At 36.9% G+C, this 72,089-nt stretch overlaps 2 protein-coding genes across 2 annotated transcripts; one reads left to right on the top strand and one right to left on the bottom strand.

Moving 5' to 3' along the window:
• The first annotated feature begins 23,498 nt into the window (after positions 1–23,498).
• On the top strand, positions 23,499–40,449 carry LOC116259348 (protein HOMOLOG OF MAMMALIAN LYST-INTERACTING PROTEIN 5-like). Its single transcript, XM_031637119.2, has 6 exons — positions 23,499–23,769; positions 23,865–23,965; positions 36,839–36,948; positions 37,149–37,224; positions 37,443–37,625; positions 39,515–40,449. Exons 1-6 carry the CDS (start codon positions 23,676–23,678, stop codon positions 40,193–40,195), a joined length of 1,245 nt encoding a protein of 414 aa, XP_031492979.1. The 5' UTR covers positions 23,499–23,675; the 3' UTR covers positions 40,196–40,449.
• Positions 40,450–58,022: 17,573 nt separating this feature from the next.
• LOC116259088 (indole-3-acetate O-methyltransferase 1) lies at positions 58,023–66,888 on the bottom strand. The gene is made up of 4 exons (XM_031636713.2): positions 66,639–66,888; positions 64,300–64,719; positions 60,894–61,169; positions 58,023–58,638 (listed from the first exon to the last, which is right to left on the bottom strand). Exons 1-4 carry the CDS (start codon positions 66,729–66,731, stop codon positions 58,285–58,287), a joined length of 1,143 nt encoding a protein of 380 aa, XP_031492573.1. The 5' UTR covers positions 66,732–66,888; the 3' UTR covers positions 58,023–58,284.
• Between the last annotated feature and the right edge of the window lie 5,201 nt (positions 66,889–72,089).

Consider the following 72,089-nt stretch of genomic DNA (forward strand, 5'->3'; position numbering starts at 1 on the left):
TTGTCTATTAATGTCTTCAAAGTCTAATTCTATCATTTGTAGATTAAAAATGGCATTTGGCTACCACTCAAGGCATATAGCTTCATTAACAAATTAAATGTTGTTATTATACACCTGTTAGATGTTTATGCTCAAAAAATTCAGCCAAGAAATTCCACTGGCTTGCAATGTATATGTAAATTAAGGACTTTTTGTGCATCTTTATAATATTGAATTGCTATATGCATTTGACGCACAACTACAACCATAAAAAATGACTCATATTTTCCCATCATAAGACCATTATAATGTCCTGAAATTATTAAGTATGTTAGATAGAATCTCACCAAATCTTATTTGAAATTTGATACTCCCAGACGTCATGTTGTGTGCTAATATATCACTGATTGGCTTCTTTAATATACTTTCAAATTAGTGCTTCAGTGGTGTACTTTGGTTGTAGTGGGATCTCAACTAAGGGTATCTATAACATGGTCATGAGTGTTGGTTGGAATTCTTACTTTCCTATTGCTGAAAAATTCTCTTTGTTCATCAAAGCTTAAGTTTCTTGTCAATGTTTTTTTTCCCCAATTACAAATAAATGGAGGAAAATTGCTGGATATGGTATGAAAATGAAGCTGTTAATAGTTTTGAAAATTAATCTTAGGTAGTTTTCTTTCTATTCAATTTTAAGAACATCATGTTATGATTTGTTGAATAACAAAAATAAATGATTCACTTAACAATAGATATAACTTTCTTCCTTGTTCTTTTTTTCTTTGCTATTTCTTGGACACACTTCTATAACCGCCTATAGTTTAGAAGCAAAAGCCATATTGTGGTTCATGTTCCATGCATATTCCCCTTTTCATTGTGACCTGGCTTACTTGCCATCTGTCCAATTTTGTAGTCAATTATTTATATATAGTTACAAGCATTAGAATGTGTGTGTGTATAGGCTACTAAAATGGACTTTGCAGGCATACTTTTGCATTTATTTGGTCTGTTTTTTCATTTTTTTATGATAGTGAAGAATCCATATTTGTAAATTTAAGCATAAGAATTGTGCATCAACCATCTTCCAAATTCATCTTTTCACATTTGCTGGTAGTCCTTTATTCAGAATATGCTGAAAATTACGTGAAAGCATTTGAACTATGTTGTAAAATCTGTAACATTTTCCAATGACTATACTTATTTGATTTCCAAGGGATGGATGACAAACTCAAGTTATCTTAACAAATCTTAGTTTCTTATTTAATTTGGGAGTTATATACAATGTTTAATTGCCAAGAAGGAAGAATAAAATTTTTGTAATTCTTTATTCATTCTCTCTTTGTAGTGAATGTTGAGACGCAACATTGTTTCATCTAGTGACAAAAACATTACCCTGATGTTGTTGAAAAACTTTTTATGTTATTATGGTATCGTACTACATGGACTTTCTTTATATGTTCATTAATGTCCCCTTCATAATAGAACTTTTTTCTTTTCTTATGCACGAATTAGGTCACATTTCTATTAGTTAAGAGTTTTTGGTGCTGGTGCCCCTTATGATAAATATTGGAGTTATTGGAATAAAAAAAATTAATGAACTTGGGTGTTTGAAGGACTTTGCAATTGCCTATTAAGATGTTCCTATGTGTGTTTTGACTTATTATGTATTAACTAGAAGGTCCATTTTCTCATGGTATTGTTATTGACATTATGTGATGGTTCAACTTATAGAGGTTGATCACCTTGATAAGGATGACTCTTTGTCTCCTTGAAACTAAAATAATATGTGGTTTCATATAGAGCTCATGTGGCTATGTGTTGCTTCCAATGAACTGCATCTTTGGCCTGTAAATGGTTATAGTGACTTTGACTTTTACTTGTTTATTTCATTTTAACATGTCAAAGGATGTGACATGATGCTTTGTTGAGGCATGAAAGAATATAGAGCCTTGCTTGGAGACAAATATGCTCACCTTAATAAATGCAAAGATGACAATGAGAAGTGAATGCATTGCATAGCTTGGATTTTATTATAAGAACCCAAGGAGATTTTGAGGGGAAAAATTTTGTAGGAGATGGGAACTAAGCTTGTTTTAGTTTTCAGCACAAACTTACCTTGCACTTATTAATGTGCTGTTTTATTGGACCATTATAAATACCACCTTCTTTGATGTATAGTCATTGAAAATGCAAACACTTTTTCATCTATTAATAGTATGTTTTAAATCTAATTATGTTGGTTGCTAAGTTTTGCTCACCTTGTTTTTCATGTCTATGTCTTTCTTCTCATTTCTGCACTTTCTTTATAGACTCATTGCAGTCCTTGCAAGACAACACTAGATAGATTCAGCTGCCATATATCTAAAAGTTAGCATGACAAACTAGGATCTCATTTTTGTGACATGTAGTCAAGGCTGGCCATTTATGGAGAGACTTGGGGTTCTCTTAATGTGTGCATTGGTGGTGGTTCAGTTAGTAATATTTCCAAATTTTAGCTTCCATGGTCCATGCCATACATACATCTGTTTACACACATACATCTGTTCTCCTTCACTCAATGGCATTGGTTTGGGTTGGCTGGTGTTATTTGGAATTACAATGTTGTACATCTTCAAATATTATCAGGTTTTCCATCCGTTATTGTCTAAGTGAAGATGTTTGGAGTCTTCTTTCCTAAAGAAAGGTGATGATTGTTGTCTTATTTGTTTCTACCAATTTTGAATTCTAGTGAATGGTAGTTCGTTCCCCCATGCACTTGTTTATTGTCTTGTTGAAACAAAAATACCAATGACTAGGCACTTGTTGTGTTGAAATAAAATGTCAATGACTAAGCATTACTTATAACGTAACATTGGATACAGTTCACCATTGTATATATTATGATGCATGCATGAATCTCCACATCTAAGTCTTTGTTTCATTTCTTTGTTAGATAAAATTTTCCTCAAAGGAAGATTATGGAAGAAAAGACCGAAGTAAAGTGGAAATTTTGTAGAGATGTTTAAAAGGATTAATTCCTTCTGAATTAGAGACTACTGGGAGCAAGAGTTTAGTTCAACATTAAGTGTTAAATAGGCTAGGCAATGTGCTGAGATAGCCTTGCTAGCCTTTCTTGATTTTCTGTTGCTCATTTTGGATTTATTAAACTAACAAACATATGTTCAATTAATGTCTAGGAAAAAAAATTACATCTTCTTTACTTTTAATGGCTTCACCATCCCATTCATAAACAACCAAGATAAAAATGGTGAATTCACCATTTGGCAGCATGTAGAAATATGATTTGCCTAAGTATATTAGAATGGATGTTTGATTGAAGAATGAAGGTATTTGTCATTAGTATCCTTTCAGGCCCTCATTTTGGGTTCTTAGAGTTTAAGGTGTTTGATAATGGTAACATGGTTGGTCATCTGTGTTGTGTCCTTCCTGACAAGATATGTTATCGATGAGAATATTTCAAAAGTCTTAAGGGTGAGTTTCCTCTTTATTTTTTTTTTTGTTCTTTGTTCCTCTTATGCAAAGCTTGTTGGGTCTTTAAACTATATAGTACCTAGGTTGACAACACTTCCAAGAAGTCGGTGATCACCAAGCCATACTTATCCATATTTCAAAGTCTCATATATGTGAACTTTATAGTGGTTTGAGGATTGAGTTAAATGTATGTTTATGTATCAATGCCTTTTTTAGTAAAAGTATAGGATTTTGTTGACTACTTGTAGGATACCTTTTTCACTGATTTTATCTCTAGTTTGTGATACGTTTGGCGTTTGATGCAATTTTAGACTAGTTCCTATTCTAGTGCCACCACTATTTATCTGTGTTTTTGAAATCTAAACTAATTGTCCCTTTTCATAACATAATGAAAATGTGCTGCAGGAGGCTTAATTTATTTAGTGCACATGAATTGTAGCAGTCTACTGTGCAATAGCATGTCTACAGAATTTAACTTTTAGGAACACATGTGAAAGACTGTTCTTGATGATTATTTATTAAGAACAATCATGACCCTTTCTTAAAGATAATTAAGAAAGCAATCTTTTTGGAACACATTTCGAGTGGTAATCTAACCTTTTCTAACTACTTTTAGGAACAACCATCCTTAATTTTAGGAATGGTTATTGTGTATTGATGTTGTGTATAGAACACATCCTTAGTTTTGAGACTGATATCCTTCATCATTTATGAGAGATTTTGATGTTTTGTGGCTTTGCAATAGAGGAATTAACTCCTTGTATGTTAGTATTCAGTGCCCGAGCATTGTTGTGACAAATGGCTCATAGTACGAGCCCAGTTGTTTCAAGAGAAAGAGCACCTTTGTATGCTCACTGACTGCTTTGTCTACGGCTGCAAGCTCGTTGCATGTGTTTTCAAGACCACCGATGTATTCAGCCATACTCATGTTCTTCTTCTTATGAGTCTAATGCAAACACCTACTCTAATGTTTTCCATACTTATTCTACAATCTCTTGGCCAATGAAATTACAAGCATATCTTCAGTTAATCTGCTTGTTGTCCATCCATAGAAGATTTTGTCGACCTACACCAATGTTGATAGTCTAGCTTCGGCTCCTTTTAGTCTCCAAAAAATCACCATTTTTCTGGTTTCGAGGCATTGCCATTGATGAAACCTCATAACTCTTGGATTTCTATCAACCCCAAAATTTGTGTCTTCCAAAGTAAAGGATTACTTTGTGTCAATTCTATTGACATGAAATTTGCAACATTTGAGGCAAATTGGTAAGGATATTTGGATGTAAGGGATAAAGAAGACGACTTAGTGCTGACTGCCATTAGGATTGTTCACTCTAACACCGCAAGGTAAATGAAGGGCCAACAAAAACTGACTTGGATGATTATTAATCACAATTTATGGTTTATATAGTCTGCAGCAAATACAATTTTGTACAATGTTACATAAAAATCAAATATAAATATCCTTATCTAGAATAATTGTCGCACAATCACTCAAACCAGTCATTATCTTGTTCATTTGAACTCAAAAGCTATGTTACTGATTCAGATTTTGGGCAACAATTTGAATTTCTCCTTGATGCATATCATGCATATTAGCTTACCTTGGATATTTTCAATTGATATTATTATTGGCATTATCTTCAATAGTAGGATAGTGTATGTGGGAAGACATTTACAAAACTAATTGAGTGATGATGAGAATTATAAATGTGTGTGCACTACACAATAAAGCATTCACACATACATGCAAAGAAAATGAAGCTATATGCTTATACAAATCTACTCTAAAGCAAGAAAATAAATTGTTCCAATATATTTGATTGACAAAAGTAAGAAAATAAAAGAAAAAGAATGGAACCCCGCAACACACAATAAACAAAAGCACCATTATAATGGGCACAGTTTAGGACTGTTGCATGACATGGAGGTGCAAACAACTTGAATCCAACATGTGGCATGAGATGACATTCTACTAATGCATGCTAAGGAAAAGCAAAGCAACACAGTAGAAAATAACCTATTTTGCTAGATCTAAGGAACTAGGCTAACAGCCTCCCATTGATGCAAAGCTTGGATAACATGTTCTTGTAGAGAAGAAACTAATAGAATGAGAAAATATGACATGGACCTCAAGATATGATGGCATGAAGTAGATGAAAAATTTAGGTCATACGCAAATAGGTTTGAAAGATGGGCTTGGATGACTTATCAAAGAAGTTCCAATTCATGTGAAACTTAACCGTAATATTTTAGGCACATCCATGAAACTTGTCAACTTCACAAAATTGAAAAATTTATTCTACAAGGAAGCTATGATGCAAGTAATAGGACAAAAATCTGGTTTTGTCAAGAAACAAACATGTAACACAATTGAAACTGGTGTTGAATTTAGGGAGATAGCTAGATGGTCATGTGCTTGTATGAAAACACTTAGACATTATCTATACATGCCTATCTGCACCCGAAGCAACTCAATTAAAGATGAAGGTCAAGAATCTAGGCTATGACATGACAACTATGCTCTACAAATAGCATAAATGTGTCTATGATCAAATGGCTGACATTTGGCAACTAAATGAAAGGTCTAACAACATTGGCCAGGTCTAGAATTAAAGGGTTTGAATATTTGGTATCCATGACGAAATGCTTTGTAGATTCCCTAGCCAAGACTTATGCTATTTGAAGAATAGGTGTTGGATCCTCAAAAAATGAAAATAGATGTTTGATCAAAAGGTCACTATGGGATGACTAAATGTGAACTTTAATGGTGTAAGGATAAGCTGAAACTCAAGGTTGGATTCTTGACATATCCTAGAAAGATCCCACCTTATGGTTTTAGTAAGTTGGGGAATTGTTCAGCCCTGAAAACTATAAAAGCAAAATGGATGGAAAACAGATTGGTCTAAAAAAATTAAGAAGGTAACAAAACTTGTTTGTGAAATTGATAAAACTTAGCTGGGAGTATCTAACCTCTTAAAGGGAGATGACCCATCTTACGGAATTGAAAAACTCATCCCTTGACTAGACTTATGAAATCAAGAAGTTTGAGGAATCTTGTCTTCCATAATTTTGTCCCCCACAACTTGTAGAAAATCAGCTTCCATATGTTACATGGCAGAGGGGTCAAATGGATTCATAAATTCACAAAAACAATGCACATGAAGGTAGACTGAACTCAAAATTTGACGACTCTTATGAATTCTAAAAATATATCTTAGAGAGGGATATGATTCCAAAAAACGGTCCTATATTATAAAAAATCCTGAAAAACTTCCTACTTAGGCTTGGTAATTTCTACGTGATGTTTCTTTGTGTATGCATGCATGAATGAAATGATGATATTATGTACAATGAAATAGAATGCAAACTGCATGGAAGACACACAACATCAATCTAAATGCATACTATAATGTAAAAAGGGTAACACAATGCATTGAAGTATTTGCATGTAGAAGTAGGAAAACAATAAACACTGGTATTGTTGTGTTAGAGGTTTTTGCTTGTACAATGGGCATAACCAGCATCCAATTTCATGTTCAAATGCATTAGACTTTTGATTAATGAATGTAACAAGCTTCTAAATATTGCAATTTTTTAGGTTCGATGTTGGTTCCATAGAAACAACATCAAAACTAGCTCAATTTCTATAAATTACTGGTCTAGAACCCAAACATACTCTAAGGATTAAAACTAGTAAAACAAGGATTTTAACTCTTATAGAAGCTAGAGAAGCAGATCTAAAGGCTGAAGTTTAAAGGATAGGAAAAATGGACGCTTACCTAGTCATGCATGCATCAAATAATTCCCAGACACTCCTATCATGGATTGGCCTCTTCTCTTTTCATCTTCTTCTTCTTATCTTCCTACTTTTTTCTCTTGGACATGGAGACTTGAAAGTTCTAGGAGGAGCAACTTTTGGAACTCCATTTCTAGACACTGAGAGAAAGTACCTAAGTTAGAATAGAAGGACTTATAAAGATAAAGGAGAAGAGAATACCTAAGAGAAAGCATCCAAGTTAGAATAAAGGGGATGCCCCCTTGGTCATCTACTTATAAGTTGAATTAGAGGTATTTTGGTACAGTTGAAAGTGCTACAAAAGGGGGCAACACTCCTAGGACATATTATCATTTGAAAAATATGAAACAACTTGGTTTAATGGTCAAGATTAAATTAGGAGGTGGGTGGCATGATCTTGTGAACCCAAATCCTAGATATGGATAGCAGAGCAATAATTAGATTGAGAATTGGATCCATAAAAGTATTTTTTATTTAGATTTCAAATAAAAACTTGGATCAGATATCCAAATTAAGTTTTGACATAATAATTCAAATAAAAAACATATAATAGTTCTAGATTTGGTTGGATTGAAGGACATAGATAAAGATTTGATATCGAAATAAGGGGTGTCCCCATATGGGTCCCACTTGATTCAATGAGCTTGGACTAGGCTAACCAAATGGGCTTGAGCTTAGATAGGTCAACTGAGGTCAGTTGTTGACCAGGTTCAAAAGCCCCAAGCCAAATGAGTTGAAGTTGTTTGGCTTGGGACTAGAATAGATTGAGCTCAATTTGGGCTTGGACTAGGTTGGCTAAGTATGGATGGTTAGGCTGGTCTATATTTGCCTAGTTTGCCTAGACCACAAACTAGGTTCAGTGGATCTAGCCAGGTGTAATTTGATGAGCCAAGTGGTTTTAAGACCAAGCTATGGGGTTTCCTGAGCTAGGTTGGCTCAGGCACAACCTGATGTGGGCTCCATTAGACTCAATAAAAGTGGGCCCCACGAACTAGAATTGCATCCCACATGGGCTCAACATAAGGAAATGCATGTTAATGGGATGTAAAACTTATGAAAATGTGAAAACATGCTGATTAAATCAAATTCCATGTTACCATTGAGTGAACTAAACAGAATAACCATTTTGCTCTTGACACTAGATTCCAAAATTGATTGAATATGGGCCAGCCTACTAGGTTAGGATATGGATCTTACTCTAGGTCATTGTCTAGTTTAGACAAAACTTGAAAATTCTTGCTTTATCCATAAAATCATTTTTTCTAAAAAAGCTGAATAGTAACCGAATATAGAAATGGGACTAAGGGGCAAATTAAGAACATGGCTTATTCAACAAGTTCTGGTGGAGTTTCAATAGGTTGAGCTGATGGGACACAAATCAGTAGTTCCCCAACCATGATCAATGAAAAGATCACAGAATCTAGATGAAAATCCTGATAAAATAAGCTCCAAATATATTCAAGGCTAAAAGTAAGTGAATGAAGCAGATAAGGTTAATGAAATTGTAAAGTCAGATTGAGCATCGAAGAAGTTTTAAATGGAATTGAGCTAAAAGGAGGTAGAGGTAAGCATGGCAAAGATATTCCAAACTTAGCATGAATCAACTCCATTTGATGAGTGAGAATTGAGCTCAGATATCAAAAATGGAGCAAAGTATACTTGTAGAGTGAGGTCCAAAAACTATGGAAATTGAATTAAGCCAAATCCCAGACAATTGGTTTAGAGGTGAACTATGGACCAGTCATTATAAGAATTATAAGTCTCTCATACGCTCTATCCAATTTAACTCTACTTGGCTGAGCTAAACCCAACAAAACCAGATCTTATGCAAGGGTCCAAACTTGTTAGAACTGAAACTGGGTGATTTCACTTCATGGACCACTAAATTAAGCTGCATGAAGTATGTAAAATTTATCCTAAACTTGTTTCAAGGTGTAGGTGAAGATTGAGCTGGAAATGGACCATCTCTGGAGAAATGAGCCCACCAGACTCAATAGAGCTGAGCCACCAGAGCACATGTAAGATAGAAATGATGGCATGACCATCTAAGTTGAACTCAAAACAAGCCTATTTCATATTGAAATAACTCTAGAGGATTGATTTTAAAATGATAAATTGGACTATGGGTTGATACAGTATACTAGGGTTTTCCTAAACTTAGGATATATGCCTAAAACATGGTGAAATAGGATAGCGTTGATGATGTTCCATGAGTAAGGACCACACTATTGGATGATGATGGGTGAAAATTTGCCCTGATGTAATAATAAAGTAGGTTTATGGAAGGACAAATAGGGAAATTTGAATAGTAAAAAATTTGGGGCAAAGGTAAATCAAAAGAAAGGATGAAAGAATAAAAGAAAATAAAAACTAGATAATCAATAACAATATAAAGGGGAGAACGACAAAGAAGAAAGAGCAACAATTGACCTATTAAAAGAAACTACCCACCAATATGTTGAGATTTTCTCTCATGCAAGGTCTTTATCACCATCAAAATGCTTCTCGAACTTCTTCCTTATCTTAATTGCCCATCCAACTAAGTTTATAACAAAGAACTCAGAACTCATAGAATTGACCATAAACATTCAACATTAAGTAATGAAAAGGAATTACTTAAGCCTCTATGAACTGTAACCTCAACCATCCCAATTTGGGTAGCAGCACACACACGAGAGAGAGAGAGAGAGAGAGAGAGAGAGAGAGAGAGAGAGAGTCACAAGTTGCCTGCACAATGACCTAGCAGCAAGCTGCATCTTTAATCTTCATTCTTTTGAAAACTAAAAAGGGGTTTAGGGTTTTAAAACTGAACCAAAGGAGAAAACTCGAAGCTTCCCTATGACATTGAAACCCCCATGGGCTCTTGTTACTTGGCTCAACTCGACCTAATCATTAATCAGGCCGGGTTGGGCCATAAACTATGTGCTAATAATCTTTTAAATACTCAAGCTTTACCTTGTAGGGTGCAACTTTAATACTAGGATATATTTTTTGCACAATAGGAGTTCTTTTAAGCTCTTTAGTTTCTCTTAGCCTTGCACTTTTCTCCTTGCTGTCGAAACCTTACGCCAGTTGAAGTTGATTACCACCATCACTTGGGAAAGAGGACACATTATCACATTTTTGTCACCTTGCCCTTACTATGGACACTTAGGCAGATGCTATAGATTGGAGGGCATGGAGGCAGGGCAAGCCTACGAAGGAGAGGGACACAACCCTTCCTCCCCTTGCTTTGATAGGTTACAAAAAACCATGCTTCTTGCCATTAGACTTGGACAAAGATTGTAGCCACAAAAGAAAGGACAAGGGTAAGATGAGGGCAAAGATTGGCAAGTGTTCTTTGCAATTTGATGGGACTTCATTCTTGATTACGAGGATAGTCTCAGCATCACCATCCTTTTGGAGTTCTTGATTTGATTGATTGATCTTATTGGGTTCTTTTGGTATTTCTTATTCCTTTAAGATTGCATTTTTTTCTTGATTTTGAATGACATAAGGCCGTTTCACCAGTAGCCTATTATTTCCTTGCCATCTGATTTTCTATTTATATTTGGGGCTTTATGAACTTACATTTTATGGACTCGTAGAAAGTCAAGGGGATGTGGTGGTACCTGGTAGCAGTTTCTATGGTTAGGCAAAATTTATCAGACATTGGCTTTATGTAGGAGAACCTTTTAGTTTCCCATGATTATGTTGCATATGAATGATAAATTTAATATTAAATTGCATGCCAACCCCATTTCTTACCAGCAAAACAATGAAAAAAGCTAAGCTCGCTGATTCTTCTAGTCCAATTAAAAGATTGCTGTCCATTGGAACCCAAAAACTAATCCAACTAAAGTAATTTCAAATCCGCAAGTAAGCTTGTTCTTTAGCATTTGATGCTTTTTTCTGAAGTTCTGTTCTAGAACAAAATTATTTCTTGTTTTCTTGCCAAGCAAGTTTCCATATGTTGTTTAAACATTAAAATCACATTGCTAAAGACTTTTGGTTACTTGTAGAACCTATTTCCTATTTCAACACTAAAGATTTGTTTTTCGGAACCTTTTTTTGCTTCAACAAACATTAATAAAAAGATTTTAGAATGAAAAATTAGGCCATAAAAAAAACAACCAAAAGGGAATATGGAATGTTTACTCCATTTTACTTTTACATGGAACAAAGTTTTTGTAATTCCAACCTTAGAATCTTTATTCCAAACCACCAAACAACCCACAACTATAAACCCATTTTAGGTTCACATGATCTACAAGATGAAGAAGAGTTGGATGCATCTCCTATTCTATTTTCATTGGAGTGATAAAGGGGAGGCAATAATGGAATGAGGAAGGATTTGCATTGGGTGCATCATTTGCTAAGAAGAGAGGGGTCATAAGATGAAAAGATATCATTTGGGGGACAACAGAGAAGCAAGGCAAGAACATCCAATGAAATGATTCCACCAAGTTATCAAAATAGTTAGAAAGACTCTCAGGATGAGTGGATCATAATTGGAAGAAAGAAGATGAAGGACTAAGAAAGAGGAGAGATGTTAAAGCTCCCCCCAGTTGAAGAGAATGATGTCATAGTGTTGATAGAAAAGGATGAGCTTTAACCCTTCAATGACACTTTTGCTCACAAAAGGTCAAAGAAGATTTCTAGCTAAAATGTGAGGAGAGTTGCTATGGAGTACCTCAGTTTGACTTCTTATCCACTCATGAATTGGAAAAACCTACTGTATGCTTCATTTTCAACACCATGATTAAAGATATTGGTATTAAATATATTGCTAGAAAAAGTTGAAACTTGATGAAGGATCCAATTTAGAGTCAATTCAAGGGTATGGATCACTCAGGTGGTTTGCCTTTTGAGCCAAGACAAAATATAAAATATTAGATAGATGAAAAATAAAATGGTGGATACTAGGCCTCTTTGCTATGAAGGGTTTAGGAATTAAGATGAGGGTGAGAAGAATTTACCTCCATACTGATTGATCCAAAGAATGAATAGGAAGTATACATGAGAATGGCTGATGCCCAATCATTATAATGGGGATCCTGATGCAATAATATTCTCCTTCAGCAAAGCATGCCCCCCTCTAATTATCAATCATGAAAGTTTCAGCCAATTCATTAGCGCTCATAGTCTACATAAAGATAAAGACCTAAGAAGTGCATTCTCTAAATAGAAGGACAAGGAAGCAAAATGATTTAGTAAAAAAAGTTGGATTGGTGTTTCATCAACTAGAAATAGTTGAAAAAATTTTCACATGGACACTCACTTGCAGCCAAATGAAGCCGAACTTCAACCAAAATGAGTTGATTCTTACAATAATGAACAACGTAATCAACAAGCATATCATGCATGATTTATTTTAAGCCATGGAAAATGATTGTTTTTTAATGAAGGAGATCACTAGGGTGTAAAGAAAGGTTGCCTCAAGATTTGAGTGCTTAAAAACTATATGTTAGTCAAAGTTTGAAAAGGGTGAATTAAAATGATAGAGAATTCAATTATTCTAAGGAAGGTGGAAGCTCTACAATAAGGGATTGAGGATGAGACTTTGATCACCTTAACAAAGAGGCTAAGATTCATGAGGAGTAGGATATGGCTTTCATGTAGGAAAAAGCTATATGGTTGAATAAAATCAAAGAACATATGGCTGAAGGTGGAGACCATAACACACAAGGTAATTCCGAAGCTATTGACAAGGGCCATGTTCAGAAGGACCAGGTAGACAACATGGAAGTAGGTAGGTCCATTTATGAGCCTAGTGAAGGAATCATTAGGTTAATGAGCTCTTCATTTGAGTCCTTCATGCACGATGATAGAGCCAAGGGGAATATTTTTCAAAAAAATTACCTATAGTTATTTAGTTTATGAGGAGGAGAATCAATTTCTAATTAGAATAGTTTTAGAGGAAGAGATAAAAGAAACAACAATCAACCAACATAAGTATAGCAAGGTGGGTGAAAATTCCCTCCCAAACTACTTCTTTCAAGGAGTATGAGAAGTAGTAGGGGAGGATGTGAGTAATGCTATATCTATATTTTGTACAAGACTAGAAATATGCACTATAACAAAAGAATTTATCTGCTATCACTGCTGCATAGGGCATGAGTTGGACCAGATATTGCTATGCTCCTTACTCTCCCAACATGTTTTTTTTGCTTGACAAACTGCTCAAGATATTGTGTGTATTCCCATGAACACCTTTTGCTCTATTGCCCAATGAATGAAGAAAAAGTTTGTGAAAACTCCTCGCAACAACTAAACTCCTCGCAACAACTGATCTCATGGAGATCTAGCCAATCCATCGAGAGAGGCTAAAAAGTGAAGTGCTTTTGATATACAAAACTCAACCCCTCGGTTGAGTGAAGATCAAGCAAGTTCACTAGAGATTTACCAGATTACTAGAGGTTTCTCTTATCGAACAGAGTTCAGTCAAGATTGTGGTGGTGAGTTGCTCGACCGGGAGAGAGTTTTGTTGATTTGTCCAGTGGAGAGAACCCAATTTTTCAATGATTGTCGATGGTGAGATCAGGTTCTCGTATGAGTTTGCCCTATCCACTATTGTATGTCTAGAGGATTTGCCCTGCCTATTTACTGAGTCCTCTAGAAGACCAAAGAGCTCGATAGATAGAGGGTTTGCCTTGCCCTAGTTTTTTTCTTTCCCTTGTCCAGTGTGGTGGTTGCCTGCAGAGAGAGCCACTGCTTGTGATCCTCCTCCCCTGTCCTCCTTTTCAGCAATCATTGCTCATGATCATCAATATCCATTTTGTAAGTTTTATCTCTCTTGCTCTCTCTAGTATGTAGCATTGGATATTCAGTGTTTAAGCTTCATATGCTTACATTTATTTTTTGTCTATAATCTCTCTTTCTCATTTCTCGTGGTTGAGTAGCATTGTTTTGTACATCAACAGATGGGTAGCTTGTTTTACATTTTCTCCTTCTTCTTCAAATAAAAGTGAAGAAACTTTCGAGAACTTCATTTCTTGGTTCCAAATTTCTTATTTTGATTTTTTTGGAGAGAGAGGCAAAAATTTATTCACGATGATTGTTTTGAGTTTCTGCAACCATGCCATCTAATGTTTAATCTCTAGAACTAGCAGTGTCCTAGAAGCTATTTAGGGTATTTCTTGAGTAAGAAAGCAAAGACCTCGATTATGGTAGAGTTCTTTGCAAAATAAGCACGAAAAGACAATTCTTATGTTTCATCTTCTCCTTACAAAGATGTCATGTTGTGATGTGAGACACATGGTCTGTAACATTACAAGAGGCTGACCTTGCTTGTGGTGAGACCTTAAAAGTGAGTCTGGTGTCCTAATCTACTATGGAAACTACACCTTTGCTTGTAAACAAGGTATTAGACAATAAATTATGTCAGTGAATGTCATTTGGTGCCATTTTCTCTGTTTCTTAATAATTTTTTGGTTTTCTTGGAAGACAAGTTGAAAGGCCAGACAACTTGAAAGCCAGATAAAAATCCAAATGTATGTTGCAGCCATTGTTCCTTAACCATAGAAAAGATTAAGATGCAGAGAGGTTGTGTCTAGTTTTCCTGTGTTTTTCCTATGGTTGGTTTCTTCCTTATTTTTGATGTTCTTAATGTCAGTAGTAGGTTTGAGCATTGGAAAGTTCTAACAATAGACCTATTTGACTTGGTTGTCTTAGTCCATATACAATTAAATTTTGAGCAAGTTGAGTCCTAATGACTTATGGCCTCTTTGCTAATGAACTTGCATGTGAACTTTTGTCTTCTTAGCTTTGGTTTGCCATTAGTTTCTAATATGGTTTACATGTTTGTATTTGAAAAATTACTCCATTCATGGATGACATTAATATGTAGAGATGAGGTTCTGCTTTCTGTTGGTGAAGGTTTACTAAGGGGTCCATCTTTTGAGCCCCATTTTACACAATTAGAGAGAATTTGTGTAGGAAATGACAACAGCCACAATAGCCATAGGCTGAAATTGTGTATGTTAGAAAAATAGGCTGACGGGTATAAGGTAGCTCTATGGAATTTCTTAAAATTTCGTAAGTGCGAAGTCTTATTTTTTATATTTTATATTTCTTGTGGGCCTCTTTGTAATTTTTTAGACTGCCACCTCCTAATCTCTTTTAGTCAAGGATTAGGATAAAAATGAATTGATAAGTTTGTCTCTCTCACACTTTCTCTCGTGTTTCATTTTTCCCTTCTTACTCGCCTTCATGCAGCATAGTATTGTAGCCCTGTTCCTCCTAGGACTGGTGCCTATTCTTCTCCCTCTTCACCCCCATTGCTTTCGTCTTCTTGCTCTTCTTCTTCTCTAATTTTAATTTGGGCAGTACAGTTGGATTGCCTATTGGGCATGATCTAGGGCTTTTCAACAAAAATTAAACCCTACGTCGATGCCTTGTTGAAGTGGACATGACCGCATCATAGTCATTTGGCCTTCAAGGTGGATAGACACCAATAGATCTTAGTCGGGCAGCATGGTGCAGAATTAACGTCAAACAAATTTAAGATGGTTGAAATCCCTAAACTTGATTCTTCCTATGAGTTCAAAATTTGTAGTAATCCATTTTCATATGGTTATACAGTTAAATTGGATTGACTTAACTATGAAATTTGGTTGTTCATGATGTTGGTCACTAGATATCGCAAAAATTATTTATTTGAAAAAGATGAACCTGTAGTCAAGAGTGAAAAATATGCCACATGGGAAGAATACAATAGCATGGTTATATCCTGGATAATGAATAGTGTGGATTCTTTAATTGCCCCCACCATTGCATATTAAGCTATGACCAAGGAGATGTAAGGCTTTCTATATCAGACCTATTCACATGACAAGAACATGAGTAAGCTCTTCCAAGTGGTAGAGGAATTATACAAACTGCAACGGGTTGACATGAGTTTGACCCAATATTTTGCTATCATCAAGGTCTTGTTAGAGAGGCTTAAGTCTCTTAGACCTCCATGTAAGTCTTACTATAAGTCCCATTATGAGCAAAGTATGGTCTTAAAATTCTTAGGAGGCTTGTCTCTGAAGTATTCAGTGGCTAAGGCTAAGATGTTGACTGCAGGTGATATCCCTAGTTTGGCAGAGGCTTATAATAGGTTGAGTCGCTTAACTGTCACTCTATCTTAGCCTATCAGTGACACAAGCACTTCAGCATTGATGGCTTTTAGTGAAGATGGGTTTGGTTTTTTCTCTGCCTCAAGAAGAAGAGGTATAGGTTGGGAGATAGGAGGACGTGGTAAATTTTAGTGTACCCAATTTGGAAAAATGGGTCATCTTGTGGACAAGTGCTGGGATATTTATGGCAAACCATCTAGAAGTTCATAGGGGAGAGAGTCCAAGGATCCCACAGGTAGAGGTACTTCATCAGTCCCTATAGGGATGGCTCAAGAAACAACCATTAGAGAGAATCCAACTCCATATGAGTCTTTCTCTCTCAGCCTAAGCAAGATAGAGTATGAGCATATATTGTCACGTGGAGCTGCTGCAACATCCTCATTAGCTTCTACCTCATCAGGAGTAGTTGATTTTGTTCTCTCCATAGTTTTGCATGATCTAGGTACAATTTGGATTATTGACTTGGGGGCCTCAAGGCATTTTTGTAGCTGGTCACACTTGTTCTCTTTCCTAACTAGTTTGATCAACCACGATTTGTTAAACTGGCTGATGGTAGTTTATCTCACATTTTATGAAGTGGCGATGTTAAAATATCTCCTTCCTTGATTTTATTGCATGTGTTATATACTCCAGAGTTTCGTGCGAGCCTGTTGTTAGTAAAGCAACTAACCTCTAGTATGAAATATAGAGTCATGTTTGACCCTAATTCTTGTGTATTTTAGGACTTACAAAATGGGAAGACAATTGATGGAAAACATGAGCAAGGGGAAGTCTACTTATTGTTGACAACTGTGGGTTCTGCAGCGACTTTTGTGTCTCAAAAGTCAACTTTGTATCAGTGGTACTTGTAGTTAGAACATTATTTTCCTTTCAAGCTACATCAAATTCTCCTTAATATTTCTATGTTTGAGTCTTTCCAATGTGAAGATTGTGAACTAAGCAAACACACTCAAATGAGTTTTTGTTCTAGTTTAAGTCTGTCCTGCCATAGTTACTTTGATCTACTTCATGTTGATGTGTGGGTCTAGTCAGGTTGCTAGTAGGCTAAGGTATGCTACTATCTGCTTATCGTTGAAGAGTATTCTAGAGTCAGTTGGATGTTTTTGTTGAAAGAGAGGTCTGATGTCATATGCATTCTTAAAAACTTTATTTTGAAAATAAAGTCTCATTTTTTTTTACTATTAAATGCATTCACACTGATAATGCTCTAGAGTTTAATGCCTCTAATTTGATGCAGTTTTACAACCATCATGGTATTCGACTTCAATTTACTTGTCCTCACATGTCTAAGCAAAATGATGTTATAAAGAGGAAACATCATCAACTTCTAGATATGGCCTGTATCCTCATGTTGCACACTCATCTTCTTGTTGGGTTTTGGGGAGATGCCATTCTTACTACCTATTATCTGATCAACGGATTACCTTCTTTACTAATTAACAATGAAATCCCCATTCAATGAATGTTTCCAAATCAACCTCTATCTCAGATTCCTTCAAGGGTATTTGGTAGTACACTATTGTTCATGTTCTTGGCCCAAACAAAGACAAACTTTTTGCTCCATCCATGTGTTTTCAATGACTATCCTTCTCATCAAAAATGTTATAAATGCTTTGATCCTTTGACCTAAAATGAGTTTATCAATGTGAATGTCACATTCTTGAGTCTCAATCTTACTTTTTATCTAGTTGTCCTCTTGAGCAAGTGCCACCTCCCATTCCTCTTCCTATTCCTCCCTTCTCATTGCTATGGCTGAATATGTTTCTCCTTCCAGTAGTCGTTTTCAGGTTCCTTCAAAGGTTTATACCCATTGACATCAAACTCCCTGAGCTACTCACCAATGTCTCCTCAGGAGGTAAGCTCACCTAAAAACCTGGATTATGACACTCATGACTCAGATGGGGGTGATGACTTTCCCCTAGCTATTCACAAAGGAAAAAGACAATGTACATTGCATCCTATCTCACATATTGTATGTACTAACTATGTGACTATTAGCCTCAATTGGTTTATTGATTTTATTGCTGCTTATCTTATTCATCCAAGTTGTCAACAGACACTTATGGATCCAAAATGAAAGCAAGCGATGCAAGAGGAGATGTGTGCATTGATGTCCAAGAACACATGGGAGTTGGTGGATCCGCCTCCTAACTGTGAGGTTGCAGGGTCCAAGTGGGCATTTATAGTCAAGTATCATTCAGATGGAACAATTGGGCAATATAAAGCTCGCTTAGTAGGCAAGGGGCTTACTCAAACATATGAGATCGACTTCTTTGAGACTTTTCCTTCATGACCAGACTTAGGGCCATTAGGCTTATCATCTCAGTTGCAAATGCAGTATGAGTGGCTCATATATCAACCAGACATGATAAATGCATTTTCATATGGAAATATATCTGAGATAGTCTAGCAGCAACCACCTAGCTTTGAACATCATAGGCAGTGTTCAAAGGTGTGCCCCCTTAAAAAGGCTATCTATGGACTCAAGTAGAGCCTTTATGCTTGGTTCAATAAACTGTCAAAGGTTCTGTCGACATGTAGATTTCAGAGATTTCCATTAGATCAATCCATTTTTGTCAAAAGAGAATCTTTAGGTATGGTTATTGTAGTTATGTATGCAAATGATATTATTTTTACAGGGGATAACGTTCAGGAGATTTTAGCTATAGAGAAGTGTTTTTAGCGACACTTTGTGACAAAAGACCTTAGTTGAGGTACTTTCTTGGCATTGAGGTAGCAAGAAGTAATAAATGTATTACTCTATCACAAAGGAAGTATGTGCTCTATTTTTTATAGGAGACCAAGATGCTTGGAACAAAACCTGCTAATCTGTCTATGAATCCTCGTCCACACTACTATAAAGATCAATATGAAGTTACAGACTTATGGTCATATAGATCTCTCATTGTGAAACTGTTATATGTCACCATTACTTGACCAAACATAAGTTTTATAGTGAGACATCTGAACCAATTTATAGAGAAGTCAAAGAAGGTACATTGGGAGGCAGCCTTGTTGGTTCTCAAGAATTTAAAGTCATTTCGAGGTACAGGGTTGTGATTTAGAAAGGGTTCAAGTTCTAAAGTTAAATCATTTAGTGATCCTGATTATGCTGGCTTGGTAGAAGATATAAAGTTTACTATTGGTTTCTGCATCTTTGTAAAATTTAATCTTATATCTTGAAGAAGTAAAAAGCAGAATGTGGTGGCTAGATCTAGCATTGGATCTGAATAGGGCTATGGCTCAAACTGCTGCAAAAATAACTTGGGTTCGATCTCTACTTACTAATTTAGGGATCTCTGCCTCACTTCCAATGAAAATATATTGTCATAGCAAGGCTACACAAATAGCTAACAAACTTATATTTCATGAAAGGACAAAGTATATTGAGATTGATTATTACTTCATCAAGAATTTGGTATGGAAAGGATATCCACAATTACTAGTATTGAAGATCTTCAAATCAGCTTGAAGAAGTGTAAAGAAAAGAAGCCCCCCATAACCACACTCTTCAACCGATGGTTTCACCTTCCTAAGATCACCACCCCTCCATAAGGCTGGGCATCGGGCCGAGCCACCACTGGGTACTCGGTACTCGGCCCGACTTGGACCTGAGCCCGAGCTCGGAAAAAGGTACATGGGCTGGCCCTACTCATTATTGGGCCAGCTCGGGTGGGCCCGATAAGCTTGATTCGGGCCTGATAATTTATTTTTTGATTTTTTTATTAATATATATATATTTATAATATTTTATTATAATTAATTATAATTATATATTAATTTATATGGAAATTATATTTTTAAATTTAATCGGACTGGGCCGGGCTCGATTTCAGGTTTTTGAGTCGGCCCAGGCCCAAACCCTGCTTTTGGATGTCAGGCCAGCCCGGGCCCGACTCGTTATGGGGCTGGGCCAAGCTGGGCTACACAATGCCCAGGCTTACCCCTCCACACCCCAGCTCCATTAAATTCATCATCATGGCTACTGGATAGATCAATAGTCACGCTTGAAGGAGCCCTACCGCGAAATGCGTTGCCCACCCGAAGAAGAGCAGTTGGCAGCCTAAGTCACCCGACGGGAGCATTAATTGCATGGACAAGCTGAGGAATAGGTCCAACACTGTCTAGAAAAACATATTTCGCTATACCGCCAATCGGTGGGTGCAGGGGCAAAGGGAAGGGGGGCCCACCCACGCCATGGCCTCACCCCAGCCAATGATTTTTTTTTTTATATTAAAAAAATAATATTTTTTAATTGCATAATGTATTTTTTGTATTAGAATTCAGTTTGGACCTACCTGGATTAAGAGGTCGGACTGCCGGCCTGCCCCTGAAGAAAATCCTAACTCCGCCCCTGGGTGGGTGTAAGTGGTCATTCTCTGGCATGACAATGGGGACACTCCCAACATAAAATTCCTGGCAAGGTGCAGGGGCATGAGTAACCTTCGATCAAGTAGAACTCCAAGGAAAAATGTAACGAACAAGTGATGTGCCATTGAGCCAGCCTCTAGTGGCCGTAGTGGCCGTACTGAACACAACAGGAATTCCACCGGAAGTTCAACATGGCACAAGCGACGGACCACAAGTCTCTTGGGCGAGCCTGGTGCAAGAACAAATGATCTTGAATGCAGTGGAATCCCATTTGCCAGGGTTGAGGCTATAGGAGGCACTCTCCCTTACACAGCCGACTTAGGAAAGGTGGTTAAGGGGCAGCTACCACCCTGCATGATTATTCATTCGCTCGATTCTTTGACAAACGGATCCTAGCAGTTTCTCTCTTGGTTCAGCAAAGTCTCGACAGCAATCTCCCAAAAGAAAACACCGCACGTCGGCCCCAAAGAAAAACCGCTTCCGCACGGCATCATCCAGGAAGCCCCCAAGCGCAACCAAACATCGATCAGAAATAAAAACATCAGCATTCACCTGAAGAGCATGCTGCTGCAGGTCGAAAGCGAGGTCCCAGGAGTTCAAATCCCACACCAGCTCTGATAACGCCCGCTTGTTAAAGGCGGCGTCATATGCAACGTTAAAAGCACCAACACCTCAAGGGGTGCCACGAGAACTTCACCCATGAAGGCTTAATACACCAGCAGACGATCAGCTCGTGCGTGATCGACAGCCACAGAAACCGGCAACGACATACTCCAACACGAGAGAGAGAGAGAGAGAGAGAGAGGAAATGAATGCTTCTTTTGTGCGAGAAGAGTAGGAGTTTGGGGGCAAATATTGTTAATGCTTGAGCATTTTTATGCCTGTAGTCCTAACAAAAGCCTTAATTTTGCCGATGGAGATGCACTGTGTACTATCTCCACCCATGTTCTGCACCATCGACTATTCTCCAACCTCTCTCCCAACACGACACCTGTTGCTAGCAAAATGGATTTTCATTTTAGTTAATACTGATGTCACTTGTTGCAACGTGAAGCAATAGTTCCTCTTGCAACTGGAAACAACCACAACCAGTGCTGATGCTGTTCCTCCTCCTCTTCTCTTCTTTCAAAAACCAAATGGAGGGCATGAGAGAGAAAAGTTGAGTCCTGCGAAGGAGGAGGAGATTGTTCCCGAATAGGAAATAAAAAAAGCCACCCTAAATAAGTGAGACTTCAATTATAGTATTTTAATTTTGGATCCTCCCCGAGGAAATATTTATGTCCCTATTTGTTGGGGAGTGGAGTGTTTTTTTTTTTTTAATTTGAATTTTAGTTCCACATAAACGATGAAATACGAGCAGTTCGAATACCAACCTATGGATTTGCACCATTCACCCTAGTATTTTGGATCCACACATGATTCACTTGCTACGAATGCATTGACCCAATGTTAAGATGCCAGCTTTGAAGTGATTTTAGATATTCTTTAGCTTTTGAACCAAATTTGGTATCACTTCCATATTGTTAATATATACTTTGGACCCATCTAACTGGATCTTTCTTGAGTTTCCCCTCCAATATGATTTGGATTTTGAGTCTATTTTCTTGTGAACTAGATCTCTTCTCTAAATTATTCTCAAATTAGCCCAGTTCAGCTATAAATCTCCCAGACACATGAAGTAAATTCTCTTCAATCAAATTACATTTGACCATGTTTGCTGTACTAGATTTAGATGCATATAAAACATGAAACCATGATATTAAATAATGCATGTCTTGTGATTTATCACCCTCCATCTTTGCATTGAAATCAATTTTGTTAATGAACGATTGACACGAGCACTACCAACTATCAACAAACAAACAATACATAGAACTTGTAGAAAACCACAAGTAATAAAAGAAAACAAAGTAAGCACAACTTCCATGGAGGTAGTGAATTGTGTATGTAGTGACATTCATGAAGTATACTGAAATGTAACTATCATACCGTTACTATAATTTCTTCATTCTCCACCTATTATAACATATTTTGCACCTACGTACACATGGAAAGAGTATATTACAACCAATTACTAGAACACAATGAGTAACTTACATTTATGCAAGAGGACTTGTGCAGAGAATAGGAAGCGCATATGGATAAAAATAGTTAAGTGCAACAAAATAAGGCAGATTGCTTATTAGAGGAATGAATGACTTGTTAAGATGCGGGAAAATTTTCAAGATGATCAAAAGCAAATTATTCCACATCACAGTGAATTACAACAAATTAAAACTGCATAGAATGACAGCAAAGGCAGTAGTTTCCTATACCAAAGATCAAACTGTGAACATTAAACCATTTATAAGTGAATGAAATTTCAAACAATACCAGCAAATTAAAACAACAAATGACAATCACATGGATAGACAACATATGTTGAGTCATGAGGGATACTCGACACAAGGACCTTACACTAACCGCTACAACAAGTCAAAAGATTTTCAATAACCATCAATTAGATGCGACTTTTGTTCAACATTTACATGGCAGTGCAGGAAAAAAGGTTAAGTCACGGCAGAAGGGAAACATTCCATTCCTAAATTCAACAATATAGAATTTTGTACAGACCTTTAATTCAACAGAAAAAGCGTACCGTCCGATAACAATATACCGTCCGATGAAAACAATATTGCGAAAAGATAAACATACCAATCAGGGGTATGGAAAATAGTGAAAAATGGTGAGCCCAACGATGGATAACAAAAGAGGAAAAGAACAAAAATAGTCAAAATTGATTTTTGCACGGAAGAGGAGGGAGAGCCGGAGTCGCTGCCCGAACATCAACTTTAGTCCTTCATCCCATCCCGTCAGTTTGAATATTTACGAATTGAGAAGGATCCTGTCTGTATGTTTACGCATTGAGACTTTGAGAGGAGAAAGAGAGAGAGAGAGAGACAGAGAGAGTTGTGGAGATGGGCAGCGAGAGAGAGCCTGCAAAACAGCTTCTTCCTTACCTCCAGAGGGCCGATGAGTTGCAGAAGCACGAACCGCTTGTCGCTTACTACTGTAATTTTCTCTCCGTTTCTCTATTTTTCTAATTGATGTGTTTGGTGTAAAGAAAATCTATTAGGAAAGCAGTTGATTACTCGTTTTCCTCGCAGGTCGGCTGTACGCGATGGATTTGGGCATAAAAATCCCACAAAAGGATCGCACCAGTACCACGAAATCAATACTCGTCTCCCTCATGAATCAGCTCGAGAAGGTGCGAATCCTCCTCCTCTCCCTTTTCTTTCTTTTGGGATTTTCTGCTTTTCATGTCTAGTTTTTATTCGCCAACTTTTTGGTCATTTGCTCCGTCCACCTCACTGGGTTCATGAAGGAACTCGCGCTTTTACGCTATGCTCCTTGTTTTAGGATGAAGGCCTTCTTGCCTGCGACGGGATGCTTGTTTAGCACTACGATCATATGGCATCCACATCCTACACTTGTACTTCTGTCCTGGATTTCGATGCACTAATGAATGCTCAATTTTAGTCATGGAATCTCCTTTGATTTCCCTTTTCTTCCTTAGGGATTGAACGCGTTGAACTTTTGTGAATGACTGGTTGCGTGCTTGAATGGTAGATCAGGCATTCCTTGTAAGGACTACTAAAAACAGAGATGTAGTTGTTGAATAATGCATATTTGCTGGAAACATGAGCACGATAGCAGCCGTGCATCTGGCGGTACGGCTTCCTACTGAAATAGGAATACTGACATGCATAATCTCATCACACCTTCCTGGTCGGTATAAAGATGGGACAATATGTTAGCTTTCTTGTCTTCTGAATCACAGAGGGTTTGGTGTGAAGGGAAAAAGGTCGTTATCCATTGATTACTAGCACACACGAACTTCACTCTTACTAGTTGCTCTTTTGGGGGTCTATTTTGCGGACATCATTATTTAATTTCAGAAAGAGAAGTTTGTCATTTCATGGTTTAATAAGTGAGGCCAGGTTAGTGATAATATCACTGGAAACAGTATACATGATAATTTTCAGCCACAGTTTTGGTTTTCGCACACAAAGAGAGCACCTCTAGTAGATAGATGGCTGCATATACAAACCGATTATGTAGTTTCTTCTGACATCCAATAGTTTGCAGCACACATATCTAGCTCCATGGAAAAATGCTTCATGCCCCCCTAGAATTGGAATCAAAGTCCCATAGGTTTTTCAGAATATATTGCAGCATACATGTCTAGCTTCATAAAAAAAAAAGCCTCATGCACCTCTTGAATTGGAATTGAAGACTAAATGGGGTTTGAATGCCTTTCCTTTCCTCTGTATGGATTCGGTGAATCTGATGGTATGATTCAGAAAATATCAACGAACATGAATATGTTGATTCCATGAGGTCCATTTCCCATGAATGACCTTCCTATCATATGTTTTGTACTCATAGCCTCGTAGGGTCTAGCTGGCCTTCCATTGTCAACCAACACTTCTCAATGCTTTTACTGGTTGCACAATCACCTACATAAACAAGTCGCGTGTTTTCCAAAATGCAGAAAAATAATGCCGTTATTCATTAAGGAAGACTGTATTTTTTCTTCACAAGTAGTAAAGAACTCCACTTATTTGAAGCTAACATTTTCCTCATTCCCTTTTATGTAGGTCAAATTTCCACATTATCAAAATTTTTCATATAGAACCTAGTTAATGAATGTCATATAATCCTGACCATCCTAGCGAACCTTCTCATAAGTTCTTATATGTGTGAAGCATTTAACTATGTAGTCAAAATTGAAAATTGCACAAAAGTTAATCAAGCCCCTAAAAAAGCTAAATGGGATTAGATTGTCCAAGTTGCTTTCCAAAAAAATAAAATCAACAAAAAATATAGTCATGTAGGAAGACAACAATGCTGAAGCCTGAAACCAAGAAACTATCTATACAAGACCACAACTTCACTATCTGAACCAAGAAACTATCTCAAATATGGGTGAGTATATTGGTCTCTTGGAAAGATTAAAGAAGGGGGGAGGTTGGGTTAGGAGTGAGACAATGTGTAGAACAAACCAGCTGTGTTGCATAATACAGAAACACGGTAAATATTCAAGCATAACTATTAAATAAAGTTGATCTATTTGATATACAAAAAAGAATGCAAACAAACAAACTTACAAATTACAAACATGTTCCATTAGGTTATGAGAAGTGCATTAAAATATGTTCATCATAATACTACAATGTATGGTTATAAATATCACTTATATTTTTAGAATATCACAATGAAGCCAAAAGAAATAAAACAAAACAAAGGAGAATTTATTACACTATTTTTAAAATACTGCCAATTTCAATTTCTCCAAGTAATATTGCAATATTTCCAAAAGAAAATAAAACCAAAAAAGAGAATCTATTACAATATTTAGAAAATACTACCAATTTCAATTTCTCTCAAGAATATTGCAATATTTTCTGAGAGATTTTAAAATAATGTTTGAAGATAATTAAATGTTTTTTGTTTCTTTTAACTTATTAATAATTATTCTAATCATTTACTAATGTTACTATCAGAAAATTTGTAGAAAGCTCATAATCTCCATAATTGTTTCTATTACCCTTTTATTTAGTTTTTTTGAATTCTTGAAATTTTCCTTAGAAAAATCAATCTTCTCGATTGATACCTGAGAAAACCTCTTTAAGAAAAACCTGGGAGTATGTTCAATTATTCGTGGCTAAGCTACAATCTGTTAAGATACAACATAATAATATGCATATTATGTTACAGTTAACATTTTTTTAAATGTTTTCTGGAAAAGTAATTTGAAACCAGAACTTACTTTCTAAACTTATTCAGAAAAGGGCCAAAAAAGCACTGAATGCAACTGGTACTGGTCAGTTAGAAAATAGTCCTTGACCAGCCGACCAAGTTGGTCAAACAGTCTATGATTTGGGCCTTAGTGATTTTAAGTTATGAACTAGTTAACTGATTGTAGACATTGTCACCCAGTTGATGGGTGATTGGTCGGTCACTTTGTAATTAAAATCACATTTAGGATCTGGCTGTATACACACACACATTAAACTTATTCTTTTGTTTGTTCTATCTTTTATATTGTTGATTAAGGTGAAGTTTTTAAAACCCCCGTGTTGACCCTTTCTCTTGTTTTTCCTTTTCCTCTTATTTTTTCCCTCATTTTTTCTGTTGAATAGGACTGGCTAGTCCTTCTGCTAGGTTAGTGACAATCCATGGTTTGGCAACAAAGAGCATTACAAATGCACTCCCTAAGCATCTTGTAGTCCCATCCATCTTTGCCAAGGTTTTAAGCATAAGACCAATGTCTTGCCAGGCTCTACAGAGGAAGTTCTTATTGTGGTCATAGTTGTTGTCATAGTAGCTTTAAAGTATACTATGCTATTTATAGCAAAGCCACAAATATGAATGATATTTGCAAAAATATTGTGATAATATTACCAAAAAACATTGTCACTAATATCGTTTTCGCTTGTATTTTTCAACGAAGTTGGTTTGATCAAGAAAATCTCAGGAAAATTGCAGCAAACATAAAAAAATTGAAAAAAATTCTAAATGTTAAGTAAAAACAAAATCAATGCGAAAATAAAAGAAATAAACACAAATAGATGAAAGTGACAACAATAATGTTTTAATCATAGACGCAAAAATATCATTCTCGGGTTTTATCAGCAATGTTTTTCTCAGGTATTTATTGGCAAAGTTTTTTTTTTTTTTTTTTTTGGAAAACTCTCGGAGTTTTTTAAAAAAATGAAAAATCAAAATGTTAGGTATAATTCAAGAAATAAAAAACTAAAAGTATATTGCATTTAGGAGGTTATGTTAAATACCTAAAACAAGAGGAAATAAAACAATGAAACCAAAGTTGAAAAAAATAAAACAGAAAAATGAAATAACAAATAAACAAAAAAGTCACAAAAAATTGTGTTAAATTCATTTTAACGATTTTTTCATTATATCGCGGTATTTGCCCTTTTTTATCGTTTTCCTTATTTATTTATTTAATAATTTGTGGCTATGGTTTTGATGGTGATAAAAGTTGTGAAAGATAATTTAGTTTAAGTTTAAAATTGAATCCATGGTGATATTAATGTTAAAAAAGATAAAAATGAACAAATCATGAAAAAACACGGTAAATTTGTTTTTCACGTTTTCTTTTTCAAAATATCATGATTTTTATGTTGCTTTTCGTTTTTCTCATTTTAATATCACAACATTTAAAAAAATATCATGATATCTATGACACTACCAAAAAAGAATGAAAAAAGGAGTTTATCATGGAAAATATCATGAATTTCAATGTCTCATGAAAATGTCGTGATATTGTTTGCCAGGTTTCTTTAAAAATCATTTTTAGTATATTTAAACTTTTTTTGTTCCTTTTAACATTTTAACAAGTATCATGATTTGTTATCAATTTCTTCTAAGAAAATTGCGGATTAATAATTTTAGAATTTATTATTATTTGTTACATATTTTAATTTTTTGAATTCAATCTTTTCCCAAGAATTTTTTTTTTTGAAAGTGAATACATGAGAAAAACCTTGATAATAAATACCCAAGAACAATATTTTTGTATATAAGCTATTCTAATGCGAATCACATTAAGTGACCCAACTGCTTCTACTACCTCATTAATGTAACATCCAACCTTTCAGTTGTCTTCAGTTCAACTTGACATATCAAAATCTCATAAAAATGATTTTGGTAGACAAACCGATAGGTTTTGTGGAACTTTTTGCTTGTCCATCCACTTACCATAATTGTGCTGCTCATTGTATCAATTATTTGCTTTTTAAACTCATTGGATCAATTATTTGCTTTTGCAGTAGCCTCCTTTATAATGCTTCCTCTTGAAGGAATGACTAAAGAACATGTTTTAGTTGTCTTCTATGATATGGTTTCACCATAACATGAATGTGAGAAAAGCCTTGCGATAGTGATTCATGTACAAAGTCTTATGGAAGAAATTTCTTATTGTTAAGTTTGCTTGCAAGATCATCTTGGTTGGGGGCCATGGAATTTATTTGGCTGTTGGACATCTAGGGCCAATTTTGTTAGAAAATAGTTAGAAATTCAGCATCCTAGGATAATAAAACACTTTACCATCCACTTCTTTTCTCCTACTGGTATGGAATGTTAAAATCCAAGTTATCAGGTGTAGCATCACACAAATTCAGTTGGCCTTTTTTCTTACCACACCTGCATCTGCACTTGTGCCGTGTTGATGGGGGTTTATCCGTCCATATGAAGCACCAACCTGCCTTACCTAAGCAATTAATTGAGGTTGTTTTTCAAGATATAAGAGAATACGCAATAGGCTATTGTAACTCAGGCCCAATCTTGAGAATACAAATGCTTCAAGAGATACACTCTTGAAGGTCCCAACAACTTCAATAAGTAATACAAAACCAAACCTCAAACTTGAGGAGAAGATACCAAATATATTAATCTCAAGAGAGGAATACACAAGAGAGGCTTAAAAGCCTTGACCAAACAAGGGACAACAGTCCCTTATTTATAATACAATGAAAGGAGGAGAGAAAGGAGGAGTTGGCTGTTAGGCCAGCTCCAACGGCTAGAAATCTAGCCGTTGGAAGCTGGTCCAACAGCTAGTTTCCCTTTTACAATTAAAAAAAGATAAAAACAGAAAAAGAAATAAAAAGGTACATAAAAAGGAAAAAGAAGCAAATAAAATAAACTACATAAACACCTATGCATACATATAGATTTATATATACAAATCATACATGAAACTAGATATGACACTTGAAACTAGATGTATGACAGTACATATGAAATATACATATGTATACTTACATGATGTCTAGTCTTTAATTTCTAACACCCCCCCTCAAACTTACGGTGTGATCACCGAAAGTTTGCCAAGAAGAAAGTGAAATCGTGCTGAAGCAAGTGCCTTGGTGAAGAAATCTCCAAGTTCATATTCGGAAGGGACAAAGGATATATCAATTGTTTGGCTAAGATATTCTTCTCTCACATATTTCAATATGCTTTGTCCTTTCATGAAAAATATAATTGCTAGCAATGTAAATGACACTTTTATTGTTGCAGCAGAGCTTGGTGGCTTCATTTAAGTCAATTCCAATGTCCTTCAATAAACTTTTTAACCATACAATCTTCATGGTGGTGGTGGCCATGGCACGATACTTTGCTTCGGTTGAAGATATAGAGACTTTATTTTGTTTTTTGCACCTCTACGAAATAAGAAGTCACCTAAAAAAACACAAAAACCGGTGGTAGAATGTCTATTATTAGGATCTCCACCCCAATCAGCATCAGTATAGGCAATCATATTCAAGTTTGATGAGGAGGATAGAAAAAGTCCCTTAGTGATAGTGTGTTTGACATATCGAACAATCCTCCATGCGGCTCCCATGTGTACAGAAGTGGGTTTTTGTTGAAAGTTGAAACTGACTTATGACATGTAAAACATGTGATATGTCAAGCCTTGTGATGGATAATATGTGAGAGCTCCAATCAATTGACGAAAGGGAGTGGGATTTTCTAGAATTTCTCCATCATCAATCTTCATCTTTACTCTTAAGGCTTCAGGTGTGTCGACCACCTTGTCATCAGTGATTCCTGATCTGCTTATAATGTCATTGGCAAACTTCATTTGTGAGAGTAAGTATCCTCTCTTACTATAAGTTACTTCAAAACCAAGGAAATATGTTAGTTTACCAAAATCAGTCATTTCAAATTCATTCTTTAGAAAATCCTTTACCTGCATAATTCCGTTGGCATCATTACCTGTAATAATCATATCATCTACATATAAAAGTATCACAATTATACCTATAACAGTATTTTTTAACAAACATAGCAGTGTCAGAATAACATGATTTAAAACCTTGTTTAAACATAACATTGCTAAACATGTCAAATCAAGCTTTTGGGGCTTGTTTCAAGCCATATAGTGCCTTTCTAAGATAAAAAACTTTTCCTTTAGGTAAATCAAGCCCAGGGGGTGAGTCCATGTATACCTCCTCATTTAAGTAACCATTCAAAAAAGCATTTTTGACATCCAATTGATATATGGACCATTGTTTAATTGAAGCAACAACAATAAGAGCTCTAACAGAGGTCATACGAGCAACAATGACAAAAGTTTCTTCATAATCAATCTCATATTCTTGGGCATATCCTTTAGCAACTAGTCTAGCTTTATACCTTTCAAATGATCCATCACTTCTAGTCTTGACTTTGTAAACCCACCTACATCCTATTGCCTTTTTTCCGATAGGAAGAGACACAATGTCCCAAGTTTTATTATCTTCAAGGGCTTTAAGTTCATTGTTCATGGCTTCAACCCAATGTGGGTTAGTTTTGACTTCAAGATAGGATGAAGGTTCATCAAAAGAGTGAATAGCTAATAAGCAAGCTCTATATTTTGGAGAAAGACTCGTAGGAGACAAATTTTTGAGGTGGATGAGTATCTCTTTGAGATCTCCTAAGAGTAGGTTGAGACTCTTGGATGTTTTGTTGAGACCTTCTCTTGTAAACTATAACTTCTCTTGGTGGTCTATTAAAAGAAGTGCTATCAACCTCATTTAGAGCATTATCATATGAAGAATGCAAAACATCATCATCATTTATCCATAAGAAAGAATAGTCATCTTCATGCTTGGGTTTATTTTCATTAAAGCCATTTTCTTCTTCTAAAAATATTACATTTCTTGAAACATACACCTTATCTTTTTTCAATATCATAGCATCTATATCCTTTTTGAGTTTCGGAGTAGCCAATAAAGACACATTGAATAGCCCTAGATGAAAGTTTGTCATTTTTGTCATTTAGAATGTAACATTTGCAACCAAAGACTTTGAATCTTTTATAAATTGGCTCCAAATTAAAAAGTTTTTGAAAAGGAGAAATATTTTCTAAAACTTTAGAGATCATTCTATTAATTAAATAAATGGATGTTAGTATCACTTTAGCCCAAAAATTTTTTGATATAAGAAGAGCTTTTGTTGTTTCAAGAATATGTCTATGTTTTCTTTTTGCAACTCCATTTTGTTGGGGGATTTTTGAGACGACTTTTGGTGTATAACTCCCTTTTCCTTTAGGAATTCTTCAAATTCATTGGAAATGAATTCTCCCCCGAAATCACTTCTAAAAATTTTAAGGTTTGCATCAAATTGCGTATTGATCATGTTGTAAAAATTTTTGAAATTCATAAAGACTTCCGATTTGCGTTTAAGAAAGTAAACCCAAGCATATCGAGAGTAATCATCCACAAAAATGACATATTAAAGCAAACCACTTTTAAACATAATAGGAGCAGGACCCCATACATCCGAATGCACTAATTCAAAGGGTGCTTTTGCAACAAAATTTCTATTTCCAAAAGGTAAAACGTTAATTTTGGCTTTAATACAATCATCACAAGAGATCATTTCGTTACATTTCTCTTCCAAAAAATGGATACAAAGCATTTTTCCTAAACTTGAATGCTCAAGTCTTTGATGCCAAATTTGAATGTTACTCTTCTTGACTACATTGCAAGTAGGGTTGGAAAGATCCAAATAATCAACATAGTAGAGATCATTTTTCCTAGAACCTTTCTCAATCGTGATGGTTCTGTATCAAAAATTTATTTTGTGAGAAGACAATATCACATCCATGATTGGTTATTTGAGAAACCGACAAGAGATTTAAGTTAAGTTTGAGAACAAATCTAACTTTTGGTATTTTGAAAACTTTTGAATTAAAATTTTGTTCAATATTCCTAACACATTTGATTTCAAGAGGAGTTCCATCGGCGGTTTTAACAAAAGGGCACGATTCTTCTTTAGTGCATTTGGAAAGTAGTGAACTACAAGGGTTTATATGAAATGAAGCTCCGGAATCAAGTATCCAAGAGTACTTACTTGATGATGTAGATGCCACTGTTGCTCCGAAAATTGGAGAAGTCCCTCCTCCTTTGAAAAGCGGTTGAAGAGCATCAATAAGCTTCGGTTGGAGAACACTTACAAGCTTATCTAGGTCAAACTGATTGCTTTTTTCATACATTGTCCCAGCCACACTTGTCTTTTTATCAAATCTCCTCAATTTAGGACATCTAGGTTTAGTATGTCCTTCTTCTTGACAATTGAAAGATATAATCTTCTTGTTGCTATTATTGTTATTCTCATAATTTCGATTAAAGTGAGGAAGCCTATAAGTTCTCATGTGAGCGCCGGGTCTTGAGGTAGCAAGAACACTTTCACCATTTTCTTTGGAAAATTTGAGTCTATTCTCTTCCATTTGAAGCTCCGCTATGGCCTCATTTATAGACGACACTTTATGTTTATGAAGCAAGGAAGTTTTGACCCCATCATATTCTGGTCTAAGACCAAGAGTAAATTTATAAATTTTTTTCCTTTGAATTTGTTTTTCTTTTACTACAATGTCTCTTGGATCATACCATTTGGGTTCTAATAAAGCAAGTTCATCTCATAATTGTTCTATTTCCCCAACATGCTCCTTAATAGACTTATCCCGTTGTTGGAGACTGGCAATGTTTCTTGAGGAATTCCCAAGCTTCATGAGCAAAATTATGCTTTGCTATTTGACCCATGGTTGTAGTATCGACACAAGCAATAATCCATGTAATAATTTTGTGATGTCCTATCATCCATTCTTCCCATTTTTTCTCATATTCATTCATAACCTTATCCTTTTCAACTCCATCTAGTTCATGGGCTTTTCCATCTATGGTTTTGGTTAGGACTAATTGTGGTTCACTTTTAGACCCATCAACAAGTCCCTATAAACATTTACTTCTAATGAAATGTTCCATAGTTTTTGCCCATGAAACATAATTTGATGAAGTAAGTTTAGGAAGAGGAGTAGAAGTTCTCTCATCTATGATGTGTACCTTGTATAGATGTAGTAGAGATGTTGAGGTAGCACTTAGATGAAGAACAGCCACAAAACCAGCAACAAGAGAGCTTTGGAAGGTCCACGATATCAACCACAAAGATAGTAGAGCAGCCACAAAAACAACGTCTAAACAGCCACCACAAAATCAGCAAGAAGTTGTTGCCAAAACAGCCACCAAAAAACAGCAAGAAGACAACTCCTCTTGTGCAATTCCGCAGCCAGTAATTATATCAAACACTTGGTGTGTTTCACAGCTCCAAAAGGGCAGCACAAATTGATTCTTCAATATTTGAGAATCAGCAAATCGAAAAGCCCATCCTTGCTCTGATACCATGTAGATCAGACCCAATCTTGAGAATACAAATGCTTCAAGAGATACACTTTTGAAGATCCCAACAACTTCAATAAGTAATACAAAACCAAACCTCAAACTTGAGGAGAAGATACCAAATATATTAATCTCAAGAGAAGAATACACAAGGGACAACAGTTCCTTATTTATAATACAATGAAAGGAGGAGAGAAGGGAGGAGTTGGCTGTTGGGCCATTTCCAATGGCTAGAAATCTAGCCGTTGGAAGCTGGTCCAACAGCTAGTTTCCCTTTTACAATTAAAAAAAGAAAAAAACAGAAAAAGAAATAAAAAGGTACATAAAAAGGAAAAAGAAGCAAATAAAATAAACTACATAAAGTCATAAACACTTATGCATACATATATATTTATATATACAAATCATACGTAAAACTAGATGTACGACAGTACATATGAAATATACATATGTATACTTACATGACGACTAGTCCTTAATTTCTAACAGCTATATCATATTAGGACAAGTGTAGGTACATGGTATATGACACAAGTGTGAAGGGTGCAACACATAGATGTAGGTAGTTGCATTGGATGGATTTGAAGGAAAGACCTTGCTTTTAGAAAAGGATGGAAAGATGGCTTAGATTACAAGTTTAGATAATCTTTTCTTCAAAAGAAAGGTCAGGTCTAGGTAAGTTGATCTTCTTCTGCCAATATTTGATTGGAAATCTTGATTGGCCACCACGCCATCCAACAAAACGAGATTCATGAATAGAATATGAAATTCTTAAACAATATAAAAATAGAACCTGAATTTTCAAGCTCAATGCTCTCTTAGTTGTTTTTTCTTTCGTTTAAGGTTGATGTACATGCCTTGGCTCCTTCAAAACCTTTGTATGACATGTTTGGACGATCTTATTAGTGAGACTAGCAGATTAGAAACATTTTGTAGGGATTTGCTGAGCTTAATTTAACATTGCTAGTCTCCTAAAGAAAATCCTAAAAAAATATCGAGGCCTTGAATGCTAGGAGATGCAAAAACAAAAGATGGAAGATGGTTTTGACCTTTGAATAAGTGCTTTTGTTGATAGTTTTCTAGAATGGCAGTTGATGACCCCATCATAAAGATTCAAGGGCAAAATGGCTTTCTTTCTACTTGGATCCTGTGCGGTTCTAGATTTTGGTGGTGAATAGTAGAACTGCATGAGAGAGAGAGAGAGAGAGAAATCATTCGATATAAGAGAAAAATAACTTGAAGAAGAACGAATGGTTGATGAATCACCAAGCAAAAATTATGCAGAATCTGCATCTTCGATACCATCCTGAGCATTGACATTTGAAAATGTGCAGGGATGAGAAGTTTAAACTATAGTCGCAGAAAACGTGTTTTTTTTTTAAAAAACGTGAAAAAAACGCGATAAATTCAATGACTTTACAACTGAAAAAATGCATTTTTTTTTAAAAAACGTTAAAAAACGAAAAAAACGTGTTTTTCCCCTTTTTTCACATTTTTCATTTTTTTAATGCCAAACAGCTTTTTTTTTTCATTTTCTATTTTTTATTTGTTGCACTACTTATCTTTTGATGTTTGTGTTATTAGTTTCTCACTTATTTTATTTTTCCCTCATTTTTAGTTTTTTAAAATTTTTAAAAATTTACCATATTCTTCTCGTATTTTTTCCATTGTTTTCAAACTCGCCATATTATACCCAAGAAGAACTTCGCCGTTTAAAACTCTGAGTCGTTATTTGTGAGTATGGACTTTAAAGAGGCTGGCATGATCCTTATGACCTCAGGGTTTACTTGAAGTAGTAATCATGCAGCTAATTGCAAGAGTGCATGTTAACGCATGTTCAGTATTAATGCTAATGCAATTTATCAGTAAGCAATGGCCACTTCGAGTCAGATTGGTTGTATCATGTTGAAATTTGATATGACAAATGAAAATCCATATTGATGGCTAGTCCTATTTTTTATCTTCTATAAAGCTGATGAGGCTGAACTTTATGCCCTATTTTTATGTTTCAACGCTTTGTTAGATCTGTTTATCCCACTTCAAGTGCATGCAAGAATGATGTTGGAGAACAGTATGATCATGGATGTTTCTTTTCCCAGATAGAATGTCTTTTCTACCACTCAAGTATAATTGTATTAACATGTGGTCTGGAAGTCGTAATTTGGATACTGTTGGCAATTGACCGAAGGGCATGTACAATAGTATCTTTCTTGTCATGCACCATCTGTAGGAAAATAGGGTCAGCCTTGGATCAGGACTATAGGTTTTAGCAAATCCAGGTCAATGAGACTTTATCAAAGTAGGATACGATTTGGACTTTGTTGTAATTATTGAAAATCAAAATTAAAGTCCGACTTTGGATGAGAATATCAAATCTGACCAAAATCCAGTTAGTCGGTGAACCAATAGCCTTCCCTGAAAGTCAAGAAGGGAAGTAGCCTTTAGTTCTTTGTCACATTATGGCATTTCCACTAGTGGAAGGGCCTTCACACTCCAGCAGGTCAAGTTCAAGCTTCAATGAGTTATGTCTGGGCCTCTGGCTTTTTCATGTGGTAACAAGGACAAAACTGGATCTAAGCTTCCAATTGGATCTGCATCCAAACCTGACCAACTCACTTTAACCCATTTGTAGTTTGACTTATTTTATTAAACCGGACCAATCAGGTATGGGTGCTAACCCAGATCTGGACTCTTGACATCTGTAGCCAGCTGGATTGCAGGTCTTCGAAATTAACTATTTGTTTGCACTCTGAACAAGTTTAATGTGGTGCCAGCGAATTCCATTTGGTGTATCTTAGCAAGAACACTTCCTCTGAGAATGTCATGCAATTGCTTGCCTTATGTCCATATTGCTGACTGTGATTAGCTTATGTTTGCATATTTTATGACTTTCACAGGATAAGAAATCGCTAAAACTGAGTCCTGAAGACCATCTGCATGTTGAAGGCTTTTCATTGAATGTGTTTGGAAAGGCTGACAAGCAAGACCGAGCTGGACGAGCTGACCTGTATGGCATCTCCAAAACCTTAATTTCATATAAAATTAATGTGGTCAATGGTAGTGAAACTGGAGGTTTGAATAAGAATGTTTGTTGAAGCCTCTCATTTGAATTTTGAATTTCATCAGAGTTATTGATCAAGGAAAAGACAAAGGAAAGTTGTAGTTCATTAAGATGACTTTTTGTTAATTCTACCTTCGTTTATCCAGGAACACAGCAAAGACTTTCTATGCAGCTTCCCTATTTTTTGAGATACTTGGCCAGTTTGGTGATCTCCAGCCTGATGTGAGTTATTTGTCATTGATTAAAATTTTCATTGACATTGCTAATATGAGACTCCAAAAAACAAATTTCAACAGATGTGAACTCCCTTTTCCCCCTTCTTTTCCTCCATTTTTATGCCTTCCTTTCTTTTAGATGGATGAACATTTGTTGTTGGACTTTGGGTACATCAGTCCTATATGAGATCAAATCGTCATACTTTTCTATTCCACATCTGACAGATAGAGCAGAAGATGAAGTACGCTGCTTGGAAAGCTGCAGATATCAGGAAAGCTTTGAAGGAAGGGCGCAAACCTGAACCAGGTCCTCCAGGTGGTGATAAGGACTTCTTGGTTCCCTCTTCTGACTTCTCAGTTCCTTCAACTGCCACATCCATCTCCTCGATTTCCTCAACTGCTATAGATGTATGCTTCTAACTTTTTTGGAGGTGTCTCATGACCTAATACATGAATTACACCATTTCCTCATTACCTTTTCCGCTGAACATTTGAAGATTGTGGCTGCATCATATTCTTGTTCCATGCTGGCTATATATAAAGTATGAAGTTTGGGACAAGCCAACATACATCTTGCTGTGGCCTGACCCTTGCTTCTTTGGCTTTGATCTAGTCTTCCCAACATCCTGTCAGCCGAATTTTTGACTTGCTTAAACTTCTCTTAGTTGAGAAGGCATATTTTGGCTTGCGTGGTGAGGAGTTTTTGCATTTGTTAAGGTTTAAAGGTATAGTCCCTTGCTGGTCCCCCTAAGGAAAGGCCATGAGTTGTATGCCTTTCCTACCACTGACACATGTTCCTTGGTGGGTAGATAGTGTGGGTTTGAAAGTTGAACTCATCATCTGCCATCTTGCATTGCTCCAGGAGTCAAATTAAAAAATGGAACAGGGACATATTATATATTCCCCTGCGTGATGCATTCAAAGCGGATAAGTCATTGTTCCTGCTCTTTTTCTTCTCTTGATCACCTTCTGCATGTTTGGCTGATTTACACAAACTAGTGCTCTAATCCTGGATGGCTCATCTTTAAGCTGGCACATTGCTGACTGGTGTTGCTCTGCCATTAATACATACACATCAATATGAGATTGTTTTCTTTTTCAAGTATCAGATATAAAGAATCTTGACTTAAATCTAGTGGCCTAGGTGGTAAGTCACTGGCCCTGATTGTTCAGTTTTTTCCTTTTTATTTGGAATTTGAATTAGTTGTTTGGCATTTAGGTCCCAACTTTTAGCTGTGGAATAGAGTATAATTCGTAACGGCAAAGTGCAGCATAACAAGAGTAAGCGTAAACTGCTAGATTCTGCTCTGTTTAGTTACATTTGCTGACATGGAATTTCTGTCTTCTCTGACTTTCTGAAAAGTACGATCTTCTGGTGTAATTGATTTACCAGACTTGATATTCACCAGTCTTCAATCTAGCAGAAAATAAGAATGAAGAAGACAAGAAGGGAGAAGGGAGATGACTGCATTGACCGCACACAGTCTCAACCCTAATATCTGATATTATCTCATGTTAAATACAAGCTGAGAATAATAAACCAAAAAATACAGCAAATTACATCAGATGCCATTGATGAAAGTAAAAAGCACGTCAGTAATAAGATAGTGCCTATTTCTGACGGGTTTGGACCTGGACAAAGGTCCAAACCTGTCTTGTTATTCTTTAACATCCGGTTCCTATGCTTCATATAATAGCAGTTTCCAGCTTTGTCTGGCCGAGTCTGGGTTGCAGCACACTAAAATAGTGAAGCTCACTGAGCATGAATATGACTCTGTATCGATGGTTTATGTACAGTGTTATCAATATTGCATGTATTGGAGCATGTCGGCTGATACGGATACAGGTGTTGTCATTTTTAATAATAATTATTCTTTATTTCAGAAAATAAAAAAAAGGTGATTACGAGCTGACAAATAATGATATGTATCAGCCAATATGCTGTATTGGTGTGCAAATGGATACAGTGCCAGTCCCTTTTTCACGTCATTGGTTTATGATTATCATGTTGGCCCCATGTCATTCTGAAATTCTATCAGTCTCTGATGCTTTGGCATGGCCACTTCATGGTTCTTGTCCTGATCAAATCCTCTGGCTAAAAGCTAGAGCTTCTAAGCTCATTAAGTAATCCCTGGTTTCCACCTTTGTTATATAATTAAGCTCATGTTGGTGTATCATCATTTTTATGAAAATTATTAGATTTTTGTTCAGATGAATTGTGTTTTGTTTTCTGAATGAGTTCTATAAAAATGGGGATCTTATTACTGGGGACCTTATGGTGCCCGCTTGTTTTGCAGGAACCTGGTGACATCAATACCTTTTCTCCGAACCATGCAAAGCAGGATACACAGTCCACATACCCTGATAACTACATGCAACCTCCTCCCTCACATAAGGCACCTTTCCCATATCCTACTGCTGATTACTCATCGCCAGTTGATGCAGATCAAAATGCAATGCAGCAATCCCCTTCAAAAATGGCAAGGAACTTGTCATACTCACAACCTTACCATCAGCCTCCTCCTCAGGAACACTATGAACCAACACATGTGCAACAGCACTATCCCTCTCATGACATGGGAACTTACCAAAGTTACCAGTCTTATCCAAGTTCTAATGACAACAGAAATCCAGTAACATCTACAGCTCAATATGCTACTTATGATCAGAGTGTTCATGCAAGCCATATGGGTGCACCATACGTGCAACAGCCTGACCCTCGTGTGCAGGATTTGCCTCCTAGTAATCAGTATAGTCCTGGAAGTAGGAATGGAGCCTACAGGGAGAAGCCACAGCCTTCTGCAGCATTCACGTATGACTGCAACTATCAGCCACCACCTGAAAAGATAGCTGAAGCACATAAGGCAGCTAGATTTGCTGTGGGTGCTCTAGCATTCGATGATGTCCCTGTTGCAGTTGACTTCCTCCGGAGGTCTCTTGAACTATTGACCAATCCATCTGCAACAATTCATGAATGAATATTATGGTGGCTTTTCGTTATGTAAATTCAGAGTTTTGAACAACCGCTTCCCTAAGTGAGGATTCAAAAGTATCATGTTTCATAAATTTGTGAAATGCAATCATTTCATGTTGTACAGAATCGTTTCCATCTTGAAAGCTTTATTAAGGCGAGGGATTGTGATGTATAAATTTGTAGAACACTTTCATGTGCATGTTTTGTCTTGGTTTCTCTGATTTCATCTTCACTTAAACGACAGATGAGAGAGCCTATAAGTTATTAATTTTGAAATGAACTTGTACATGTTTGATTTTTTTTTTTTTATTTATATTTACCAATAATATTTAATGTTATAGTGTGATTTCCTTTAAAGTTATAAAAGAGTGAATGCTTTTGATACAAGCGTAAACTGAAAAATCATTTTTGAGGGCAGTAGTGGCGATAGTAATCTCTCTCCTAGGCTTCTCTTTATTATTGAGGAATTTCTTGGTGAGGTAATTAACCAGGTTCATATTTGTTGATAGAGGAAACAAGTTTGAGATAAGAGGATTGATTCTCATTGACTCTAATGCCCTTCATAATAAGGATTAAAGGGGTGGCAGAAAATTGACAGACTCGGTCCAAGAAAAAATATAAAATATTTGAAGACTACCACCCACATTAACTTGGATAAACCCACAACATTAAGTTATTGACCGAAAACCCCTCCACTACATTAACTCGTAACACTCCTCTCAAACAGCAAAGGGAAGAGGCTTAGTGAACACGTCAGCTACTTCATCATCTAAAGGCACTTGAATAGTTGACATAATTTCTACCTGGATCATGTGACGAAGATATTGACAATCGACCTCAATACGTTTGGTCCTTTCATGAAATACTGAATTGTGGTAGCCACATTGCTTTCATATCTCATCTCCTGTGAAACTTCACCTAGACTCCTTGACTGATAAGTATAGTTTTTATGCATGTCACTTCTACAGTTGTTTGAGCTGTAGCTCTATAATCTGATTCAACACTAGGTCTAGCCATAACACCTTTCTTCTTACTTCTCCAGAAAATTAGGTTTCCACTAACAAGCACAGAAACTAGTGGTAGACTTCCTATCACCAATTGACACTGTAGTCTACATCAGTATAGGCTTATATTCTAAAATGATCCTTTCTTGACTAGCAAGCCTTTGCATGGAGTAGACTTCACACAACGACAAATGTTTTTAGCTCTAGCTTGCAAAAAACACCAGTGAAAATCAGCTTTGGTGCTACTGTAGTACCAGATGGTCCGTCTGACATGTAACCGCCGCATCCTCTTTTAGGGGCAAAAGGTATTAGCAACAATGAGTAGGCTAGCTCTGGCGTTGAACATAGCACTAGACATACTTAGTCTTTTAGCATTTTTTTAGCACCATTTTTTATTCTTTAATGAACCATAGCTACTGTCACTAGACAGTTAGACGCCAGAGTTAGGTTTCATTGGTACTTTATATTGCATTGTATTTCTTTGGCAAGCGTTTGCTCCTTTAGCGCTAATTCTGGAATCAATGGAGCAAGCAAATTAGTAGCGTTTGTGTTTTATATTTAAAAAAAAAATATTCCCAAATAATACCAAGATGACAATCTAGCTTGCACTGTAAATAACAATCATTTTACATAATTCTAGTAAATTTGCATTCCCATGCAGAAAATTCCAAAAAAGTACAAGCAATAAAGATGAAAAATATTTCATTTCTCTGTCTACATCATCCAATCTCTATCCAACTCTACACTTACACAAACAAATAAACATACAATCAAACAAATACTGTAACTATAAAGAGGCAGCTAAATATTTTAGAGGTCAAATCCCATGTAGATGAGGTATATAAAAAATGGCAAAGCCTTCAAACCAGATCCTGCCAATTTCACATCATTAAAAAATTTGGAAGTCAATGTTTTGATTTCAAGATATTCAGCCACTTTTCTTTTTTTCTTCATGTTAAATGGTACATAAAACATACACAAACACATTTAGGGAGAAAATATGATCACAGCTTGTGACAAGCAATGTTAATGTCAATCAAGTCCCTTTATGAACTATAGAGAAGAACTTTTATGATCCCTGTCTTTCTCTATCCATGAACATATAGCCATGTTTCGCTAACCACAAACATATTGTTGATCTTTTCTATAACAAAAGAGAGTTTGTGCTGCAAACCTAGTATACAAAAAAAGCTAATTGTGATACTTATGAAATGAGACTTAAAGAAAATATCATATTCACATTTTATACGTTAAGATGAGGAGACAAGTGTTATGCATGGCAGATGAGCTAGTTAACATATGAATTTAACTGAACAAACTAAATGTTTTAAAACTACAGGCTGAATACTTAATGAATCATCGTTTGTTTTTTATTTCTATTTTCTTCTTCTCCCTAAGGAGAGAACTGTAATCTTTGATTGGCTTATTTACTTAACATCAAGTAGTCATGCACTTCCTTAAATACACAACTATAGCACCATATATATGTGTGTGTGTGTCAAGTGAGATGGTTGAGGTTGGAACACCAGTTTCACCAAGTTCGTAAAGAACCAAGAGTATCTTATATCTTTGATTTGTGAGGAAGATGGTAGGTTAGAGTACATTGAGGAAATGATCATGATGGTTGCAATAATAACTTTAATGACATGAATTGGAGATTATTTTTCCTCCATTGAATGTTGGATGCAATGCATGCTTTATGTTTATCACTTGTAGGCTCAGATATGCATTTTTATGAACTTTTCTTTTTCCTTTTGTATCTCATATAGTGTCAATGACATTGTCACATGTACTTTTTTTTGTGGATTATCTAAAAGAGTGTCAATAATTTTCTTTTTGTATTTATAGAATAGACTACTCTCAAGTTCATCCCATTGTCCCAATACATCTATCCCAACTAAGAACATTCAATAGAAATTTATTGAACCATAAATTTATGATATGCATGCAATGAAATCTTTGTTGGAATCAAACTAAACAACTCCCTAAGTAATTGAGCCTGAATTTATGATATGTAGGCAAGAATCTTCCATGATGACTCGTGTAACATATTTTTCTAGTTTGATTCATACAGGTGTCTTTTTTACATATATAACTTGCTAGTTTTCATTTTATACTTCAACATAAAAAATTTGCATAAATAGGAAATCTATTTGTTTTTTCATAGTAATGCACTCTACATTTGAAAATATTGTTTGGCATCACATGTTTTAACTCATTCATCCTACAACAATTTTAACTCATTAATTAGTGGTTGTAATAGAACATCTATTTTATTTTCGGGTGTTGGACAAAAAATTAACAATGTCAACATTATTGATGGCTTCTTCAAATGAACATATGGAAGCAAATTATATGCAACTAAGATCACTTGCCAAACACTACATGCAACATTTAGAGTCAAATTCTAAAAGGGTTAAATCCATCACTTGTTAGACCCAATAAAAAATTACAACAGTTTAATGAAAATGTTGGATTCAACTCATCAAAAGATCTTCATGCTTGTGCATCAACAGGATGTCTTATAACTTCATCTTTAGTACAACCCTCATCAAGCCATTTTCACCTTGTTTAAAGAGTCAAATGTTTTTTGTCAGAGACAAAGTTGTTTGGACCTTTTCAGGAAGGAGCATTAGATGTTCACATATTATCTTCATGTTACATTTGAAAGGTAATGTTTTTTTATGTGATTTGGATTAAGATATGTTTTTATGTTCATTTGTGGGTTTTTAGGTTCATTGCTTTTTACACGTTCCTGATGATGAAAGGACAAAGTTAGGAGCACATTTTTGGGATATTTAAGATGAGTTTGATGTAGGTTATACAATCAAATATATTGTTTTTACTGAAAGTAAATAATTGCATATATCTATAAAGTACATAAAGAAAAACCTCATAGCAGTGACATCATGGTAAATTTGGATCTTATTCCTTTGTTGTCTTCTTTAACATTCATTGAAGAGGGAACATGAAGATCTTGAATATTCTTACAATGTTGATAGCTCATAAATGTGTGATAGTTATAGTGTTGAGTAGCATGATTTTTTTTTTCAATTATAGTGTCAATTCGTAGATCCAATAGAGAGAGAACCATTAAGTAGATATACCACACATATGTTCTTTTGATTAATAATGTATTTTTTGAGAAGTATGGTGGAGCTATGTAAGAGGCAAAGAAGCACAAGTAGATAGAAACTATGAAAGACAAGATGTAAAATTCATATGCAAATATAGTTTTGAACTTGTGCAGATGCTTACTATGCTTACTAAAAAGGCTTGAAAGAATCCTTGAGCAGAATGAAGTGAGGTAAACGCTTGTCGCATATAGTATATATAAACCAATTGGTTTCTAAATACTTTAGGTAGAAAAAAGAGTTTATTTTGAAAATAATTTTCGTACTAGTTGCAAAAACATTTTTCATCATATTTATTTTGAATTTATAGTAAGTTTTCATTTAAAGGTTATGTAAATGGATATTAAGATAACCTAAAAGTTTGATGAAAAAGGAAGTGAAGAATTTGTCTATTGGTTGTAAACGAGTTTCTATGGTTTAAAACAAACTCGACAGCGTAAAAAGTTTGAGTTTATACGAGAGAGCATAATTGTCACGGGCTGACAACTTCGGCCCGTGCGGCGCGGCAAGAACCTGATTGCCGCAAGCCTTCAAATCGCTGAACGGGGCGCAAAGGTAGTTTGAGAAAACAAGTGTATAAGGAATGCTTGTGAATAAAGAAATTTCGCAATGTATTCGCTTGGAAAATTAGTACATCACGAGAAAGATAAGTAAGGAGAATGATCTCGACTTTACTTATATAAGATGGCCGAGGCTTCTTACAGGATTCCCATGCCGACCACCCAAAACAAGAAATCCCAATACTTGACACTTAGACCGGTGGGAGCGTACTCCCTTACAAGTAAACATGCATAAGGAAATGACTCAACATAAGCAAAGGAAGTACAATGCAAAACAAAGCAAAGGACTGTACAGACTCCCAGACACAGGAGAACAGGCTCCCCCCCTTCAAGTCATGCGCCGTCCTCGGTGCCAACAGTTTCATGATAGGCCTTGACTTCCAGCGGGTAGCGCTGCTTCATGCGGAATGCATCCTCCCAAGTGGGGTTGTGTTCGCCTATCCACTTTTCTTGGTACTTCTTCGGCTCCTCCAAATAGTTTGTCTTGTGCCGAAGAATCTCTTCCATCTGACGGTCCGCCGCTCGCTTGGTCGACGGGGCTCGCTGCAGGATCGGGTCTCGTTTTAGAACGCTTCTCTCGGAGTCTTCCTCATCGACATAAAAGGGCTTCAGGTTACAAACATGGAACACTGAATGCACCTTAAAGTCTGGCGGCAAGTCTAACTTGTAGGCTAGCTTTCCGATTCTCTTCAGCACTGTGAAGGGTCCCTCATACTTGCGGATCAATGACCTGTGTCGACCATGAAAAATGCCCGTGCGATCAGGATAGAGCTTCACGAAGACTTGATCACTCACTCGGAATTCTATTGACCTTCGATTCCGATCTGCAAACTTTTTTACCTTTTTGGCGGCCTTGTGTAAGAACGCCTTAGCCATTTCCGTCTGTTCCTGCCAATCGCGAATGAACTGGTAGGCAAAAGTGGGTCTTCCCTTTTCTTGGGCTGCAAGGGTATGCGGCATCAATGGTTGTTGTCCAGTGGCTATTTCGAACGGACTATATCCAGAAGACTCGCTCTTCTGCAAATTGTAGCAAAATTGAGCTACATCCAACAATTTCACTCAATCCTTTTGATTCGTGCTGACATAGTGTCGAAGGTATTGTTCCAACAATCCATTGATTCGTTCAGTTTGGCCGTCCGTTTGAGGGTGGAAACTTGTTGAGAATAATAAATCCGAACCCAACAAACGAAATACTTCGCGCCAAAATTTCCCTATGAAGCAAGCGTCCCGATCACTGACAATGCTTTTCGGCACGCCCCAATGCTTGACTATGTGCTTCACGAACAACTCTGCCGTCTTCTCTGCGAGACATTCTTTAGAGGTTGGGATGAAAGTGACATACTTTGAAAATCTATCCACAACTATAAGGATGGAGCTGAAGCCGTCAACTTTGGGCAAGCTGACGATGAAGTCCATGGAGAGGCATTCCCACGAACGTTCTGGAATAGGAAGAGGCTCCAAGAGACCGGTAGGCTTCTGGTTTGTTCCCTCAAGCATGTTTTCACATAGGCTTCAACGTCGTTGCACATTTGTGGCCAGTAGTAGCCACGTTCGAGCAGTGCCAGTGTCCGCTCCTGGCCAGGATGGCCAGCCCACAACGAGTCATGACACTCCTTCAGCAACTCTCGTCGAAGATTGCCCCATCTAGGCACGAACACTCGTCCGCCTTTTGCCATCAAAAGTCCCTTGTAGCCAGAATTGTCGCGTCTTTCCCGCCTCCGTTGTTTCGACCAAGTGCTTGGCAACTGGGTCCTGCTTCATGCCTTCTTGAATCCACCTGAGAAGAGCAGCCTCGAGTTGCGCTTCGGATGATGCTGTCCGGGTAGCTGCCAACTCCGCCTTCCGACTCAGTGCATCGGCTACGACGTTTGTCTTCCCTGCCTTGTACTCCAAGGCGAAATCGAATTGTGCAAGGAATTCCTACCATCGAGCCTGCTTCGGACTCAACTTCTTTTGAGTCTAGAAGTAGCTTGTGGCTACATTATCAGTCTTTACCACGAACTGGGACCCTAATAAGTAATGCCTCCATGTGCGAAGACAATGAATAATAGCCGTCATTTCCCTTTTGTGTACGGAGTATCGTCGCTCCGCGTCTTTCAGCTTCCGACTCTCATAGGCAACTGGATGACCTTCCTGCATCAAAACTCCGCCAATGGCAAAATCTGATGCATCTGTGTGGACTTCAAATTTCTTTGTGTGGTCGGGTAACCTGAGCACATGCTCTTGCGTCAGGGCCATCTTCAACTTCTCGAAGGCGTCTTCTTTGAGCTCTTCCCAAGCCCAAGTTCGGTTTTTCTTTAGCAAATCAGTGAGAGGCGCAGTTATCAAAGAATACCCCTCAATGAATCGTCGATAGTAATTTGCCAAACCGAGAAAAGAACTTAGTTTTGGTACATTGGTTGGCGGTTTCTAGTCTTGAATTGCCCTCACCTTTTCTGTGTCCATTCGCAGCTGACCTTTTCCCACAATGTGACCGAGAAAACTGATTTCCGGTTGGCCGAATAGGCACTTCTCGCGCTTCACATAGAGTTCGTTTTCCTCCAATACCTTGAACACTGTCCGCAAGTGTTCCATCCCTCATGAAGCTGCTGTACAGTACAATGTAATCAAGATAGACTACCACGAACTTATCTAAGTACGGATAGAATATCTTGTTCAATAGAGTCGAAAAAGTGGCTGGGGCATTCGTCAACCGGAACGACATTACCAAGAATTCAAAGGCACCGTAGCGAGTGACACAAGTGGTCTTTGGCTCGTCGCTGTCAACAATACGAACTTGCCAATATCCTGATCTGAGGTCTAACTTGGAAAACACTTAAGCTTCGCCCAGTTGATCAAACAGATCTGCAATCAAAGGTAAGGGGTACTTGTTATTCACCGTTACTTTGTTCAATGCCCGATAATCTACACATAGTCTTTTGGAGCCGTCATGCTTCGCTTGGAATAACACTGGTGCACCAAAAGGAGCTTTGGAGGGTCTGATTATACCTCCAGCTAGCATCTCGTCCAACTGTCGCCAAAGTTCTCTTAATTCTGCTGGGGCCATTCGATATGGTGCCATTACCAGGGTTTGGCACCAGGAAGGAGTTCAATGGCATGATCCACCTCACGTCGAGGTGGCAGCCGTTTAGGGAGCTCCGCAGGCATTGTTCCTGCGAATTCCGCTAAGACAGGCGCAAGTGCCTCTGGGACCAAACCAGGAGAGTCATTAGTCACTTCCCTGATTGCCACCAAGTACGTCTCTTCGCCGTGCTTGAGGCCTTTCTTCAACTGAAGGGCAGATATCATTGCGGCTTTGCCCTTATCCCTCTTCATCGATGTTACTGGAACCATACAAGGGGACTTCTCATCCATGATACTGATACTGCGTAGGTGCGGCATTGGAACCATTTTCACTGTACTGAGGAGCTCAATGCCTAAGATCATCCGGAAATCATCCATCGGGACCACCGAGAAGTTGGCCCTTCCTAACCAACTCTCAATCTTCACAACCGCATCACGGGCCACTCCGTGGATGGGTTTGGCCTCTGAGTTCACTGCCTTCATGCGTAACTCTCCCCTCTCAAGGGTTAGGCCTAGTCTCCTCGCCTCCTCAACTGAGACAAAATTATGCGTGCTCTCGTGTCTACCATAGCCAGGGTAGACCTTCCATTTACCAAGATTTCCAAGTACATGAGCTCGTTAGAAGGTGTCGTTCTCACCTTCACTTTATCCTCCCTTTTTATGGTGTTCAGAAGTTGAAGTGCACCCATCTTTGGTCCTTCCCCTTCTTCACCTTGTGCCGCATTAGCAGATTGCCTTGAAGAGCTTGCTTGATTGTCCCTGTTTACACGCTTTGGACATTGCCTCCCTAAGTGATTACCATCGCAAAACTAACATTTCAACACTCTATTCTGAGAGTTGTCGTTTCTGCGAAAGAAAGTTCTTCTTTCGACTTGGCGCTGAGTTGATGGTTGTTAACACCCCAAATTTTTCCACATCAAAATTGAAGCAATGTGAAAATTTCACAAAAGAATTGTGAAAATTTGTAATTTCAAAGCCAATTTCGAATCTAAAGAACAATTAGATTCAAATCATGAATTTAACCCGATACACGAATCCCAATGCAGGATTACGAGTCTAAATTCAATTGCAAATGTCATTTGAAATCCAAATCCAATTGCAAAATGCAAATTTTGACTTAGATCCAAGAATTGGATCTAATTCAGTCTAAAATGCTACGTGGGACCCACGTGTGGGCCCCACCTAGCCCGTGTGGTCAAGAGCCCCCCCAGGGGCCATGCCCCCTCCATGTCAAAAAAATAATAAATAAATATTTTCTGTAAGTCATTTTCAAGAAGAAATAAATGAGAAGCCTAGGAAAAGAGAGACATTTATGTCTCTCTCTCTTCTTTAACCAGGTCCTCCTTAAAGAAAAAAATCATTTTCAAGGAAGCAATTACTAGACTGGTCAAACTCACCTAACCTACTTAATCCAAGTAGGTTTGACCCGAGTGCACTCAAATGTGGTGCCAATTCCAGCTAGGTTCGGTCACCATGGGCTCAACACAGTCAAAACGTAAGTCTGTCTCATGATCCAATTAATGGACGAAAATAGACTTTGACCGAACCAAACCCACTTTGACTAAACTCAGTCAAAGTACAATTTAGCTCAATTAAGAGCTTTCTTGACCCAAATTTATCAAATTACCTCAAATAATGTAAAACTACTTGCAAATGAGCTTTGACTTTGGTCAATTGGTCGAAATTGATCAATTTGGACAATTTTGCCCTTCTGCGGTCAACTTAAGATTAAAAAGCCTAAAATGGTTTATGAAGGGCAAATAAACATTTGAATTTGTCAAATGCATGAATCAAATACCAAATTTAAATTGAATTTCTCAAGTGAAAGTTGATTCAGTTGAAATCCATTTTCAATCAAGTTTTGGACGAAAATACCCTTTTCGAACCAAATTTGATAAAATTTTTAAATTTTATTAAAATTTAAATTTAATTATCATAACTCAATGGCATTTGGAGCTTAGTAACTAGGTTTTAACCTTATAAGCTCGATTTCAAACAAAAAATAAATAAATAGTACAAAATAAGGGCAAAACCCTGTGCAAGGGCATTTTTGTCTAAAATTTTGGTCAAAATGGTTACCTAGGTCTGAACCCATGTTGACCAAACCTAGCCCAGCCCGCCTAGCTCGTGGAAATTGGCTGAGAAATGGTCAATTAGAGCCTTTAAAGTCTATTTAACTCATTTTACAAGTTCCCAAGGTCTTAAGCAAGTTCCCAAGGTGAGTTAAGAAGGTGGTTGAACCCACCTCATCCTCTATATAAACCTCCCCTTGGCCACCAAGGGGGAGGACGAAATTTTGGAGCATTCTATCAAATTGCTGCAGCCAAGGACGTAGGAGGGAGAAGCCAAGGAAGAGAGAAGAGGTTCGTCCAAGCCCCCTTCCCCTTTTTCTCCCATTCTCTTCTTCACTTTCTTCTATTCTCCCCATTGATTTTGTTAAGTTAGGGTTGAGGATACCAGGTTATAAACATTTCCTGCATGAGGGTTTATCCTACCTCTCCATGTACATAATCCAGGTTATAAACAATTAATGCAGGAGGGTTGAGGGGTGCGAAACACTTATTTTGCCATAATTCTAACTCGAAAATGAAGGAGAGTTAACTATTACTAACTCTCAGACAGACATACAGCCCACAAGTGGGCGGGGTCTACCTACCACGCCGCCCACAGACTGGGCTGTATGCCCTACAAGTGGGTGCGGTCTACCTGCCACCACACCCACTTGTACAGAGAGTTAGTAATAGTTAACTCTCTTTCATAATCAAACTTAAGTGAACCCTTACTTAGGATTTTCGTGGTGAGAAACCCTCTTTACCACTCCAAATTCCAGCAAGCAAGCTATTTCTTATTCTAGCTTTGCTAAGCTTGAATCCACGGTTGGATTCTTGCTTAGGATTGCTTGAGTAAGAAAACAAGTGAAGACGAAAGACAAACATCAAGACCGACCGCAAGGTAGGTGATCTTAACTCACTTCTCTTCTACTTTAGCTTATTGTTGATTTATTTTAATTCCAGCAATTCGTTTATTTTCATTTGCTTACGGCTGGGAATGATGTCCAGCTAAGGGAAACCTACGCTTCAATGTACATGTTAATGCATAATGCATGCATATGTCGGTTTTTCTTAAATATGAACCAAGTATCAAATTTTGAAATGGGCCCCAAGGCCACGTCCCTTTCAAAGGAATCAACTTAATACCATTTTGAACTCCCTACTATGAGAGAATCCCACGGTGAGAGAGTGATTTTGCTACATCACGAATGATGAAAGTGCGTATAAGGGATGAATACGTTTTTATGAATGTGATCCACCATTGCATGGCGAAATGATGACGAATAAGCTTGAGTATTGTTTTATTTTCTTTCTTATTCACAGTCATTTTGATTCACGTCTTTCAATTTAATTAATCAAGGGTAGTAGGGAAGATTTGAAACAAGTTTTCAATCTTCCTACATAAAAGAACCCAGCCATGAATCATCATGATTCATGAGTCATGCGGTCCCTTGATAAAATTTTATTTGGAAAAGTAAGGTACATATATGTATACATTGTTATATATGTACATATATGTATCCAATTTCTTGTCAAAAATTACATTCCTCCCTTAAAATCAGGTTGGAACATGTTTTCAAATCGGTTTTTAAGGAAATTGGCCATTTTTATTGATTTTCCTAGTGCAAGACTATGAATCATTTTCATTTCATTTTTACTTAATTTCAGCAAATCCATACGTAAGATGTATGTATGTTGTTGAAATCAGATCATGTTTCATAGGAATTGGTTTAAGAATGTCAAAGTTTACATATTTGAAATACCAACTATCCTAGAATCATCCAAAAGAGTTGACGATCTCATTACTATCAAATCTGGAATTTGAATCTATTTGAAAGACTTGTCATTTCCATCTAAGAAACAACATATTTATTGGAATCAATGTCGACAATTTTCAGCTATTTAAATCAATACAATGTCTGATTTTTAGCTATTTTGAGACAAAAGTGGATGTCCTCCACGTCTTCCATCCATTTCAAAGATTTAACTTGACATCATTTATATATTTTCACCATTTTGATAATTTTATGTCAAGCCTCAAGCTTATGGACTACATCTCTAATTCATGTGCTTAATCATATAATGAGCACATATAGAGAAAGTCCTATATTTTAATCAATCTTCATGCATAGATTGTATGACGTGCAATACGGACTTTGATAGATTATGAGGGAGTGAAGAATGTATGTTTCATATGAATGAATCTTGAGGGATTATGAGAGAGAGAAGAATGAATGTTTCATATAGTTTCCATTCTTGTTTCATGCATTCACTTTCACTCAAAATCAATGGCACCACATGCACATTCTCAAGAAATTAAGTGATTCAAATTTAAGTTGCAAAAAGTGACCAAGTCATATTGCAATGAGAATTTGTAAACCTCACTTAACTTTAAAAGAAAACACAAGCAATGCATTCATAATCTTTTGGCCAAAGTGCATTTGAAAAACAACATGTTTTCTAACAATTTGGAACATATGTTCTTTCAAAAGAATGAATTCTACAAATCACATGATTTGACAAAAGAAGAGTTCAAAATCAATTTTTATCATAAGATGATCATCATCATCTAGAGTTCACAACAAAGAACTCAATTCCAAATCTTCAAAAATCCTCAAGAATTATGTTTTTCAAATAACACCAAAACAAAGGTTTTTAAACCAACTTGAAAACCCCCAATATTCAAATTCATTTATTCAAAAAAATGAATTTCGGTTCTTGAATCCAAAACCTCAATGCATAAGCATATAGGACTTACATCAATAACTCATATATGATCCAAATGATCCTTAGTCCTTGGTCTAATTACCCCTGTTAAAGGCGGCAGGAACGGTTGGACCTCGTACTGACGAGCGGATCCCTTTCTCTTAAAAATTTTCTCAAAACCCCAATTTTAAAAGAATTTTGCTGACTCGCATTTCGACCTCCTTGAAAAAGGAGAGAGGTGCGAACAATGGTTCATCTTTCCGTTCCCTTCGATCCTCTTTCTTTCCTTCATGGTCAGACTTCTTCGACGGCTTGAAGGTGTTAGTATAGCTATTGTGCTGAGTATCAACCAAACGTTCTGCTATCACATAAGCATCCTCCAAAGTCTCTGGGTTACTCATTTCCACTTCAGATTATGCTCACGACTGAAGTCCCAAAATAAACCAGTTCAATTTATCTTGTTCTTGCATATCTGGCACATCTAACATCAGCCTTTGATAGGCCCTCACGTAATCTCGCAAGGATCCGGTATGTTTCAGTTCACCAACCATGTGATAGGCATGGCGTGTCGCATTCGGGAGCATGAAGTAAGTTCTTAACTCTCGCTGAAAATCATCGAAAGTGTCTATTGTGCAGATCCGCTTCTGAATGTCGAGCCTTTTCCTTCTCCACCATGCCACAGCATCACCCTCTAGCAACATAGCCGCAGACTTGACTTGAAGGTCGTCCCCCATAACGCCTTGCAAGTCCAGGTAATACTCTACTTGGAATAAAAAGTTATCGATCACTCGACTATCCCGAGTTCTGTTGTATTTAGCTGATCTCTGAACGTCGACCCTCGCTGGCTGATTGTCACCTCCACCTACAGAGATCTGTGTTGTAGTGTGCGGTTCTTTACCTGAAGTTCCTTGACTTCAGCCTGTAACGCGGTCACTGTGTCAGTCAGTGCCCGATTCATGGCCACTAGGTCGACCACTTGTTCCCGCAGTACCTTCATCTCGTCCTTCATTTCCCCGAAGGACTCAGCTGCATTACCCAACGCTTCTTCATGAGTAGTTACGTCGGTAGCCAGCTTGTTCACCATGTCGATCAGATCTTCCTGACCCTGTGATGTACTCATCTCGTCAGAATGGGCTATCCCCTTGCCCTTCGCACTTCGCAGATTGTATTGAGTCACTAGGGCTTCTTCCTCTTCGATCAAAAATCGTCGGAGGTCTCTTTCGATCAACGATCGTCTGCGTGTAGTTCTACACTGACTATCCAACCGCTTCCCCAGATTGAGCCGAACCTGGGCTCTGATACCAGTTGTCACGGGCTGACAACTTCGGCCCGTGCGGCGCGGCAAGAACCTGATTGCCGCAAGCCTTCAAACCGCTGAATGGGGCGCAAAGGTAGTTTGAGAAAACAAGTGTATAAAGAATGCTTGCGAATAAAGAAATCTCGCAATGTATTTGCTTGAAAAATTAGTACATCACGAGAAAGATAAGCAAGGAGAATGATCTCGACTTTACTTATATAGGATGGCCGAGGCTTCTTACATGATTCTCATGCCGACCACCCAAAACAAGAAATCCCAATACTTGACACTTAGACTGGTGGGAGGGTACTCCCTTACAAGTAAACATGCATAAGCAAATGACTCAACATAAGCAAAGGAAGCACAATGCAAAACAAAGCAAAGGACTGTACAGACTCCCAGACACTGGGGAACAATAATTACAATGAAAATAATTTTGATAGTGTGTTTCAAATTTTCAAGTAATGATTTTATCACTTTGTTTTTTATAGTGATGATATGCTCATTATAAGTAAGATTGATACTTTAAGGAATGTCAAACCGGAGAAATAATTTGTTGATTCACTTACTCATAAAAAATTTGGGAGAAAATAATCATATTTTAACAAAGTAGTCATTTTCAAAATTACAACTGATACACATAGTTATTTCTATTAAATGTCCATGTAAAGGCAAGAAGGTTCCAAACCTATTAGCAATAATTTTCCTTTAACAACAAAGAATAATAATGAAGAGTCATCCTTCTTCAATTGCTCGATTTCTAAAAATATAATATTGTTAGTTATGTAACAACCATGTGATCATCTTTTAGTACTCATTTTTTAAGTAGAAACTCTCATAAATTTGAGAGTGCTTTGTGAGCTTTGCAAATTTCTTGATGTTGAATCAACAGAATTTACAATTGAATTAGAAGCCATCAAGTTTATTCATATTCACACATTTTAGCCTACAAGTGCATAGGGGCCAGGATAAAGGCTGCTAGTGAAAGCAAATAACTGAATGTTAGAGTTGCTTCGTCCTTTTATTGCCTTACTTGGTTGGGCTACTCTCTCCATTGATAAAAAATAATGAAATATGGCTATTACAAAAAAAGTATAAGGAAAGCATTTCAAAAATCTAACATGAACAAAGCAAATATAGTGAGCACCCTACTTGGAGCATAATTCAAGTAGTATTTGAAGTAGAGTTCTATATAAAAAGATAAGGAGAATGTGCAAAAGATTCCATATGCTTCTAGAGTGAGCAGTTTACTGGTGTTCACTTGGAGCATAGTTCGAGTAGGGTTTGAAGTAAAGCATTATATATAAAGATAATGAGAATGTGAAAAAGATTACATATACTTCTAGAGTTAGCATTTAAAGTATGCTCGCAGTCTAATAAATGCTATATTATATATGACATAAGATGTGTTTCATTCAGTTAGGGTTGTTAGCATACTCCGCACGACTCCGATTGTGAAATGAAGTTTGAGATATTTTTAAGGCTAAATAGTTTATTTCTTTACTTTTTACGAGCAAAAGCTTACTTTGATAAGTTACATAGATCCAAATACAATTACTATTATGTGAGGCTTGACTTTAGAAATGTATGATACTATTCATCATACATGCATAGTTCATTGCAGTAATAAAAGCCAGCAAAAAGTTACTCTAAACGAAGAAGCTTGTGCAGAAACTTGTTTGACATAAGAAAAGTATGTTTTGTAGAGAGACAGTTAGAGTGTAGCTTATATTAACATAAATTTCACTTTTTATGAGGTAAAAACATATATTCATGAAAAGTATAATTAAATATGTGATATATTAGATGCAAAACAAATTGAGCTTGAAAGGATTGATATATGTGGTAATGAAGACAATATGTTAACAAATGAATTGTTTTTTTGAGAGCTTAAAGTATATTGTTCAATTGCCAATTCGGTGAAATCCTTCACATAGTTGACGAGGGAACATGTGCTGGATTAGGGCACCTATGTTGAGGATGTGGTCCACTTGTAAGGTGAAAAGCCAAGCCTTTTTTAACTTGTACTTGAAAGAGAAATTGCAAAAAAGAATTTCAAAAGTTGTGAGCAATCATCTTTGTTTGTGAAGTATTGACATTAGTTTGTTTGTGTGGCCTTCCAAAGATAGGTTAATGTGCTGACACATATAGAGCTGCACAATGAGTGAAGCCAGCTCAAGCTCGACTTCAAATATCTCGCCAAAACTTGATTCGAACTCGACTCCTTTATAAACAAGTTGAACTTGAGTTCAAATGTATGCTCAAAATGTTAAACGAGTCGAGTTTGAGTTCTAAGAACTCGACTTGACTCGACTACATAATGAACGTTTAGTGACAATGAAAAGATAGTTAAACAAGTAGCAATTAAATGAGTTAAAAGAAATGAGACATGCTTAACATAAACGAGTTAGATGAGTTGAGTTCGAGCTTGACGTTATAACATCAAGCTCGAGCTCGAGCTTGTTATATCGAGCTCAACTTTTTGAGTCGAGGCGAACTCGAGCTGGCCCAACTCATGCTCCACTCTATTCATGTACAGCCCAAGACATATATGGGAGTAGAAGCCAATTCTATCTATTCAGCCATTTATCAAAGAAATAAACTAAGAACAAGAATTGTTTCATTTTAAGTGTTCTTCAAATGAAACTCATTTTAAAATATCATTTGGAGCTTATCCAATGAGGCTAAAACATAGAGAACTTTTGTAAAATGTCCAACATCTTATTGACCAATTGGTACTAATTACTTTATTCCATATAGTCTGGCCGCTGGTTAAGCTTATGTATGCCAAGATTTGGGCAGTAGTTCCATCTCTGATTGATGGAATTTCTTGTCAGCTTGTTTAACCCCTAGCTTCCGGCTAGCAAAAGCATACCAACAACCATATTTCAACCAATAATATGTGCCAGATATATGGCCAATGCTGATTTGAAATTTGTAATGAGGATTGCGACTTGTCTTGCGGATTTAGAAGTACTTTAGGTAAACTGTTTATGCATAATTTGTGGTCTCTAGACTGACCCGGACCTATCATCTAATTAACGCTTAACTCTAACAAAAACCTGACCATGAATTAGACAATATTACAGCTTCGAACTTAATCAAGTCTCAAGATAAACTGAACTGAGCTCAAGTCTTGGCCACATTAGCTGCCGCTGGTGACATGGTACGGTGAACCGTGTTCTCTACTCAGAGACCAGGGGCATCAAATAATTCCAGTACTGTACCGACTCAACCCAACTACTGAATCCATAGGACATTATCTACATTTGGAATACAAAGATGATCTCCGGCCGAAAATGTTTATGTTTGGGAAATTTTCTGTAAAACTTTAGTTTTGATTAATATCGACATGTTTTGCATATATATAACAGCGCCATTTTAGGAGATCCCAGTAACAATGTGATTATAGCTGGCCCAAAAATCTATTGGAACTGCTAACAGATTATATCAGCAAGCCGGAGATCTATTTGATCATGAGCAGTTTTGGTTATGTAGTGCAAGTTTGCATTTTAACTAACACAAATTTCGCCTGTTGGTATACACCAGCTTGGATCCATGGTGGGTGCGGATGGTCTAACACTCAGGTAATATACATTCTCACTTCAGGATTCAAAGTTTCAAATATTTTTATCCCAAATCACAGGCTTTGTCTATCTGATCTAGATCTCTAAGGTTCAACCTAAAAATCAATTTTTAGGTAAGTGTATTTGTTGTATATGTATAATTTCACGGACATTTGAACTACCAACAGCCTAAAATTTTGATATTTTACGAGCTAAAATCTTGTAGCTAATAGAGCTTCTAACCTAGCATCTCATCCAAAATTAGAATTTCAAGGTTCCTGAAAAAGATGTTGATCGAGCACAACCCTGTGGTTAGAGTACTTTTGAGAAAACAAGAAAAGTACTGAATAAACATTCTAAATGTAATATATTACCAAAAAAAAAAAGACAAAAGGGAGATGTGCAAAATTCATGTTTCATCAGACCCTCGTTCTTGATTTTGGGCACATAGAACGAATGGCTTAAGAAGCCACTGGATCCTTGTTTGAGGCATGCACTTCATGTCCGAGAAACACCTACTTTGATCACATAAGATTGGAAGAAAAAATATCCAAAAAACAAAAAGCAGATGAACATGAAGGATAAAAACACCATATGAGAAGAGAAATGTCTAGTAAGCTAGTGCTGGTACAATTCACTGGGAAATTGAAGTATCTGAAGTCGCCACCCCTTGGCTTGTGCTGGTGGTCTAATTCAAAGAGTACTACTCTAATTAAGCTAGTGAAAGTGAGGCCACAACGTGAAAGAGTTGAAGTTGATCCAGGAGCTCCTTGGCATGCAACGTGGCTCGCCGCTCGAGCCTAGCGAACAGCTCGTGGCTGAGGGGCTCGCCGATGTGTGCCTCCACCAGCACCCCGCAGACGGTCCGGCAGCTGTTGGCAAGGGCTCGTCCGATTTCCGCCGCGTCGTCCGGGCAGCTGACTACCAGCGGGCTGCCTCCCTTGAACACCTCCAACTTGTTCACCACAAAGCACCCATTTGCCTCCACCACCTCTTGGAAGTCCTCCAGGTTCGGCGCATACACCGGAACGTTGAAGCTGTCGCGCTTCTCCGCATCCACCAGGCCCTGCATGTCGCCGTAGTTTCCAATGTGCACAACCAATTACATATAAATTAACTGAAGATTGCCTTCTCTTTTTAATTTTATAAGTTCCTATAGCGAATCATGATTAATTTGGAGTTGATCGTAACACTTGAGAAGCACTAATAGCAAGTCAGGAATTCAATAGGAAGGACAAAATGGTAAAAGTGCCTAAAAGAAAATCTTTTTTTTTTTTTGTGAATGACAAATTCACCCTTGAGAAAATGAAGAATACCATAAACAAAAAGAAAACCTGCCCTTAGTATCCATGTTTAATCTTTACAATGGATCACTAACGTACAAAGTTTTAGGTGGCTTTTAGATGACACATCGAAACCAGGTTACCACCAAAATTGAGTTTCAGGAAAACCCAGCTTTGACAAAAAAAACAGAGTGAAAAACATATCATCCTTTAGGTTATTAAAAAATTAAACCAAACACCGCCTTAGACCCTTCAAATACATAGTAAACTAAAATGACTAACTAAGAAGGGCACGAATATACAAATAAATGGTGGGTTCGTGTGGGCAATTGCATACACGACGCCTCTGCTATTGACTGGTGGGTTCGATTGAGTGATGGTGGGACGTGCCCCTCTAAGCTTTGTTAATTCCAAGAGCACACTGCCACTTGACTTGAGAAGTGAATCATCCCCTTTCCAAAGGTAGGTGGACGACTAATATTTGACCGAGTATAGTCGAGTACTCCCCCTTAAGAACAAACACTACCATCATGTCGTGGGTCCCATCGATAGTTGGTAGATCTCCATAGAACACATGGCTATGTTCCATAAAAGGGTAGGTAATGGACTACTCTGGTTGAACACTCCACAACTCTTTTTGTAAAATGGAGGAAAAAAAAAAATCACTAATAAACTGAACTAATATGTACTAAAATAACTAATTAACCAATCATTTTAAGAATAAGGGCATGCATAATTATGGGTGGAGTCAGAATTCCTTTTTTTTTTTTTGGATGGGTGAATGGTATCTTCCAAATTTGTACAAGAACCGAATAATATTTTTTAATTGAATTTTTATATAGGCTAAATTGAAAATTTTTAAAAATACAAGTTGTGAAGTATTATTCAAGTTATTTGTAAATCAATGAGCTAGCTTGGGCTACTTTCCAATCTTAGGTTGGGAACGGAAGACAAACAAAGTTACATGTGCTTCCACCGTATGATTCTTGAGCTTGCAAAGGTTCATGTGATTCCTTATCGCAAAGTCCAAAAGAAACATAAGAAAATATTTGCTATAGAAATAAATAAAATAAGCACGGCATATGCCTGAAATTCTGCATCCTATAGTTGGAGTATTGCAGCAATATTATAATAACTATTATATTATTGCAGCACATTTTTTTTTCTTAAAGGGTGAAGTAGATTATCACGGGCATGATAAAAGCAATCTGAACGATATTGGTGCACACGGGTCATTATTGGTTGGTGCCCACAGAATGATCTTCCACTGGTTTTCTTTTCTTTTTTATTTTTATTTTTAACTTAATAATTTTAATTTTGTTCCAATCTTTTTCTAATTAAATTTAACTTAATTGGCGTGTATCCGTAACATATATGTCCAATCCCCGTGCTGATCATTTCGTGCAGGGACAAAAAGAAGGCAGTGGTGTGGCCAATTCCCTTCCAACATGATCATGAATCGTGTAATGACTATCTTCACGAGACTTTCGACAATAAAGAAGCAAAAGGAGAAAATACCGGAGTAGAAAAGCTGGCAGCATTATGTACATTGTACATTGCAGCTGGAATTTTGGCTTTTCTTCTTTCAAAGTTTTTTTTTCTGTATTTCTTTTTTTTCATATATACGGTGAAGTCACTGAAAATTAATTTGAGAGATATCAGTGAGTGAATAATGATTCTGACTGTTTAACGTAATACAACAATCTACCCTTTGTTCATTGAAGAGTTAAAAAGAAAAATATGTAAACTGAAAATACTAATAACCTTTTTTTCTTTTTTAAATCATTCATTATGTTAGATCAGATAGTCCTAACTAAGTGGTATGGTGATTTTCATAAGCTAAAATCATTATATATATATATATATATATACATTCATTTGTTTGTCATAACGGCTTTATCTTGCCCATTCTTTCAAATTCTGAGTTTTAAAGCACACACTCAAATCTCAATCACTTGCATGTATGAGAACTAAACTAGCTTTGGCTAATTGAATTGGAGATGGGAAAGGTAATTAAGGAAAAGGGTGGCGTACGTACCTCAACGACGAGGTCGTTCCATGCGTCCTCGAAGTGGGTGCCAAAGAGGAGGCCGGCGCCACCTTGGTCGCTGGGGACGGTGGACGTCCTGCCCAGGCACACCAGGAACATGCAGCCACCGCTCTTCATCTCCTGAGACCTCCACCTCAAGAACCCCGCAAGGTCCTGCTGGAACTGCCGCCGGTATGCATTCGCCGTCGCCTCCGACGCCCCGTGTATGAATATCTTCCCTCTGTTGTACGCCGCCGACCACCTTTCCGTCACAGCCTCTGGCACCTGATCAATTTTACAGCAACCATGGCCGACATCCGGTGCATGAGCATTTTTTACCAAAAAATATGTTTTGTAATTTAAATGTATTTAAAGGATCAGAAAAATGAGAAGACAACAAAAAAAAACGAAACAAATGCCTTAGGAAGCAACAAAAGTGACCTAAGTACATATGAACTGTCATTAGTCATGATCAAGTGAAATAAGTAGCTATCGAATAAGCAAAGCACATGTATAATTTGTGAATTCACATCTTCATTATTCCAAGTGCTCACCAAATTAGCATTAAGTTAATTTAGCTTATTATTGGACTAGGTGGTGCCTAAATTCGCAAGTTATGTCTCATGTCCCATGACAGGAGCCCATGTATCATGGGCTAAAACGACTAAAATGCCCCTGATGACCAAATGAAAGACTTCCCTCTATAAATGCAAAAAATGGTACAATTTAAAAACACTCTTACAGAATGACCAGAACACCCTTACAAAATGACCAGCAACCAAATCACTACAATTTTATTTCTTAACGATTAAGGCTCAGTTTTATTATGACTTTTTAACTAGTATTGAACATTCTATATTTGTCTAAGTCATGTTCTGTCTCATTGGTAAGGAAGAAGTTGCAAATCCAAAGGACAAATCAAAGAGTTAAATCTGTAGTTTTTTCTGTAAACAGGGAAGAAGAGACACGGACTGATCGCTATGCAACGAAGAAAAAATAAACAGATGCCTGTCAATGTTTCACTTGCCTTTTTCTGCCAAAATAGATTCTAACACACACATCTACAATTGCCATTCACGCCAAATTAATAATGAAAAAATAATATATAAGAAGAAGAAGAAGAAACCGGTGATTGTTTTGCCGCAGTAAAAGGCGACATGCTTTATGGCATAAAAAAATGCTTCCATGGAAGAAAAAGAAAAAGGAGGAATGTTATTTTGGCAGAGGCGGGGACGAGCGGCACGACACTGACTTATCAAAAGGAATGACATGAAATGATCTTGTCAATTTTTCTCTCCCGGCCGTCCGTGAACCCTCTTTCGGCTAGCCGAGCCTCCTCTGTTTGTCTTTTTTCAGGGAGGTAAACTACTGTGGTGTAGTAAAACTCAGTTCTTGAACCGAGTCGCTTTTCAAAATGATTCAGAAAATTAACTGTCCAAAACCTGCAAATTGGAAGAAATTTTTTTTATATTGATTATAAAATTAAGATATTTGAGCTATTTTACTTATGCTTATATTTTAAGAAATTATCGAACATATAATTATCCACAGCTAGGGTTCAACCAATATATAGAAAGATAATAAAAAAATAATTGTTAAATGATGAGACAAATTGTCGATTAATATATAAATTAATTAAATAACCGTCCCACCTGAACCGATATGTGTAGGTGGCACGGAACTTTTATGACCAGTCGGATTCGAGACAGCCGATTCCGAATCGGGCCCACTGACCCAAGTTCCTGGATGTTGTCGGTTGTCTATTTTGGGTAGTCCGGAGTTCTTCTACAGCATCCATTTCCTTACTCTTATATTTTCAAAATAACGTCTGCCATTTTTTAAGCATTTTCCGTATGCATCCTTGCTCTTATTTAACCATTGCATGAGGGTTGTAAAATTAGACAAGGATAACAAAAGTAGCCTTGTACAAAAGTTTTTTTGCCTTTTTCATAACGATGTCTTTTTGTATAAATAAACTATTTTTTGGCTTTTCAATTTTATGCCAAAAGACAAAGTTACCCTTGATGAAATCAAGAATACCAGGACATAGAATAAAAAAAAATTGATTCAAACGGAGCATCAGTTGAGTACTCGACGGGTATAACCGATATTCGGCCCTGCTCGAACCCGGTTAGAGCTCGAAACAAAGCCGGTTCAGGTGGACCTGACTAAGAAACAAAGCCGGTTCAGGTGGACCTGATTAAGATGGATTTAAGAATTTTTAATACTATTTCTATTAATAGTTATATATAATTATAATATTTTATCTTAAATATAGATATTTTTAAATTTTAATCGAACCTAAATGTCGAGCTGCCTGAACCGGAGTCAGGTCCACCCAAAGCCGGATTCACTTTTTATCGTGTTGAATACCGTCTTAGCATGTCATTAACGGGACCCACCAGTACTGTATGAAAACCACGGGTTGTGTGGACGACGAGGGGGGAGGGTAGGCCGTAGGTACCGAGGGGTCAGAAAGCCATGCTACAAATGGTCGTATCTGACCCTACAAGCAAATGAGGTGATGGGAGTCACCAAACCGAACCTTACCCTTCACGCATAATAAGATAAAAAATAAAAGTGCAGGCGGAGCGGGGTCCTACCACTTTCAGTTGCACCTACTCCATTTCATTAGTTAAAATTACTCTAAAAAGGAACCAGCAAATACTTTAGGTTACGGATCTAGGCACCGAGCCCAGTATCCATCCGGTAGTCAGGTATCCGGCCTGAAGTGGCTGGGGCTGACCTCAAAAAATATGGGGTTGATCGGGCCGGGCACCAATAGTCTGACTGACCCAATAAGCTATAATAAAATTTTGGATTATATTTATACGTGTTTTTAAATTATTATAGTTGCGTCGAGTCAACAATATATTAATTAAGTGGGAACAGGTTACTCCTTATCTATTTAGAATTAGGTGGAGAAATCCTTGTGCCTCTAAGAATTCAGTATATGATGAAATGTACCACTGCAGTGTATTTAATTGCATTCACCAATGCAATGATCAGGTGGTCGTGGATGAAGCTCAAAATGACGAGACCATAAGAATACATTAGGCTAGACGTTTTCTTAGTCGAATGATATATATATATATATATGATGATTTAGATTATTTAAAGTTACTTAGCCAACTAACAAAAGTAATTCATTTGAAGCATATGAATGTTTGAAAAAAACAATGATTGAAAGAAAAACAAAAAAAGACATAAACTAACAAAAATGTTCATCTTATTTTTATCTTTGTTTTTTTCTCAATCATCCAAACTGTGTTTTAATTGGTTAACTTAAGAAAAGTTATAATCACCCTTTAATTATATATATAATGTAAGATAGGTGGAGCACGTCATAATGTGAGCGAGTCAATTAACCTGTGTAGTTGTTCAGAAAAACAGTAAAAGGATGAACTTTATTTACCTGAGAGAGCCAGTGCAACGAGAAGGCAGAGTGGAAAACATCAACGGACTTGGCAGGAAAGAGGCGGCCGTAGAAGGAGCCGGGGACGGCAGCAGCGAAGTAGGACCTCTGAATATGGTCAACGGCGGTGAGGCACTGCTCCAAGCTGGCGTTCTTGACCAGTGAGGGCATCAGCTGGAAGAGGGTGTTGAAATCGTTGGATGGCAGGTCGGAGAAGAAGGCCTGGAACTCCGGCACCGGCGCGCCGGCGGACTCATACCTCTTGAGCATATGTTTTACGATCCGGTCGACGACGAACAAGGTGTTGTTTCCGGAGGAACAGCCGAGATCCACCACTGTGAAGGCACTGTCTGTGGCAGTCAGTTGCATCTCATCGAGTGCCGCTTCCAGAAGATACAGAACAGACCGGGCGTGTTCGGCCTATACAATGATGACAGATATTCTTTCAGTTACGCGATGAAGGAAAGAAGAATAGCACAGGTCTAAAATCTTAGATGACACATATCAAATAAAAACCAATCACCACTAAATATCACTAAAATACCATGCATGGGAAAATATATTCTTTAAATAAAACGAGTTCGTAGGGAATGTAAATGACCAGTCACACCCATTTTTCTTATTTTTTTTTCTTTTTTCAAATTAAGATCTGTACAAATAAAATTTATTTTTTTATTTGCCTTACGTAACTCATCCTCAAGATTCAAGAGAATGTTGTTTTTATGTTGATTTTCATGCTTGTTGCCATGAATACTGCATCTATCTGATTTGTATTTTTCAAGGAAATTTAAGGCTGGTCGAACAGATTGACTGGTTCTATGTGCTTTCCCTATATATCTATATATATACATCGAAAGATAGAGACTCACAAATACAAATGGATATTGATCATATATAGTACCATAAAGAGGAAGACAAAAATGTAACTGCATGCTCAACTTAGTTCACATATAGTCATGTAAACTATAAAGCAGTTCCTATGTTTGTTATTATAGAAGGCCAAGTAAAATGATACTAAAGGGTTGACGTCGCCAAAAAGAATTGCTAAAAAAAAAAGTAAGGAAAGTAAAGTTGCAGGGTAACAGTAATAATGACGATGACGATTGCTACAATGGTAAAAGTTAATAAGAATAGCAACAGTTTTGAGGATGCAAAGCAAAGACGGGGTAGCTTATTTATTGTTATTGGTTTTTACCAGTACGGTGACTAGCGTGTTAAAATGGCAACGTAAGGGAGCACAAACATTTCTTACAAGGAAAGCCTAGAATATAAGTATTTCTGTCAATCATTATTCACTGAAACAAAATATCTGATACCAACAAGGGATATCTGCGGAAGGAAGAATGCGTCACATAGAAAATGAAGGAGAAAGGAAAAAAGAGGATACTGCTTACTTTTGGAATAATATTGAACATGGGAGATACTGAAATCGTTGCATCCTTAACATACATAAAACAGAAAATGTCATGATCAATCATAACAACCAAAAAGATAATATGTTTTCTTGAAATTTTTATCTTTTCCTTTTTTTGAAAAATAAAGTTTCTTGAAATATTTTCAGAGGCTCAGTGGAACCATGACCATAGACATGATGGTTTACCAACCGGCATCATGAGTCACCTGCAGGCCTTGTGTGTTATGACCAAGAATATGATGAGCACTCCATTGGAGTTGTTCTTTCAGCTCAGGAAAACAGGGTTCTATTTTCTGGGTATACCTGAGTCAAGACTCAAAGCATGCAGGTCTGCTGGCGAAGGAGACAAATGAGCCGAAAACACAACGAATACTGGGCTGGCTTAATTAATCAGTACTAAGCCTTTGGCTTCTTAATTTCTAGCTAATCTGAGCGGAAAAAGCCTGAACATAATCCTCAGCAAAGGAAAGCCAAAAATGAAGTTTAGGATTTGGGAAAAATTTTCTACTAATTTCGAAGTTGAACAGGATGGCATCCAAAAGTTACAAGTTTCCTTCTTCTAGAAAACTGTGCCTCTCTTTCTCCTACAAAATTGACTATTGAACTCTTAGACACCCGGCGCTTTCAGACTCTTGTCCTCTTTCATCTTAAAAATATTCCCATCTTCAACCCCACGCTAAGTGGACAGAGCTCCAGACATATAACATATCAGGCTTGATGGTTATAAGTCTATAACCTGCTGGTTCAGTAATTTTACACCATTTACATAAATCATAAATGAGTTGAACTATATCTGCGAGCAAAAGCCTAGCCGAGTTCCAATTACCCCCGAGCTGCAGCACTACAAATGGAATAATATTAACTAATAGACAGTAATTAAGTACTAATTATGCCACAAACTAGCTAGCTAGCTGACTTCACTTGCCTGAGCTTGAGAGTTCTTGGCATAGCTGGAGTCCCCTTTGCCTCCTTTCATGGACAGCAACCTTTCAAGCTTCACATGCATGGTCATGGCCATGGTTGGTAAATGGTAGGTACGCAGAGATGAGAAAAATGATCAGGAAATCGCCTAGTGACAGATGAACTCGCAGATATTGCAGCAGTAGTAGGTGCAGAAGAAGAAGGCAGCTGCTTGTAAACAACGAAGAATCAGCTGTTGGGCGGGCTTGGGGCTGTGGGAGAGAAGGGAGGGTCTGCTGTGATGTATGTATATGTATATATATGGTGATGGATGGGGGCCGGGAAGACAGCCATTGGTCCATATGCGGCAAAAAGTTATGTTGTCTGCTGTCACGGGAAATGATTTTCTGAGCTTCTGGTGGGGATGAAAAAAATATTCCTCCCCAAAAAGGTGGTGGATTCGTAGCATAAAGGGAAACAGGAATTAATGAGTCTCACATGGACGGAGACACACACTCATATGGCCCCGACATTGCGCCTGAAATCTATGCCCTCAATCCCCACGCCCCCTCCCCCCGGCCCTTTGCTACCGATCGAGGAAGTCGGTGATTAAGATGAAGCCAAAGTTTGTGGAAATTTGAGCCCCTCTCTTCCTTTCCTACTCTAGTTAAAACCCACCTAATTGAATACGACCACTAGCCAATGTTACGCGTTTCGGTGGCTGCATGGATGATCGTATCGTTACCTAGGTAGCGTTTCAATGGGGGTTGGGGAAGAGAAAATAAGGTACTGAAACTTTTCATGTGGTCGGTGGATAAAAGTTTTCACAAGGAAAAAAAATCCAAATATTATTTTTATGGGACAGAAAAGAGTACTTAGAATAGAAACCTTGCGTAATTTGGTAAGAATTTAAGATCAAATATTTCAATATATATATTCTTTTCTTTTCAGTGCTTGATGCATGAATGTGATACAGAGAAACTTTTTTTTTTTTTCATGTCGAAATATTTTCTTCAGCAGACACCTCTCAAAAATGGTGTTGTAGTTAGTACTGCGGATATATATTGAACTTGTATCCTTGTTGGCCATTGTTTGAACAAAGACTGCATGGAGGTTAGGCTTCCCACCTTTTATTGATAAAAAAAAATGAGTTGATTATGTACAACAAAAAAACTAAATCCAAAGCCTTCTGAGCTGGCGGCTTTGGTTTACAAAACAGCAACTACAACCAGTCTTGACCCACTTCATAGAAAAACTATTGTCTGGAATTAAAGAAATAAGATTCCTAGCTTCAACAACCGGCCAGCCTTTACAATCTTAATACGCCTGAACAGATTACACATGTGGAGAAGGGATCAACTAGAATTATGATTACCTACACACCTCCCTCTGTTATCTTCCTTCTCCAGTACTCTCCGCTGTTGGATTGTCACACTTTTTATTTGGTTTGATATCTCTCAAGCAATGGAGGCATTGTAAGAGCATCCAATCCACTGACATATAACCAATTTCTCCTTCGGGCAACCTGCTCCAAACAAAGAAGATCTCTCTCTATCCTAAACCAAGCCAACCACACACAATTTTGTTTTCTTTTCGCCATCACACAATGTGTACGCTTTATTTGAGAGGACAAAACTGCCAAAGAATGTCTGATTCCAACCAATTCGTCACAATAAGACCATTTTTAGTGCACGGCCACTTGGAGTTCCAAAGATGTTCCTTCCAATAGTTCCAGATGGCTTCTTGAATATTTGGGACACAGAAGTTGCATTGTGTTCTCTATTGTTCTTTAGCTTCTAGATAAACCAAATTTTATATGGAACCAGTCCTTCAAATGCTTGTTGAAGGTTGGGTGTCAACCAAAATATATCTAAGTTGTCACCCAAATTTGCCTAGCAACCGAACACATGAAAAACGTGTCTTTATCATCTACAACAACATGACATAAGTAGCATCTAAATGTTAGTTGAACTACCAATTTTTGGGCATATCTTCATGAAGCCACAAAAGTACCATAATGCAGTGGGTCCAACAAGCCACAAAGGTGACCTCTACCCTCCATATAAGTAATTACCAACTCTCATTCTGACCATTCCTTCTCAAGCTTTACTATACATTATGCTTTCTTATTTCTAGTTGAGGTGATCTTTCCAAACTAGAACATCAAATGAATTTATCCCCAAGGTTGGTAGCTCTAATGCCTATATTCCTCTAAAATTCTTGAAGAGATGACTTAGAATCTTCCTTCATTTCCTTGATTGAGGAGTTCAAGATTTTTTCACTAAAAGCATGATTAAAGGTTCCCAAGACCAGTTGTCTTTCCAAAACTTGGATAACTCCTCATTTCCAGTTTTTCATTTTACCTATTCTATAATACAATGCCCCACATTCATAATTCTTCTCCAAGCAATCGACACAGAGTTCCATATGCATCTTGATCTAATAGATTTCACTGAACCAAGTAGTTATCCCTAATAAGCATTGCCCAAGGTAAATTATGCATTATGACACCATGATGAGGAAGGCCAAGTTAGCTTTGTTCACTTCTTTCACTAGTATGTGCCCAACCTCTTCATTCTTTTGGAAGCATAACATGGCCTAACTTCTCTAGTGACACACTTTAGTCTTTCCATTATATCCCCACAAGGAATCTGCACACATGTTTTTTCTAATTTCTTGTAGGTGTTAGGAAGAATAGAATGGCTTAGGCTCTAGCATCCTAGCATGATTGTAATGATGTATTTAATATGACATAATTTAATAGCAAAAGGGATTCTCTTTCTCTTCAACTTGTCATTTTTAGATCCACTTTTGGAAAAAGAAGATAAAATTATTCTTCCAATATTTTAATAGCTTGAAGAGGGATGCCAAAATATTTATAGGAAGGCTACCTCTCCTCTATCCAAGTTCATTTTCCATGTCTAGCATTTGATTCTCCTCAACGTTGAACCCAAAATTAGAGTTTTTTGCCTCATTAACTATATGTCATGCTTTCTCCTAAAAAACAATGAGACATTCTTTAAATGCTCTAAAGGTCTCATTCTTGCTTTTAATAAAAAGAATATATTGTCAACATAAAAAGTAGAGAAATATTATGGAGGTTCTGTATTCATTTTCAACTTATGGGTCTTTTTCTCCAACTTCTACATTTCAAATAACAATTTCTATAACTATTAAAAGAGATAAAGGGAGAGGGGGACGTATGTTATCAAAGTGACTAGTGGAGCCACCATTTTGATAAAATTTAATTTTGAGTTTGTACTCAATGGTTTGAGCAAAACTCCTTCATTATTCTACCTCTATCTCTATTTCATTGGTCAGATGGAAGCCACAAGAGATTTCTACCTTGATATGAGAGAACTCATAACAAGTAAACTCTTTTGCATATTCATCTAACTTAAAGAAGGAAGCTCTAGTAACAGTAGTAATATCTTCAAAAACTCATTATATGACATCTAGAGCTCTATGGAAGTTCATGGAGTCAGATCCAAATGTAAGTCATGTTAGAACATTCAATCTTCATAGCCATACCAGGTGACTACCTATTTGCAATTAATAGTTTAACCCCTATAAACTACCTCTTTGGTGACGTAATATTTTGATATTAGCTAAGTAGAAGTCCCAAGCCAAACTGCATTGAGGTAAATTTTACATCTAAGATTCTTAGCCATAGTTTTTTGAGTGACGGGAAGATAAACATGTAGTTGAGCCAGCTCTTTCCTACTCCTCATGTAGCCACCATCGAAAATGTAAATGGCTTGTACATCTTCTCATAAGAAACCTTAAGGAGAGGTTCGTAAATTAAGTAACTGTTCCATAGGACCCAAACATTAGGGTAAATTCATGTAACACATGAAAAAATGTATTATGAATATACCCCAACTTTTGGGCCAGATTCATGAAATAGTTACAAAATAGTTCCATTTGCCAAATAGGCCCTTAGGGATGCAAAGGTGATGTTTACCATTTGCATCACCTTACCATTTGCCTCTCTACATTCCAAAGGAAGAACATCTTCTTTATAGTACTTACATTTTATGACCATTGATGTCCAAGATCCATATTTTTTTTTCTCATCTAATACTATGGTTTTCTCCAAACCTTACTGGTCCACTATGTTACCACTAGTAGTGTCTATCACTTGCTCCACCACCTCCATTTCTTTCTCTAGTAAGATCTCTTTGTCAAAGCCTAGAGAAACCCCTTGGGCCATAAAAGGCCCGTGGCTATCGCTGATGCCACCATGAAGGCTAGAACTACAAACCCTAACAGAGCATATTTTTTTATCAACTTGGACCACCAATTAATAGTATAATTTTTTACCTTGTTAGCCATAATAATACGTAAAAAAGTCTAATAAAAAATGAAAAAATGATCATTGATCATACTTATTATTCAATATTAGTTGAGACAAGCTATATTAACTATTATAAGCTACCATTAAGGACCTCTCCTCTCCATAAGATACATATATATTTACTGGTATGTACCACAGATACAAAACATGATAATTGTAACAATATTATGTAGGTATATTAGTGAATTACACTTTGCATATAAAATGGCAGCTTAATTTTGTTTTTGAAATGTAAAATTATTACTAGTATAGGTTTATTTCTAAATTGATTGACAAGTAGGAGGGGGGCAAGGTGTCTCTTGAACTCTTGATTTTCTTGAAATTTGGAGGTTGCACCATTTGTTTCATTGGGTAAGGACTATATCAAAAGTATGATATTAAAAGAATGTTTACTGTTGAGATGGTTCATGCATCTTGCTCACCATAAAAAATGCTAATAAATTAGAAAAAAATTATTACAATTAGTTTCTTTTTTTTTTTCTCGATAATTCAATATTAATACTCAAATCCTTGTAGATTGTTTTGGCTACTCTTTGTTCATTAGTTAAAGTGACTTGGTTAGACTGCTAACATTTGTATTACATGGAAAAGAAATGCAATTGTATACATTAAAAAAGAGACAAGTAGAAGAGAGAGAAAGTCTATCTAGGGTTTGTGCTAAAGGCAATGAAGTTTCCCTCCAAGGGGAGGGATTAATGATGGTAGAGAAAATAGAGTTGCTAGTAGGCGATTGCTCAGGGTTCAAGCATCAATCAAATAGAGAGATTGCAATTGATGGGCAAAATGAATGACCTACTACCATGAAAGTTCGAAGTGCATAGAAAGGATCGCCCAAGGGTCTCTCTTAACAAACCAATTGTTGAAGGCAGCAATTTCCTAGTCATGAGTGGTATGAGCAAACATTAGAGTGCCTCAGTAACAACAATGGGAATGCTTTTTTTGGGAGAGAAAAGGCTAAATGTCAATGCACAAGAACTACACTTACAAGTAGAGATGATGAAAGTGAATGACAAAAAAAAATGGTAATTCCTAGATCAACATTCTAATAGCTATCCCAGTCTTTTGAATATTTAGGTATCACTATTTTAGTGGGTGAAGAATGGTGTTGGAGGTTACATA

This window comes from Nymphaea colorata, chromosome 8, assembly GCF_008831285.2.
Source record: "Nymphaea colorata isolate Beijing-Zhang1983 chromosome 8, ASM883128v2, whole genome shotgun sequence".
NCBI classification, from domain to species: domain Eukaryota; kingdom Viridiplantae; phylum Streptophyta; class Magnoliopsida; order Nymphaeales; family Nymphaeaceae; genus Nymphaea; species Nymphaea colorata.

Bases quoted from the DNA above. Each gene is read 5' to 3' on its own strand.
- LOC116259348 (XM_031637119.2), top strand. From the start codon at position 23,676: ATGGGCAGCGAGAGAGAGCCTGCAAAACAGCTTCTTCCTTACCTCCAG. The intron at 23,966-36,838 runs GTGCGAATCCTC...TGACTTTCACAG, and splicing joins TCATGAATCAGCTCGAGAAG to GATAAGAAATCGCTAAAACT. The intron at 37,626-39,514 runs GTATGCTTCTAA...CTTGTTTTGCAG, and splicing joins TTTCCTCAACTGCTATAGAT to GAACCTGGTGACATCAATAC.
- LOC116259088 (XM_031636713.2), bottom strand. From the start codon at position 66,731: ATGGCCATGACCATGCATGTGAAGCTTGAAAGGTTGCTGTCCATGAAA. The intron at 64,720-66,638 runs GCAAGTGAAGTC...ATCATTGTATAG, and splicing joins CCAAGAACTCTCAAGCTCAG to GCCGAACACGCCCGGTCTGT. The intron at 58,639-60,893 runs GTACGTACGCCA...GGCGACATGCAG, and splicing joins GGAACGACCTCGTCGTTGAG to GGCCTGGTGGATGCGGAGAA.